Source organism: Procambarus clarkii, chromosome 34, assembly GCF_040958095.1.
Source record: "Procambarus clarkii isolate CNS0578487 chromosome 34, FALCON_Pclarkii_2.0, whole genome shotgun sequence".
Taxonomy (NCBI): Eukaryota; Metazoa; Arthropoda; class Malacostraca; order Decapoda; family Cambaridae; genus Procambarus; species Procambarus clarkii.
Genome location: NC_091183.1, coordinates 40,188,568 through 40,252,296, shown reverse-complemented (window position 1 = coordinate 40,252,296; position 63,729 = coordinate 40,188,568). Strand labels below are relative to the sequence as shown.

General features: G+C 40.1%; 4 protein-coding genes across 8 annotated transcripts in view; 3 read left to right on the top strand and 1 right to left on the bottom strand.

Annotated features, from left to right (window-relative positions):
- Positions 1-3,857: 3,857 nt before the first annotated feature.
- LOC123762110 (polyadenylate-binding protein-interacting protein 1) lies at positions 3,858-17,136 on the bottom strand. Its single transcript, XM_045748430.2, has 9 exons — positions 16,567-17,136; positions 12,681-12,823; positions 12,199-12,302; positions 11,122-11,218; positions 9,867-9,979; positions 8,058-8,274; positions 6,507-6,716; positions 6,232-6,329; positions 3,858-5,192 (listed from the first exon to the last, which is right to left on the bottom strand). The coding sequence occupies exons 1-9, from the start codon at positions 16,748-16,750 to the stop codon at positions 5,117-5,119; spliced, it is 1,242 nt and encodes a 413-aa protein (XP_045604386.1). The 5' UTR covers positions 16,751-17,136; the 3' UTR covers positions 3,858-5,116.
- Positions 17,126-24,776, top strand: LOC123762109 (AP-4 complex accessory subunit Tepsin). 3 transcript variants are annotated; one of them, XM_069335908.1, is made up of 8 exons: positions 17,126-17,342; positions 18,035-18,107; positions 18,606-18,697; positions 19,860-20,003; positions 20,159-20,219; positions 20,827-20,966; positions 21,717-21,912; positions 23,731-24,776. In XM_069335908.1, exons 1-8 carry the CDS (start codon positions 17,256-17,258, stop codon positions 24,369-24,371), a joined length of 1,434 nt encoding a protein of 477 aa, XP_069192009.1. In that variant the 5' UTR covers positions 17,126-17,255; the 3' UTR covers positions 24,372-24,776. The 3 variants fall into 3 exon arrangements, with proteins under 3 accessions (XP_069192009.1, XP_069192008.1, XP_045604385.1); XM_069335907.1 differs by having other exon boundaries at positions 17,129-17,342; positions 19,842-20,003; XM_045748429.2 differs by having other exon boundaries at positions 17,131-17,303; positions 19,842-20,003.
- A 13,413-nt stretch (positions 24,777-38,189) lies between these two features.
- Positions 38,190-49,681, top strand: LOC123762108 (uncharacterized). 2 transcript variants are annotated; one of them, XM_045748426.2, is made up of 4 exons: positions 38,190-39,067; positions 41,950-42,874; positions 46,648-46,941; positions 48,004-49,681. In XM_045748426.2, exons 2-4 carry the CDS (start codon positions 41,960-41,962, stop codon positions 48,448-48,450), a joined length of 1,656 nt encoding a protein of 551 aa, XP_045604382.2. In that variant the 5' UTR covers positions 38,190-39,067; positions 41,950-41,959; the 3' UTR covers positions 48,451-49,681. The 2 variants fall into 2 exon arrangements, with proteins under 2 accessions (XP_045604382.2, XP_045604384.2); XM_045748428.2 differs by lacking the exon at positions 38,190-39,067 and adding an exon at positions 40,888-40,985.
- Positions 49,682-60,542: 10,861 nt separating this feature from the next.
- Positions 60,543-63,729, top strand: part of LOC123762191 (uncharacterized) — a 21,634-nt gene continuing 18,447 nt past the window's right edge. The window contains exon 1 of one of the 2 annotated variants that reach the window (XM_069335613.1): positions 60,543-61,133. In XM_069335613.1, the coding sequence (XP_069191714.1) occupies positions 60,988-61,133 (146 nt within the window). In that variant the 5' untranslated portion in view covers positions 60,543-60,987. The remainder of the gene's footprint in view (positions 61,134-63,729) is intronic. The other variant, XM_069335612.1, reaches the window with a different exon arrangement.

Genomic DNA, 63,729 nt, shown 5'->3' with positions numbered 1-63,729 from the left:
TGTTTTTTCGACTACCTAACCTACCTAACCTAACCTAACCTAACTTTTTCTGCTACCTAACCGAACCTAACCTATAAAGATAGGTTAGGTTAGGTTAGGTAGGGTTGGTTAGGTTCGGTCATATATCTACGTTAACTTTAACTCCAATAAAAAAAAATTGACCTCATACATAATGAAATGGGTAGCTTTATCATTTCATAAGAAAAAAATTAGAGAAAATATATTAATTCAGTAAAACTTGGCTTATTAGGCAAATCGGGCCTTGCATAGCTGGCTGAGAAGTGAGTTCTGGCTACTAGGTACGACATATATATATATATATATATATATATATATATATATACATATATATATATATATATATATATATATATATATATATATATATATATATATATATATATATATATACATATATATTATATATATATATATATATATATATATATATATATATATATATATATATATATATATACATATATATATATATATATATATATATATATATATATATATATATATATATATATATTATATATATATATATATATATATATATATATATATATATATATATATATATATATATATATATGTATATATATATATATATATATATATATATATATATATATATATATATATATATATATATATATATGTATATATATATATATATATATATATATATATATATATATATATATATATATATATATATATATATATATATATATATATACACACACACACGGCTATGTGGTCCCTGTCCATTATCCAGCAACAACAATAACAACAGTAAACATCTGTCATCCAGGCCTCAGAAAGCCAAGACAACCACCTATGGTTCCATAAACCTCTGCAGCCTAATCTTCAAAAAGCCAAGGCTCCATCCCCAACTTACAGGAGGAGCCCACCAAACTCTCTGTAAGTACAGTATCCGAGTACGACAAGCCATGCCAAATCCCCCAAAGAAAATAGAGGGTTGTCTGCAAGATAAAAAAAAAGTAGGAGTTCTGCAATCAACCACAAGTCCAAATTGAACCCAAATCTAAAAAAGGCTGGGGCCATGAGGGAAGCAAAGTCCCATACCCAAAGGAGGAATGGAAGGACAAACTGAGCTGAAAGAGGTGCAAAGTGGGAAGAAGGAACCCTCTTGAAACAAGATGCATCTGAGGACATTAACATCATATGGATGAGAACTCAGGGAGGAGCAGCCAAGGAAGCAAACACAAGCATTGAAGGATGATAGGGAATATAGTATCCCACAAACGAGCTGAAAAAAAACAGAGAGAAAGAACCAGATACCAGTAAAGGTTGAAGAGCACCTAGGGACCCACCCTGGGCTCCTCTCCATTCCCATGAGTGTTTAGACTGCCCTAAGCACCTGCAGCTCAAGGTGAATTATGAAATAAATTCATTACAACATGTGAAGCATGGAAGCACAAATGTGAAGCAAACAATAAACTTGAATAGCCCCTACAGGACAGTCCAAAAGATGGCTTCACTTACCTGGAAAAATCTGGGACCTGCTAAAGCTGGCAACACAAGGAGCTGCCCACATTTAAGGGCACTTGAGACAGGACTGAGCTCTGTTGACATGGAAAGCCAGAGTTCCATGCTTGGGGGTTCACCCTAACTGCTAAGTGGATCATTTGCAGAGTCGGTTGCTGCTTTGTTTCTTTTTTCTTTCTTTCTGTGAACTTTGCATTTGTTTGTTTTACTTCGCTTACTTAATGGATGTTTCCTTGGTTAAGATTATCATAACACTCCCTGTAACAATGCCCTCTGCTCTCTGAGCATCTGTGAAGGGAACAGGTTATAGTTCTGTTCTCTGGTAGGCCATTAAGGACTCTTAAGGCTGATGTGATTTATATGAGGAGGTATCTTGAGCGAGCTAGCTACATGGAGCCATTTGGCCCCTCTGAGAAACTTTATATTCCCAACAGTGTCTCATATATTCAGATAATTCATCCAGCACCATTTTAGTCCTTTGCCCGTTTGTAAAGGTCATTTCTGGTTCTAGTCTTCCAGCATTTCCTTGAACCCATAATAAGTTTGAGTTTACTTTACAATAGAGAACATCCATTTCCTGTGTGCACACATGCAACATTTTGTGTATGAAACCCTTCACATTCCTCTATACATGTCATTCTTCTTTAAACTTACTTCTTCATATATATGCCAAACAAATCCACTCAATGATGGCATGCTGCTTATGCTCTCAATAATTCTAATACAGTACTGCTTTCTGTTTATAGTTGATTGCCAGATACTCCAAGACAAGTCTATTTATAACTCTCCAAAAGCTTGTTTTTACTTCATCTTGCAATCTATAAGTTCTTTAACCGACTCATGAATCATTCCAGATCTATAATTGACTGACTCACCTGTAATTAATTCTCAAAATCAATATTCCCATGGCCATTAACTTGGCTGCGAGATGCCACTGCTTACAATCCAACATATGAATCACAACTCAGTCGATCAGGTATCCTTTGGTCATGTATATCAAATTTGCCTTTGAACACCGTGGGAGATTGGATGGTTATGTCCATAGTACATAGAGGAAGAGTGTTGAAGTCTTGGTCCCCTTAATGTTGATATAATTGACTCTTAGCATACCTACCTACTGCACTTCTGCTTTTCAATGGGGCTATTTTGCACTTCCTACCATGACTCCTGGTCTTGTGATGAGTTATTTCAGTCCCTTTAATATTTTTCAAGTATAAATTATTCTCTCTCTCACCCGTGCTCTAGAGAATACAGATTTAGACATTTTAAATGTTCCCAAAATTTAGATGTTTTTCAAATGGATTCGGGCAGCAAAAAGATATCTGCACATTCTCCAGCTTTGAATGGGGATGTTAGTGTGCAACAATAATCCACCTTAGAGAGCGTCTTAAAAAGTACCATCATTGGTCTGGCATCTCGTTTGATAGGCTCTTGTTATCTAGCCTGTCATTCTTCTTACAATTGAGAAAGCTACTTTATTGTCTTTTTTAAACGTAAGGTCTTGTCTTTAATTGACCCCATGAATCTTTCCAGCTCTTTAATTGGCCCATGAATCAATCTTCAGATTACCTGAGACCCTTCACTACATAAAGATCAGTACTTGCCAATCAGTGACTACAGGGAAGCGAGATCTAGCTCTTTATGCCCCGCCTCCTAGCCATTTATACCTGGTACACTGATTACCTCTCTGAACATTAATATTTTCATCATATTTCTGTTTAAATTTGTGGATGGAATTGGCTTCAACAACCACTTCCTTCAATGCATTCCACTTGCCGACCACATTTACAAGGAACAAGAACTACCTTGCATCTCTGTCTCAATTGCACGTCCAGCTACCATCGATATTTCGCCGTCCTACCTTTCTTACTTTAAACATGCTTCCTTTATCCACTTTATCTACTCCCTATGTACCAGAACAACTTATTTATGTATACACAGTACCTGCTACACACAGTTTACAGCAGGCATGTCAAACTGAAGGTTCTCAGAGACCATAAGGGTCACATTTGTGTTGTCACGAGGTTCTTATCTGAAGTTTTTAAAACTTTAAATGACCAAATTACAGTACTCTTTGTGCAGGCCGCAGGTGTACTAGCATAGGGCCGCATGTTTGACATGCCTGGTATACAGTATCCCCAAAGTAAATAAAGTTTAGAAAAGAAATTATTTTTAAAATAAAAGTAAAATATTCTTATTCAAAATGTGACTTTTTGAGAACAAAATATAGCATGGCCCAAAAGTTACTTTACCGTAATACTATTTTATCAATAGTATCATGGTATTTATATTACCCCATGGTAATGTGTGTAAAAATTGTGGAAAATGAAAGTCTGCTAAACAGGAAAAAAAATATTTCTTGCACCATGAAATGTTAGTTACAAGAAGATGATCCATCATAAGCCCACAGGACATGTTTGTACCAGAAGTTGAGGCTAGCAAGCCATAATACATTAGAGCTCGGGTTAATATTCAAAATAATGGTAAGAAGCAACAAACTGAGCTGTTGATAAAATTCACCAGATGCTTGCTGCATACAAGAAGTCTAAAAAGCCCCCATAAAAGGTCCACAGCAACAAGTCAAGCCATTAACCCCTACGGAGATTCATAATAGTAGACAGAACCATCGTCAAACTTTATCAAACTCTCCTAATAGATTTTAATTCTAACAAATCCTATAATAGGCTTGCAGTAACTACAGTAATTGATTTACAGAGCAACAAATTCTGCCACTTAATAGTTATGGATAATGAGCAGGAGCAACATTAAATTTAAGTTTATTAGTACCGATAAATGATTATGTACTGTTAATGAGAATCAAATTTAAATTACTTGAGTATTTACCAAAATTCTGTGTAACTGTTCATATACACGATGATAATAAATTATTGAAGGTAATATAGGCTACAGAACAACACTACAGAATTTGATATAAAGTAAATAAGTGATGATATATTATTTTCCAATAGAAATACCTGGAAGTGGTCAAATTATTTCTTGGAAAGTTTGTCTTCGTGGCCATTTGCATATCTGGAGAAAACTTCATGTCTAAGGATGTCACATTTGCCCTAAAATTTGATCTGATACATTAATTTAAAAAAAACCTGAAGTTTAAACCTAAATGCAGCTAAAATGTGCTTAATAAACTCACCAAAAAGTGAAACTATGATGTTAATATAACAGAGGCATTATAAACACATTAATCATAAAGATAAATACAACAACTAAAACGTTCCTCAAACTTAACAAGTCAAGACTAATGTCATAATTACCGAAAACTAAAAGAAAGGAGCTGAGGTCTACCAGGAAAAAAAAAAGGCCTCACTGAAAAAACTCAAACTGAGTTTTTTGTTATCAAGTATTAAGCTTACTGACTCAACCACAGGAAAAGCTTTGTGATATACTGCATTAAACAACCTACAGGTACAGTAACAAGATTCCAATACACATTAAAGTTGAGTTACAAGTATTTCCTAAATTTGATACAAGATTTTCACATGTAACATGGACTATTATCAACCATGATAATAAAGTTTCACGAGGCATAGGATAAGGCTGTTTTCACTGGACACTCTAGCCTTCTCAGAGACATGTAACCTCATTGCTGCAGTCGAAGAAACTCTTCAAATGCCTCAGCCACATCTCCTTCCAGTTCCTCCACTGCTGGTGACCATCTGAAATAATTACAAGTGTAATAGCATACAGATAATGGATAATGATAGACTAGTAAAGAGATTAAATTCAAGTGAATTTGAAGTTACGAGGAACAGAGAAAATCCGGGAAGGCAGGAAGACATGGCATACACATAAACAGGGATTGAGTGAAGAACACAGAATATGGTAAGGAACAAGGCTGAGTGCAAGATGTTTGTACAGATGGATGAATTTATTTTTGATACTGTGGATAACAATTTACGAGGAGCACTATACACTTTGTCTTATGAAGTGATGGGTGGGATGGTGCTGCGAATAAATGGCGAAGAACAGTGGTGTTTGTTTATTTGTGATGCAATATACAGTACAGTAATGATAAAATAAATTGGATGAGTGATACTGTGTTTGTCATTTTTAGTATAATGATCATTGCTGTAGGGTGAACTACTCTAACTGCAATGCTCTGGAGTATATTATACTTATTTTATTAGTATATCTATACTAATAATATAAATGTTACTGATTAAATTTCTTTACAAATGGATAAAATTCCTAGCCAAACACCCACACTGGGGTGGCCAAGCACTTTGGTGAGTACTGTAATTCTACCCATTTACAGAGTAGATTGTGGAATCATTTTATAGATAAGCATCTTTACATTCTTACCATAGGATTTTCTAAAATGTTAATAAAAGTACTTTTTTTTCCCCAAACAGAGAGAACTTTTATATGCAGACTTTACAGTGGGGGGTTGGATTTTTTGCAAAAACGCAGAGCAAAATATAGTGAAGGTGAAACTTTTTGAAGACGGGCAGTGTAGGATTTTGGGCAAGCCAGGCAGTAAAAGATAAGGGGGGTGGGATTTTTTGTAAACTAGACAGGACTATATATGTTGGATGTTTATCCAGGAAAATTATACTTACAAACTGATACTGTACTTCCTGGATTGTACCTGTATTTATCAAATAATTTGTAAAATACTTAAAATTCCTTTCCAGACTAATCGTATATTGGAAGCGACTTGAATAGCATTGAAGAATCTGTGCATTGCACACTTACCCAGAGTTAACAAAATCATCTGTGTCACTAGCAGAATCTTCTGGCTCATCCTCTACTCTCTGAATCACTCCACCGGGCCCATAGTAGACTGTTCCCATCTGAAATGGAGAATAAAATGAAATACAGGAATATACATATGTTATTTCTTAAATGCTGTGACTAAATCACCGTGTTCTCATATGTATAACATGCACTTCCCCATAAGATGCACTCTATTTTTCATTAAAAGTTTATGTTAGAAATTTTACTCACTTAATATCAACTACAAAACTTACAGGGATATTGGAATGTACAGGTGTACCAACGGGTGATTGTGTTGGTGATGGTGGCCCACGACCCCAATTAGCAGCTCTTAATTCTATGACAGACACCAGAAGAGAACGTGTCGAGGCTTTCACCGGAGCAGTCATGGCAACATCCTTCACATTGCACATTACCTGGTCCATTTCATTTCTGTTGCTAGCATCTATAATACTTCCTGTGAACTGAAAATAGGTTCATTTCACTTTCATGGAACTGAAATCCTAACAAAAAATGATTTTACGTGGAGGTTTTCACTGCCTGTAATTCTTCTATTAATACAAAATATTAATTCTATTAATAGAAAGAAGGGAAGAGATACACAAATAACAAAATTATTCTACAGCTCGTACGACGCCTGTGAAGGTCCCAGAAGACATTACATATAAATTTTATTTGTTCAACAATAACTCCAATGAACCTTCAAGGATTCAAAACTAGGCTGCTAAGTTCAAATGCTTGAGGGATCATTGGAGTTATTGTTGAAAAAACTGATGCTTGGGGACCATTAAAATATTACATATAATCAGATATATAATTCAGGAAGAAAAGTGCATTTAAAGAAATTTTCAATTGGATCTTATAACACACACATTACTCGAGGATATACCTTGTGTCAACATTTCCTGAGGTGGGTTTCAAGAATATTTTCTATATTTTAAAGCCCTGTTGCTAATAATCAACTTACATCAACACGTTAGTTTACACCAATAGGCTATTGGTGTAAGTCAGCAAACCTGTAGCCACTTATCACATTCCCTCTGGAAGGCCTTTACTTTTGCTCCAATAATATACAGTACATCACATTTGTCGCCAGACTCTTTGAGCCTTGGAACTGACACTGGCAGCGTTTCTCTAATTGTGTTTAAAGTAGCCCAAATTTTTCAATTAACTTTTTCTTCTTTCTGTGATATCTCTCACTACACAATATAGTCACCATGTGCACAGACCTGATGATTTCATACAAAGATAATAAGTAAAAGATTTCTGTATATATTCTAGCTTGGATTTTGGTATCTCACCTGCTTTGACAGGAGAAGAATATAGAATAATATTCTTTATACAAGAGCACACTGTAATGAACAGGATACATTTTGATCATTGCCAATCAAGAGTGGTGTTTCCATAATACTGGAAGAGCATATATCAGGATACAGTCGTGCAATGAATGAATGCTATAACTATGTGTATATTTTATATATATATATATATATATATATATATATATATATATATATATATATATATATATATATATATATATAAACAAATTTTAGTGGATTGAGACAAAATTGGGGACTTAAAGAGGCTGTTCAGATACACAAGTGTTTATATACTTGGTGTTCTAATAACAGGGACTCCCTCTAATACTAATTTATTCCAGACGATGAGTCACAATAATGTGGCTGAAGATATGAAGACTAAACCACACAGCAGATGAGGAGACGACAACATTTCAGTTCTCCCTGGACCAAAAATTTATTGTTTCTAATTCTAAACTATATTCTATAAAATTTTAAAATTACCTTTAAAACCTGTGCAACACATTTAAGATTGGAGTCTGTTGGTTGAGAGAGCAAGGTAGTGAGAAGTTGACAGAGTGCTCCTCGAAGAATATCTAGCGTTTGGTCAGATGGTGAAATTAGCTGCGTGAAAAGCTCTGCGAGGAATAGCGTAAAACCACACACTCGTGCTGGCTCCGAATGCAAGTAAACATCTTTCACGTTGAATTCTTCCTGGCATCTAAAATGAAAGAAGTAGTTTAAAGATATTCATAAATTGTGGCATAACAGAAAGGCTCAATTAAAAAACTAAATGGCTAATGATAAACTAATTTTACAATCATCATCCTAGCTTCCAACTTTCTTGGATAGATGCATTTGCCTGGGAAAGAGAAGAAAATAAACAAAAAATGGAGAAAAATTATTATTACATCCCAGCCAGGGTCAGGGTCCACTGAAGACACAGCTCATGCACCATGCTAATGTTGACATTAAGCCCTTCCGTGACATGCAACTTAGCAATTGTTATTATGAAGTACAGGGAACAGGTAGCATACTGAAAATCTATCACGCTCCCACTGAAAGATTACTCACTATAATACAAAAGTTTACCACAAAACACATTACTCTAATTTGTCTTCTCTGAAGTGGTGGATGAACCTTTGTTGCTTGATTTTAATTCTTTTTATGTAATTTAAGTTGATCATTAAAGTACAGAGAGCACTGAAGTAGGTTATGAGTCACAATGTGGCTGAAGACATGATGACCAAACCACCAATCAGAAAATGTTCTGATGTGTGGTTTTGTCATCACAGTAGTAACATACAAAATGTTGTAGACTGGAGGCTTTTTTTGTTATCTTATGTCTAGGTGGCTTTACAAATGGTATAATCTGCCCTCTAAGTGATCAAGACAACTGTTAATTCCATGGAGATAAGCAGAAATTTGTTTGTGTCATTCAGTTTTATATACTCCTCTAAAGATGCTCCCATAACAATTCAAATTTATGTTAATGTGGAAATACAATCTATTTAGTTAGTTAGTTAGTTTAGTTATTTAGTTAGTTTTGTACAAAAAATAACGATTTTGTTCTCTATTTTTTATATGCATTGTTAAGAAATTCGTGTCATTCAAATCTCCATATCATTCATATTGAGGTCATCTCCATATGATCCAAACAAGCGAGCTTAAAGTATTTTTTGTTTTAACTCGACAAAATTTAATTTAAAATACAGTATGTGCCCACACATTTTTGTTGGAAAATTGAGAGGAAATAATTACATATAGTGTCCTAGTTTGTAGGTAGTGCGTAACATTTTACACACCTTATTTACATTACAAGGCATGAACTACTGTAAAGCATTTCCACCAGTTGACATTTACTTCTTACATGCATTTAAAGATGATCAATGTCTTCAATGAATTTAATTCTTAAAGTTGTTATTAGTCATGTCCTTTCACAAGTCTGTAGTTCAGTCATTTATGTCTGATGTGAGACTTAAAACAGCAAGAGTGAGTATGCAGCCCAGAGGCCAGAGCTCTCTACTGTAAATGTGCTTGACTTACCAAATTACTTGAATTAAAATACAAGATCTTCCATCTTCTGGCAATATAATTATATTATTGTTCAATATTCAATATAATTGAATTATTATAATTGCCTCTATTCTTAATCTCAATATAAGGATGAAGGTAGGCATACATAATATTGCTATAATTATGGGATTACATTTAACGTAAATCTATACTCTTCAGTCGAGTTACCATTTTTAAATATGCTAATAAACACAGATAGTACAGTATAACATCTTCAAAACATGAACATCCACTGACCTCTGTAGCAAGACACTCTTGAAGGTCGGCCCATTGTAGGCTTGCGTAACATTTTTAGAGAGATGCTGGCACAATCTAGCACCGCTATATCTAAAGTTCACCTCACCCACACCCTGTTGATACAAGATCAAATATAGTTACATATTAGTTATACATAATGTTATACAAAATTAAAGAAAATACTATAAGGTAAACACTACAGTACATCTCACCATATACTGAACTATAATGCAATATATGTGCACTTGTGCATGCAAGTGTACACACATTCATAACATCAAATTGTTGTTGTTGTTTAAGATTTGCTACTCGGAACAATAAGTTCCAGTAGCACGGGCTATGGTGAGCCCGTAGAACATCAGATGACAATAGTACAGAGAAGAAGGGACACCATGAGCATAGCTCTCTTCTTTTAACTACACTTAAGTAATTACACACAAAAGTGTATTGTTGATCAATTCAAAAATAAATTACAACCAAGAAAATCCTGGAATAAGAAAAAAAAAGGGTTAGTAAGTTAACCAAACCACACACTAAAAATTGAAGAGACGACGACGTTTCGGTCCAGATGGACCAAAACATCAAAACATTTTTTTTCACTGTCGAGAGAAGTTGAAAAATTAACTCTCAAAAGTTCATTTTCACACTATATTTATGGTTTGACGCCTAGGGAAGTGTTTCGCAAGGCATTCCAGTTAGTAAGTTATTTCAAGACAAGTCTGGCTTCAGGCTGGGCTTGAGGAGTAGAACTTTCAAAACAAATTCAGATAAACTCTAGGTAAATCAAATAGATAATTAGTATAGATTTTAGTGGGTGGGGATAAGTAAGAGAGAAGAGACAAATTCACAACTACCTACTAGATACCGTATGTCGATGCAATATTTTCCATGTATACGAGTAGAGGCAATTGGTCTATCAGGCATTTCTATACATACACAGCTTCACATACTCCTTTACACTGCTGCCACCATTGACATGCACAGGATATTAAAAGGGGCAGGGGGATCAGTGAGTAATTAAATACACCTGACACCTTGCAAGCATGACATGTTAGGAATACTAGAGACTGGTGACTGCAGTCACACATATCACACATATCTTTTAGTTCTTAACAGTATTTTGACTAGGCTTTATTTACATAATTGTGGTTTTGGCCAACTACTGTCACAAAATAAAGATGTATATTATTACTCAACTAAAGCAGAGCTTATAAACAGCTGACCAGGGAATGATTGCCCTCATGCCGAAACATACCTGCTCAAATATTACAGTGATGAGCTCTTTCATGAGGAAAGCATCTTGCACCTGCCATGTGAATATTGTTGTCAAATGTCGGGCAATTTGATCAAATCTGAAACAAATAAACAATATTTCTTCTCACATAAGTAAACTTTAAAGTTCATTACATACCAGCATTACAAATATCACTATACATCCCTGTACCACTTTTTTCTTAAGGTCTCAACTTCATTTTCCATATCGTCAAAGCACTGCATAATTTCTCCATTCTCTTCATCTAAATATAACTTACATTACTCTATCAATTCATTTATATTAATAAGGTGAACAAACCCAGAAATTAATTAAACACTGTAATTTGTTCATACTGAAACAAGGTTCAATTGCCAATGAATTTTGTAATAATATCCACCAATCTTCAAGAAGTGCTGGACCAACCGGGCTGTGGTGGATATGTGGGCCTGCGGGTCATTCCAAGCAACAGCCTGGTGGACCAAACTCACAAGTCAAGCCTGGCCACGGGCCAGGCTTGGGGAGTAAAAGAACTCCCAGAAACCCATCAGGCGCAGGTATCCAGCAGGTAATCTATTCAAATGGTCTCTCCACTCTACTCCACAGATGGTCTCTATACTCTCCACAACTGTTGCACTTTTCTTTTTCTTCAACAAATACTTTGTATTTTTAATTTTCCTGTGAATTTAGGTGGAACCTTTTTAGGAATTGACCTCGGTTAGCACATTCTGGGTCAGCTTGAGGGGTTATTTAATTATACTGTATTAATTTAAACACACAAAAGCACAATGGATTCAGGAACAACATTGTGGTGTAAACGGTACATTAAGTGCAACATCAACCACAGGAAAATTTGTCAATCACTGGTAAAAACCAGACTAGCTGCAAGAACAAAAATGAGTTACAAGAAGGTAACATCAAAGGAATTATAAATGTTGAGGTTGTATGACAGAATCAAACTCGTATCCCTGAACTCACCCGACATACACATCAACTTAGGATTCCATCGTATAGCCTCAATACTTATTCATAGATTCATCATGTTCTTGTGATTTCATTATGAGGAATAATAATACTCACCTGTTAGGTTTTATAGTGAGCTGTACAACCAAGTTGTTTACTTGTAGAACAACTGGGTGGCATGTGTAGTGAAATTGTGGCTGGGGAACTACTGGACTTGTCACCTAGAAGAAAATAATGTAAATATTAATTACTATGATGAAACACTCCTTCCTGAGCATGACTCGCTGGATGATTTCACTGCTAAGTCCAATATGATCCACCTAGGACTTTTTTTTTTTTACTCGACTGCCAACGAGCCGAACTTCCTTACCTGGAGGGAAAACCGAACACAGGCACAAAAAAGAACCAGGAAAACTCAACCCAACCACAAAACTACATAAAAGGGCAGGGATTAATATGTAAAAGCCACTGGTCTGCCATTATTTGGTTACTTATTCATGAGAGTAGGATACAGCCAAAGGGAGAAACAGCTTTCCTTCTTAGAGAGAAGCATTTCATCTACACACAAAGTTTGTGTTTAAATTTAAGATAATTATTACCTGATGATGGTGGTGCATGTTCTGTGCTGGATTTGGGATCTGGATTTGATGCTGAGCAGGGGGCTGAACAAATGTTCGTGGAACAAATTCTGGGGCATCAGCCGAGAGTAAGAATGTTTTCTTGGCTTTTGCTTCTTGAGATTCTGCAAGAAAACACCTTGATAATATTATAAATATTACTGATGCACATTTATAAAAATACAGTACAGTACTGGTCAGTGAGAGAATGACACTTTTCTAGCTCCGCTGTCCTCTTTAAATAGACACTTGGGATGTTATACTATTAAATTTTTGTTAGATGCATTGAAGCAATCACAAAAAATCTGAGGCCACAAAGTGCAAGGCGAGATCACAGAGTGCTAGGTGGGGCCACAGATGGAGCTCTGTTGCTAAACTATGCATTATAAATGATTTAGACATGACTGAACAAAAACAATTTCAAATTTGGAAATGAACATAAATACAATTCAGAAGACTCAACAATCACTAGAATACAATTTAGATAGCTCACTGAAATGAACAAAAAGTTTGGCAGATGCAGTTTAATGTTGACAAATGTATAATTCTGAGTAGGCTCAGAATAATAGCAATGATGAATGATGACAATTTTAAAAGCCACATTATAAAGTAATGATAATAGTTACTAAATATCAGCTGACAATGAAATTACCAAGCCTAAATGTGGAAAAGGTCTGGGAGTCAGGATTTGTTGATCCTTAACCACCCAAAAATAAATTTACAGTACAGTACTATATCAATATTCTAAACAAGGTATACTGGATATTGAAATTCATACCTAGAAACATTTTTCATAAGAGTTAAATGTTATACTTTAACTTTATCTGCCCTTGTTTGGCTATACTGATAATGAAGTTCAGTTAAAAATAGTTCAGTTTGATGACCATACCACAAAATGAAAATAAATTTCCCTGGATGTGTACAAAGAATGATGATAATGTTAATCCCAGGTAATATAAACCTCCAATATAGAGAAAATGTTTAGGTGCCTAATTTACATTCTTACAAATGTAAAGGGTAATAGGACATTTTTTAAATATACAGTAATTGCCAAATGAATGAAAAGTATAACAAAGGGGAACATCAATAAGGTAAAATATATAAACAAAATATACAAAGAACATGAAAAATGAATACAAATTGGAAAAGCTTAGATTTAGAAAAGGCCTGGTTAAATAATGGTTTAAAAATAGAGCTGTTGACTTACTGAACAAATCACCAGGTAACGTAACACCAGATGTGAAATCATTGTAATGTTTCAAGATTAGATTAAACTCGTATTGTATTATATTGTATTGTATACAGTATGAGTTTGGTTGGGTATAAATAGGAGCTGAATCATATGGGTAAATAAGCTTACTACAATTTCCTATACTCTTATGTTCAACTTTTTGGCCTCACCTTCACTTTGGTCTTACATTCCTTCAATGGTTTCATCAGAATCTATGTTCAATTCAACAACTGCACATTTATTATGTTACCTGATAAACTGTTCCATAAATCTACATCCCTGCTTTCAAACCAGTATTTACCCAGTTTTTTTTTTATTAATCTAAGCTAATTCAATTTAGCTCCATTGTTTCACATTCTATCTTTTGTGTTCATACATTTAGCACTTCATTAATTCCTCTTACATCTTTTCTAATTCTGGGGATTAACTTTATCATCCATAAATTTTTTTTAAATTTTGCCCCGAGGGGCGAGTTTATTGGGCAGCGCCACTCATCTTGTGAGTGAACATACCGCCATAGCAGAATGTACAACACTCCCCAATAGGAAGAAAACCCGCTGGGTTGTTCATCCTGTCACTTGTACCCAGACACAGCTGGGACTTGCTTAACTGTCTCAAGTGAACAGCTCCTCAAACAAGAAGATTAACATTTATCAACCCTTAAAAGCTTACGTTATCTTGCGGGTGCAAAATGGGGAAATCTTTTAAGAACAGTATCAATATTTGACAAATAGTGTTTTCCTAACTCAAACAATGTGGGGTTTATTATTCTACACATATTCCTAATGTCTCTCAGGTGTTCACATTCACGTAGATAGTGGTCAAGGCGGTGTCCATCACTCTCACCACAGATTCTGCAACTTCGCTGATCAACTGTTGTTTCCATTCCAAATCTCCATGGATATTTGTATTCAAGACGGATTCTCGCTATTACTGATTCTCTCCCTCGTCGTCCTCCTCTTCGGCCATAATGATTGGGATTGCCAGCTGCAACCATGTTGTACCATCGTACAGATTCACTGGTTTGTGCTTCTATCCTCCTTTCCTCAGTTATCTTGTCACGGTGATGTTGCCTGATAATACCTCTAATTTGTAGTTGAGTCTTGGGTATGAAGTATTCAATATGGTCTCCTTCAGCGCCTTCAGCAGCCAGCACATCTGCTCGTTCATTCCCACATATTCCAACATGGGAGGGGATCCACAGAAACTTGATGACTCTTCCCTGATTGGTAAGTACTCTCACAGCTCTCTTAATTTCAGCGACTATTGCAAGATTTTCTGCCTGATTTTTACTTAGGCTTCGCAGTGCTGCTTTTGAATCGGTGCAAATCACTGCACCATTAGTGTTCTGTTCAAGAAACCTTAACGCCATAACAATGGCAGTTAGCTCTGCTTGCGTTGAAGAGGCATAGTTCTCAATACGTGCTTTTTCTTCATTTCTGCGTTGGAAAGTATTATCCTTGATTACCGTGTATGCCGCACCAGCCCTGTGCGGCATACATTTATCATCCTTGTATACACATTCAAGTGAAGTCCATTCTTTAGTATGGCAACCAAAACTGATCTGTATGATCTAAATGGGACCAAATAAGACCACGAAAGAGAATAACAATGTCTTATTGCTAAGGCTTCTAGATATTAATAAATGTATACTACCGAACAACCGTGGACATCTTCAAGAGAAAACTGGACTGTTTTCCAAGAGAAGTTCCGGATCAGCCGGGCTGTGGTGGGTATGTGGGTCTGTGGGCCGCTCCAAGTAACAGCCTGGTGGACCAAACTCTCACAAGTCGAGCCTGGCCTCAGGCCGGGCTTGGGGAGTAGAAGAACTCCCAGAACCCCATCAAGCAGGTATCAACCTTATTTTTAATATTTGTTCATGGATTTTTTGGCTTAAGACCACTACTAATCATGAACCCCCCCCCCCCAGATATTTTTCACATTTAGATTTAACAATTCCAACATGTCCTATCTGGTAAATATAATCTAGACTCCAAAGTCAGAACCCTACACTTGTCAGCATTAAACTGTATCTGCCAATCGTCACTCAATTTTTAAAGCCACTAAATCATCTTGTGGCAACATAGTGTCTTACAAATATAGGGTAAAAATATTTTAGGATCTGCAAATATGTAAATGTTAATGTTCAATCCTGTGTTTATACTATTTATATTTTATGGTAAAGCGATGGGTTTCCCACTCAGACTTAACTCCACTTCTTGGGGTGTGTCCAAGGAATCAAGATTCTTTTCTATGAAATAAGGGAATAATAATTGTGGGGCGTGTCCAAAGAATCAGAAATCTTTTCTATTAAATAAGCAAATAATAACTGTGGGAAAGAATCAAGATTTTTTTCCATGAAATAAGCAAATAATAACTGTGGGGCGTGTCCAAGAAACCAAAGCTCTCCCAAGGAGGAAGTGAGAACATAGTGAAAGGTACAGCTTTAGTATGAAGGTGAAGCCACATAATGAAGGTGAAGCCACATAATGAAAGTGAAGCCACATAATGAAGGTGAAGCCATAGAATGAAGGTGAAGCCACAGAATGAAAGTGAAGCCATAGAATGAAGGTGAGGCCACATAATGAAAGTTATCAAAAAGAGAATGAAGGTGAGGCCACAGAATGCGTGTCTCACCTGCCACAGCGGTGATGCTCTGTGTCTGGAGTGGCGTGTGAGCCCCAAGCTGTTGCTGCGGTGGCTGCGGCGGCGGCGGCCCTTCAGGAGGTGCATGCGGCCGCCGCAAGTCTCCCCTTTCATGGTCCTCGCCCGCCGCCACGCCTCGCCCCCGGCCGCGTCCCCGACCTCCTCCAGCCTCCATGGCAACACGTGCAACACCTGCACCGCCTTTACACCTGCAATACCCGAGTGATCTTGGCAGCGAGGCGGCCGAGCTTGGGGGGCCTCTGCGGCATGGAGCTCCCTCCTCAAGACTTCACCACTCGATTTTTCTCCTCTCTATAATGCACTGAAGCGTTATCCGGGGAGCAGGCAATGTTTGGGGAGTGTGCTGAAGTTGAAGTAATATATTACTCGCTTCGGGAAATATCTACAGCACGATAACTCGATTTTTTTTGTATTTTCGGGTCGTTGAGGCGAAGTTAGAAGCCGCGATGGAAACAGAACTCCGGCGTTATTCTCACCAGGAGTTCAGCTTTCTCTGCCCTTATGCTTCTCCATGCTCATACGCGCTTCTTAATAAAAAACTAAAAGCAAAAAATTACATGAACTATTTTCTCTGCTTATAGATAAGGTTTATATAAAGGTTTAGCTTGATAATAAAGTGGGAGGTTATTGTGCCCGTTAAAATCGCGAGGTAAACAAACATGGAGCTCCTGAGGGAGGCCCGCAGCGTCGTCGACTTCGCCACCTATGTGAGTCCTCGTCCACTCTCGCAGCTGGGTTCATGTGTGGTTCGTACACCCACTGCTGGTTGTTAAAGAAGTGTTGAGGTTTGCGTTGTTGTTGTTATAGATTCAGCTACTGGGAATTAAAAGTTCCAAGTAGCACGGGCTATGGTGAGCCCGTAGTGGACTTACCTGGCACAGGAGCGGGGCTGTAACTGGAGGTTTGCGGTTGTCAGGTCGTGATATTGCTGAAAGGCTTCCTTCATCAACTAAGCCTTCTCAGATTGCTGTGGCGCATAATTGATAATTACCTTTCCTTACCTTTCTCATGAGAAACGCATTTGTACCTTAGTATGAAAGGGAAGTTAATAGAAGACTTTTAAGTTTTTCGGTTTTACCTTCGGGCGGGGAGAGGTATATCTGATTTTTTTGCGGTTTTTACTTTGTACAGGTGTTACTGGAATAATATTGTAGTTGAAATGCACATTACTGAGACCTATCAGGGGCACCAAAAATGATTTGGCACTTTTCCCTGAGAGTTTTTTTCCCATGTAGTCATTATATTCCCTGTACTCTTTGTACCAATTTTTTAACATTGTATCTTTTGTTTATAATTATTCTGAAATGTTTTTTTTCTTAATCCTTAACTTTTTATTGTTATTTGTTCACAGTTTTAAACAATTTGTTCATAACCAAAAACATGTATTTAACTATTTGTTTATATTCCATATATATTAATTTATTTACTATTTTTTCAGTATCCACTTCTGAATAAAGCAACAACAGACAATGACACACCAATACCAGGATACATCTTTGAAGAGATCATCAGTATCCTTTTGAATGTTATATGTAAGGTTTTGAGTTTAGAAGAGTACAGTGGTCTATTTCCTCAGTTCATGAATACATTTTAATTTATGTTTAGAGTCCTTACTGATTGAAGTGTGCTGGTGAGATTGGAGCCAGGGAAGTGGTCACCAGGTGCTCTTTGTTTACACAGCTAGTGCAGAGATCCAGATGTGAGTAGGGATTGGGAAGGTCATGTTGACTGGAGGCATGGGATACTTGCCTATGCACCTAACACTGATTAAGCACTGAGATGTGAAATTATCAGAAGATCATGTTCTATGGCAAATAGTGCACTGAATAACCAAATCATTGTTAGTACTTGCCCTAAAGCCTAAATCTTTTAAGTGGTATATGTACAAATATTAGAATGATACAGTAATATATTTATTCTGTCAATGAATCCTGTTGCTTGTCCAGGTGCGATGATAGGTTTTTGTGGTACAAAATGTTTTACTTCAGTTCTTCTTTAACATGGTTTTGAATTGAGTCACCATTCTTCTGGACACCGTCAGCACCTAGTCGACTTTCTCCTGTCTCGTCTCCAAAGCTCAACATGGCCTGGAAAGCAAAAGGTTTGCTCTTTCTTTTATTTTTTAAAAGTGAATGGATTTCAACAAATCTGCAATTAGTTCTTGATTATTCATCTGGTATACAATCTAGATTATTTTATTTATACTTGTAGCTTTCTGTAGAATTTAAACCTGTATTAAACTTTGTATTATCTTACTATGTCTTTTGATGTCATGTTGCATGCAAGTTCACTTTTCAAAATGGTACAGTACATTCATCAATATACAGTACAGTATCTAAAATGTATTTATCATAACCTGTGGTCTTATATTTGTGTTTATTAAATTAACTTTTGTTTCTGAAATTGCTTTAGCATTCTTAAATTTGTTTTAATATGTATAATTTTTTGTGGATTGGTACAGTATGAAGATACAGTACAGTAATTCAGTTGCAATTTCCATAGATTTTGTCCTTATTTTACCATAAAGTCCATATCCAATTTTCACTTTTCATAAGGTCCATAGATTTGGAAATATTCTTATGAAATATTATTAATATTACCCCCTGAGAAACATAATTGACTAATAATTTAATTAATAATAATAATTCATTGTGTCAGGGGACAGGCAGCCAGAATGTGTTCATACACGTTAGGCTTATATCGAGGTGGTCCCCTCCCCCAAGGTTGAATTACTGACCCCCCAGAATGCAACCCCACAACAAACTGACTAACTCCTGAGTACCTACTTGCTGTTAAGTGAACAGACACATTAGGTGATAGAAAATGTGCCAAACCATTTCTGTCCCATCCGGCATTCGAACCCAGAATTCTCGATTGTGAGTAGAGAACGAACCAAACTGTACCTCCGGGACCTGAAGACCTGGTAATACTTAACCTAATACTGTATACTGTGCACTTAGAATTATCTGAGTTGGGCTTTACAGAGAGTAGAATTATTTGAGTTGGGCTTTACAGAGAGATTATTTACAAAGTACTGTACTGTACTGTACTTACATTCATTTTGTCTGCTGCAGTGAAGCTAGGCATTATGTAATTCAAAGACGAGGGAATGGTGTCTCGGAGATGATTCTAGCATTTTGATACTTGCCTTGATTAAAATACAGTACTTAATATTACTTTTAAACTGATTTAATATTAACTGTATGCCTATATACAGCATACATAAAAATAATTATTTTCTTCAGGTAATACGCATATTACAGCACACTTGTTCTCGTGGTCATCAAGGAGTTCGAGTCTACCTCCGGGGTAAGGATGGAGAACTTCGACGAGCAGCAGCATCAGGCGGGCCACCAGACCCTGTACTGGCAAACACACCGCAGCTCTTTCTTAGCTCAGCTATACAGGCATGTGATACGTTCTTTATCACCAGACCCATATCTGTATTCAGAATTTTTACAATTATCCAATTATTTGCAGTCAAAGATTAATGGTTAGTATTTGACTCAGATGCTTCATTCTTACACTATGTGCATTTGTTTGACATATGTGCACCTTACAGGAATTGCTGGCATTGCTGTTTGATTCTCGAGTTATGAAAGATGACGAAATATGGATGGCAGGTAAATGCCACAGGATTTTTAAATGAACTTGAGTTCTTTTAGTAATCATAGTGGATGAACATTCCCGGTGACAATGTGGTTCAAGATCATAGATGGTATAAGGAAAAAAAGGGGATTCTGAACGCAAGGATGTCATGGAAGTGAAACATTGGCTACAGACTTCCACCGAGATGGGAAGCAATGGCCACGGGCTTCCACTGAGAATGGAAACAGTGGCTGCAGACTTTCATATAGAAGGGATGTAGTGGCTGCATGCTTCCAGTGAGAAGGGAAGCAGTGGCCTTAATTCCTAAATTTCTATTTAATCCAAACTATATTCAGAATTATATATTAATGAATTATATTGTAGGCCATGATAGAACACTTGTACAGGTATTCATATTACTAGCTTTTATAATTCATGTACAGGTATATGAATTTTGCATTTATATTATTTTATCATTCTAGTTATTTTTGTTTATAACACTGTAACCATAAAGTTGTACTGATTAAGTGATTAGATTTTCCTCTAGCATTCACTGCCACTTTCTCATACATAGTTATGGTTTAAATAAATAGAAGCAAATTTATCTGCTAAGGAATACCTACCATCATCATAATCTTGCAGGAAAAGACAATAGCGAGGGAAGTGCAAGCGGCAATCAGCAGTCATCTTGTGTCCAGGGGTATGGGGCACAAGCTGCGAAGGGCAAGTATGAAGGCTTTGGAAGCTCACCAGTAAATCAAGGTGAAAATTTGGTAAATCAGGTTTGTATTATTTTTTGTATTTAGTTTCAGAATGCTTAAAGAAAAGATGTTTATTCAGTATATCAATGTACAGTACAGTAGTGATTCAGTTAGCACTATGTTGTTGCTCAAGCACTGGTGATTTGCATTTTTGCAGGATAGAGGCAATGGTCAGGTTCCAGTTATCTGAAACCCCTATGATCTAAATGTCCAGTTAAATTTAAGGAAAACTGATCTGGATAAAAATGTTGTCCCAAATATCAAGAGGAAATTTCAGATATCCGGGACATTGCTTGGATAATCTGGATTTGTAAAATTTTTGTTCAAATTATCTGAAGATATTTCAGATATTTGAGAATAAAAATCATTTTTTGTTGAAAATTTACACACAAATATTGTACTGTATTCAGTCAGGTTTTCCTGAAAGATGTCCCTTACATCATAAGTTGAAATTCAAATTTTCCTCTAAAATTTCCCCATCAAGTGTAGAAATTTAGAGTGTGAAGGATAACTCCTTTAATATGGTGTTAATTGCTAGTTTAATGATTTTCATAGCCAAAGAATGCTAGAAAAAATAGTTGGTGCTGTGTGAAAGTCATTGACAATATTTAAAACAAAATTCTGTTTCATTTTAAATTGTACTGGAAAATTTGGTGATAAATAGTCAAAACATTTAAATTGTTTGGAGATCCAGATTAATCAGATATCCAGAGTGTGTTTGGAATAATTTGATCTGGATTTTGGAGGTTGCAGTTTAATTGTTTTCTTAAGGTACGTGGAATTGTGGAACGTGTGATGTCCCCCTCTGGGGATACCAAGAGATTAGGAATGGACTTTCTTCAGGGTGAAAAGGGGGACTATCAACCACTCTCCCTACCATCTCTTGGCTCATCAGTGCCATGTCCATCACGGCCAGTCTTACCTCATATACCAGTGCTATCCACTTCTCACTCTTCAAAATATAAAGGTACATCTGGCCATTTTGCTAATACACAATTGTGGTATGTTTGATTATTTTTATGGGCTAGGTCCCCAGTCAGGGCAATGTGACCACCTGCAGTGTCCCATCATATTTTGCAAATTCATCATATGTATGGTAAAATTTTCAGCTAATCTACCAGCCTATTCTCCCGAGCGTTCCCAACATCACTAAACTGTTGTACTGTACTAAATTGCTTGAACTTAACCTATCCATGGACCCAAGAACAGAAAACGGGACATTGTTTAAATTTTGCAAGCTGCTACCATTTTTAGTACTACATCAGTTTTTGGCCTTATGGAAATTATATATCAAAATGTGATGTACTATTCAGGAGAATGGGTTGAATCTACATAAGACTTATATTGATGGGGTCATGAAGGAGATCAGTACAGTATACAGTATGGAATGGAGATTAGTACAGTATAAGAATATAAGAGAAGGGTATGAACCTACTATGTCAAGCTTAAGTACAGTGTACCAGTAAGTTATGAGAAGCACTGATTAAGTACCAGTATGACAAAAGTAATTTGACATTGTTCACCACTTCTGTCGTGCATTAAATTTACGCCCTTCTCTGATAATCTTACCTTAACCTCCTTTATGACTCCGTCCATATATAACCAGAATATTTTGAAAAATACACAAGACCAACACACAATATTAGAAATATACTTCCGTTAATATGAAATTGGTCACACATATTACACCATTAACTTTACATACATACTTTACTTCTTTACATAAAAACTTCAGAGCATTTAACAGAATTCAACTAACTCCATACATGCTCATCACACTCTTAAAAGTTCTTCTCTATTAACTTCATCAATGGCTTTTGCCAAATTCATAGATGCCATTGTACAGCTTACAATCTTTCTTGGATACCTTCTCCATTAGCTGTCTCACTGTAAGTATCTGATCAACATTCTGGGGCCAGATTCACGAAGCAGTTACACAAGCACTTATGAACCTGTACATCTTTTCTCAATCTTTGGAAACTTTATTTACAATTATTAAGCAGTTAATGAGCTCCGAAGCACCAGGAGGCTGTGTATAACAATAACAACAGTTGACTGGCAAATTTTCATGCTTGTAAACTGTTTAATAAATGTAACCAAAGCCGCCAAAGATTGAGGAAAGATGTACACGTTCGTAAGTACTTGCATAACTGCTTCGTGAATCTTGCCTCTGATCTGCAACTTCTTTTCATACAGAGCCCACCATATCCATCACTAATTAGTTTCTCATGTTTCTTGTAGTCTTTTAATCCCTATTTTGACATTCAGTCAACCCACTACACTACATAGTCTTCTCAGAATGAATATTTTGTGTTAGCCAGTGCTGATGCCCTCACTGTTGTGTTGTAATGGAATTATTTATCAATTGTTATTATTTACCAATCAATTTTAAGGTATGGAGAAATCTGACATTTGTCAGTGCATACAAAATCCTTTGTGATTCAGATGTCATTCTTTCCACCCATACTCAAATTCTCTTTCTTTGGTAAGGAAATATAAATAATGTTTAACATTTATGTATATTTATATATTATATAACTATTTTATTTCAATCAGTTTGATAAAAACAATTATTGAGTAAATAAAAGAATACAGTAAATGGTATCTTGGTACTCTACCAGGATAGAGATATCTATAAACCGAAAACAAATTTTGATCTACAGATTACTTGGCGCTAATCATTTTAATTAATGAGATTGCATTGCATATGAATTCCAAAAGAATGATTTGGAAGAGCTAGGCACAGCACAGAACCCGCCACTAGCAACTTCTTGTTTTATCTCAGCACACAGAACAGGTCGAGCTGGAGGTGGGTGGGAAAGCGATGAAGAAACCCAAGAAGCTTCTCCACTAAATTCTGAAATTGACCTTTCTCTTGGATTAGTTGACCACCAGCAAGGTGAAGAGCAAACACCAGGAGCAATTGAGGAAGAATTTCTCGAAAATGTATTTGATAACAAAATATCATGGCCTGTAGATCATGACAGACTTGTGGAGCTTTGTCAAAAATGTACAGCTTTTGATCTTGCTTTGTTGTTAGGAAAAATTTGTGGGAAAATTGAATTTCTATGTGATAGTGCTTACCAAGTTGAAGGTTCTCAAGATACTGGAGGTTGTTCTGAAAATAACTCTGACAGGTCCCAGATTAATATTAGTGAGAATAAGCTGGAGATGAGCTTTTCTTCTACTGAAACTCTGACTAATAATGCTGTATTACCAGCAAATACAATAAGCTTTGCAACTACAAGATTGCTTATCCTTCTTCTGCTTGTGGAATTTGGTATTCATTATGATATATTTCCCCCAAATTTAATAAACTCTGTTTTAGGAAAAACTTTGCAAAGTCTTCAGGAAAATAAAAATGTGAATTCAATGGTTCGAATAAAAGCAAAGAAACTCTCACTCATTACACATAAATTTATATAAATGAGTTGCAAAATGCACCACTGTATTTTGGTACATAACCAACATGAGTGGAGAATTAGCAATTAAACCTGTTCGTAAATAAAATACAAAATTTGTTTATTTTGTTTTGAAACATTTTAAATACTTCTCATTGTTACTTTGCAAATATACATGTGTATTTTAATATATAAATATTGTATATTATAAATATTTTTGTTATATTGTTATGCTGCACAAATTACAAAAATTATATTGATACAAAAATCTGGTCAAATAAATATTTTATTTATATTTACTATATCATTTACATAATTTAAATAGTCACTACAAAGTATTATAATTTATATTACTCATGACACTTGTATGCATATGACGAGTTTGCAGTAGCAAAAATTGTTTTATGTGCAATAAAATTATCATGAGAGAGAGCTTTTCTTAATATCCAGTGGTAGTTACAGATAATTCAGATGTAGATGTAGATTATATGGATTCCATAGAACAGTCTTACACACTGCTATACACAGCACCAAGAATCTAAGACATCTTGGTGTCTATTCTTTTATTTTTGAGGGTTATTGCTTAATAGGTCAGTATTTCAAGATTGAGCTTGATGGTGATCTTCACTGTATGTAAAGTTCATGAATTGAATTTCATAACTGAGGAAGAGTACATAAGTACAGTTGAAACATAGATCTTGGTCAGCATTACTGACATATTTACTCACATGCTTTACACCACACAATTTCTCTCTTTTAGTCATCTTTTAAAAACCTAAAAAGAGATAAATTTAAAATATTGTTCATATTTTATGCACCACTGCTTGTATATACCCATATACATTTTTTTTTCCATGTTGAAATAGTACAGTACATATTTATATATGTATCCTCTTAACTCATGTCTTATATAATCAGACATATTCCCGGTAATACAGTACCGTCGGGTTCGTTCTCGACTCACAATCGAGAATTACGGGTTTGAATCCCAAGCAAGACAGAAATGTTTGGGCACGTTTCCTCTCGCCTAATGAAAGGTGAATGCATCCTGGGCGGGGCCAGTAATTCGGCCTGGGGGGAGCGGACCTCGATATAAGTCTGCTGTGTATGAATACACTCTGGCTTTCTGTCCCTCGACACAATGAATTATTATGAATTATATTTTACAGGTGTTAACACTAAAGTGTTAAAAACATAATTTTTTTTTTTTTAAATGACAATTGAGAAGATTTTATTTTGTGATTATAACATTTTGATTTTGCATTATTGTCTTTGTGTAAAGCAAATTATTATTTGACTGAAAAATAAATTATGATGGCATAAACTTTAAACAATACTGTATAGAAGTATAGTATTGTAGCAGAAAATTTATCTTAGTTTTGTTTTTTGTATTTTATTTCCTAAACTCTTTCATTAAATGGCTATTCCAACAACTGGCAAAGCACTGTCTTTGGAGGATGCTAATCTCATGAAGGGATCAGATTAGTAACCATTGTCCACTTATGAACCAAAGACATAAACAAAGCTAGCATCTTCATGACAGGGTTATGTAATACTTGCAATAAGGAATGCTGACAACAATGATTGTATACATTATATAGTAAATATAGGTCAATACATTTCTGTGTACCAAGTCCCAAATGTGATAAATAAACTAGCAGATGATGCTACCAAAAATTAAAGTATTCAATAAGTCATCTTCCTGTGGCTTGCCTTTATAGAAATATAGACTAGACAGCTTGGGAATTAAGTTGAGTAAATGATAGTACAGTACTGCAGATGGACATACAAAATTTTGACTACTGTACAAAGAATATATATATTATATATTTAAAACAACACTTATGCTATTCGTACAGCCCTGCATTCTAGTGCATTGTATTTGCATTCCAGCTTATGTGAACATTCTATCAACTTCAGAGGGGCCAAATGCATTGCTAAAAGTAAGGGTTTCATTGAATGAAATTTGCTTGAGTCAGCCCTGATCAAACAATGTAACAAATAGCTTTAATGGTAGCTCTGACATGTACAAATTAGACCTCCCCATATAAGTTTCAATATAGCACGTCAATACAATGTAGCATCTATTTAAACAGTTTAAATGTTGTTGTTCTGTGTTTTTGATGAGAGGAAGAACATTTGTTCACTATTTAATCCTCCTCTCATTTTTCTTTGCCTCCTTTCTCCTTAAAAGTATGGTTTTATCCCCAATTCCTGGTGGTTATGTGACCTAGAGAGAGAGAGAGTGTGAGAGTGAGAGTGAGAGAGTGTGTGTGTGAGTGAGTAAGTAACGCTCTAGTAGACTACGGACAAAATTCCTTAAGTATTTATATCTTCTGAAAGTTTTATATTCTGTGTGCAAGGAGTCAATCAACCTGAGAAGAAATTGTATTGTTAATATAATATTGTGCATGTATTGTACACATAATACATACAAATTCTTTGTTTTCACGTATATAAAAACGTTTAGCAGGAATAACTTCTAATAGGAACTAAAATAAACTTTATGATGTCAGTTTTTATCATTAAAACCAGAAAGTCGCCATTCCTGATGGTTGAACAGGTACAAAGTTCCCGCTTGAACGTGGTCTCAAGTTTCTGCTCCTGTTGCTTGAATGCGATATCAAGCTACTGCTTGAACACAGTGTCTAGTTGCTGCTTGGACATGGTGTTTAGCTGCTGCTTGGACACGGTGTCTAGCTGCTGCTAGGACACGGTGTCTAGCTGCTGCTAGGACACGGTGTCTAGCTGCTGCTTGGACACGGTGTCTAGCTGCTGCTTGGACACGGTGTCTAGCTGCTGCTTGGACACGTTGTCTAGCTGCTGCTTGGACACGGTGTCTAGCTGCTGCTTGGACACGATATCAAGCTGCTGCTTGGACACGGTGTCTAGTTGCTGCTTGGACACGGTGTCTAGCGGCTGCTTGGACACGGTGTCTAGCTGCTGCTTGGACACGGTGTCTAGCTGCTGCTTGGACACGCGTTCAGTTGTCGCTCGTGCTGCGGGAACACAGTGAAAGTCATGAGTAGTGTGATGCCAGGTTTCAGTCCGTCATTAAAACAAATGGTCGTTGGGTTCACAACATATGTAGTCAAACACAAGTTCAGCGGCGTTAACCTCTCCCGAAGGATACAGATCGAGCCAGGTGAGAAACATTTCCATAGTGGTGTTGAGAACAGATTAAATGACAAGTGTTATAGGCATGCCTTTACATATAAGATCTCGGTTACTTCGTTACGGTAAATAGATTGGAAACAGTCGAGTGGAAGTAGCTGGAAGATTTTTATTTTGAGATTTATAAAAACATACAACGGGTTTTGTAGCATTTTTTTTATGTACCCATGGTACCATGGACAAGTAGTCTCTCATATACACACCTTTAGCGTTTTGTATTTAAAACTATATGATCGATTAACGCTAAGAAGTAAAAAAAAATAGTTTAAGGAGGGTAATATTGATGAAGAACAGTTGAGACGAATTGCCAGCAGACCTGAAAGAGGGAATGAACGTGCAACTCTGGCAAATCGATTTAACGAAGAAATTAATGATTGTGGAATGGTAAAAATTGTCTATTCATTTTAAGGTAAGACGTGAGCTCAGGCAAAATTCGCTTCTCGTGTATAAGCACTATCGACCAACTTTCAAGTCACTCAGCCGAATCGTTTTGACAGCAGTCTAAAAAGTGAATCCGTGCTCAATGAATAAACGCATATCATGTGTTAAATTTCGCAAACCAAGATGAAAAAAATAGCTTTACAGATACAAATATATTTTGCCTCGAGCAGGGAGGGAGTATTACCAACACTCACGTTCTCACATATCTTCAAACGCAAGATCTCTACACCTTCCATTTTCTACATCCTCATTATTGTTATTGTCTTTGCATGAACCAACAATACGAGCTGGTAAGACAGCTGCTTTACTTGTTACAACGCAGCCAGACTAGTTCTCTATACCCATACTACTATGTTGTAGTTGTCAACACCCATACTACTACTGGTGTTGATACAGTAGGTCCAGACTCTTCAGTACCATGGTTGCTGATGAAATAGGACTAAACTCAGTATCCCCATGGCTGCTGACCCAGTAGGACCAGACCAGGTACCACTATGATTGCTGAAGGAGGCTACAAGGGTAATTTGTCACCCGTTAACTAAGATTTTCAACAAAATATCCGAGACAGGTGATCTCCCAGAAATCCTGAAAATACCAAATATAGTTCCAATACTAAAATAAGCGAATAAACAAGAGGCAATAAAGTAAAAAAACGGTATTCCTGGCAAGTATTCCCAGCAAAGAACTGGAGAATGTATTTAGAAAGAAAATTATGTATCACCCGAGAGGATAAGCTTTATAATGGAAGGGGAACTCGCTTTCATAGTGGGAAAATTGTGACAAACGACTGAATTCTATGAGAAAGTCGCCAAAATAAAACCAGATAAAAATATTCTAGGTGGACTGCATTTTCCTAGACTGTCAGCAACATTTGATACTGTTAATTACAAGCTACTGGAAGATGGAAGACAATCTGGGATAAATGAGAGGATACTGAACTGGGTAATTGAGAACCTGCAGGACTCAAAACAAAGGGTCACAGTCAGACGGGAGGTGTCAAGCTGGAGGGACGTGACAAGGGGAGTCTCCCAAGGCTTGATCTTTGAACTATTCCTGTTCCTGATATGTTTGAGCTACCCGATGAAGTGAGCTGGAGAATGTCGATGTTTGCAGGCGACATAAAAACTAATGAAGAATGTAAATACTGAGGAGGACTGTAGTGTTGCCAGTAGTACTTGACAAACTCCAGGTGAGGATAGACAGAAGAAGACTCTTGGAGTTCAACCTCAACAAATATCAATATTGCAGTGCAGTAAGTATGAGGACAGGTTGGACCGTATAGGAGTGGTTTGGGTTGTTTTGTAGCCTGGATGCTCTATCATTTACATATTGTTTTTATGCTTTTCTCCCGATTCTCACATATTCGCGCTTTCTATGTTACATATATTTTAGTTCTCCTCTGTCCTGGGTTTCCCTGTACCTCTTCAAAGTCACCTACTATTCTCTCTTTCTGTTTCAAGACACAAGCATGAACTGACATTCTGCTTTGGTCCGTTGTCCCTTAGTATTGGAACGAGCCTATCTTCATCTGCAAGCTGAGCTTTTTTTTTCTACCACAGACGTGGCCACACATTTACAATGCTAACTAGCATATATACATTTTCTTCTGTCCTCCATGGACAGGGTGAGATATTTGTCAAATATACAGTTCAGAGATTTATTGAACAACCACAGATGATCGTAGTGCTTTTAAAATGTTAGGCTCAGCTACATACGTAAATACATAGATACACAGATTTATGAATGCATTAATGTGAATTTACAATGGTGAAATGTAATTCTGATCAGCTTCCACATATACTTTATACACATGTACACATACATACACTTGGAATAATAAATGGAATGCGCTAGGCAGTGATGTGGTGGAGGTTGACTCCATACACAGTTTCAAATGTAGATATGATAGAGCCCAGTAGGCTCGGGAATCTGTACGCCAGTTGACTGACAGTTGAGAGGCGGGACCAAAGAGACAAAGCTCAACCCCCGCAAGCACAATTAGGTGAGTACATATATTTGTCTCTTTTTTTTTTTTTACTCTGACAGGGTGAGATAGCTAACAGAGAAACTAGTGTGCAATTAAGAACTTAACCACTGAAGGTTTAGTTCTGCTTAGTCCATCATGGCTTGCACAGAGATAATCCTTAGTCCTATCTTCACTTTGTGCGTGTTTACTCATCTAGATGTGTGTCCAGGGCTAAGCTTCTGCCACTGATTAATTAAGGTCATTAATTCACTTATTTATTATGCACCCCATACCCCCCTCTCATGGACGGTGGTGGAAAGGGGTTACAGAGGCGTGGTAATTAAGGTCAACTAAGTGGTTGTGGAGGTAGTAATGATGATGGTTGCGGGGCGGGAACGTCAGTGGTGCTGATACCTACTTATCAGTGACTACAAGGGGGGGGGGGAGGTCTAGCTATTTATGTCCCATTTACTAGCCTCGTTGCAACTGTTGCGTTATAATTTAACCAATCTGACGTTCGAATTCTTTCTTGTATCTGTCCACAACATCTTTCAGTTCATTTCACTTGTTGACCACCTGTACAGGATACGAATATTTCCTTACTCTGAACAAATCTACAAGGGCCGTGACGAGGATTCGAACCTGCGTCCGGGAGCATCCCAGACACTGCCTTAATCGACTGAGCTACGACAGGGTTAAAAAGAGTTGAAACCGAACCTGCTCCCGGACGCAGGTTCGAATCCTCATCACGGCTCTTGTAGATTTGTTCATTTGATGCATCACGTTAGTGTGATCTCTGTGTGTAATTTCCTTACCCTTCTTCGACTCATTTGCGTTTTCGGCATGGCGGTGGTTGTGGTGGGGGTGGCGACGCTGGTGGAGTAGTGACGCTGGTGGTGGAGTAGCGACGCCTGTGGTGGAGTAGCGACGCTGGTGGTGGAGTAGTGACGCCTGTGGTGGAGTAGCGACGTCTGTTGTGGAGTAGCGACGCCGTTGGTGGTGGTGAGGAGTAGCGACGCCGGTGGTGGTGAGGCCAATGTTGAGGTAGACTGAACTTTCCCTGAACAGCTGACGTGCACTACTTCCCCCGCCAGGTGCCACCCACCCCCCCTCTTGACACCCTCCCTACGCTGCTGTCTAACTTTCTTATTTATATTGGTCTTTCTTGGTCGTCACGCCTGGTTATAACGTACCTACATTATGTGATCTCTTGGTGACACCACGGCACGATACCTCCACCATGTTAAACTCTTCTCCCTTATATGGCTTTGTTTATAAACACTTATATGTATACCTAGTTACATAATAAACAAACTGTTGACATTTCTGCGTCTGTTAAAGCAATATAGACATGCTTGAAGAGCGTAAAAGCCCGGATATCGATTTGCTCATGCAATGTTTACTGCCCCGCCTGTCACTGACCTTACTCCCCTACCGGCCACAGTCGTCTGCTGGGATTTTTATGTGATTGTGTGTGTATATTTTACACGTGCCTTCAAGCACCTAGTCACACACTAGGACAAATTAACTGCTAATATTCCAGGTACTAGGCACAAGCCACCCACGTACACAAGTCACCCCATGTACACAAGTTACCTACGTACCTCCAGCACGTTATACAACCCATCCTCCTGAAATGATAGTATTTTTAGTAACTATTGGTCGAATTACCAATATATAGTGATGGATCACTTCCTGACGCGGTTCAGGAAAATAAGTTCATTATATCACTGTTTTATCTGTCGATGGCAAGAACGCGGTTGCATCGGTCTGGGCAAATGTAGGTTTAGAAATATGATTATTGATTTATGGAACAATATATGATATAAATGAGATTGCTTGATTGTATCAAGGGAATGAGTTGGGTTAGGTATAAATAAGCACTACCTCTCATGTGTAGGTATTTCTCGTGTTGAAAACGCAAATGTTGGGTTAGGAAGGCTTCAAACGCAGGAGTGCGTAGTCAGTAGCCTACTTGAGGATCCCAGGGGTTACGGTGGCAGGTGTGGTGCCAAAGGGGGGTAATGGTGGCATGGGTGAGTGTAATTGGCGACCTCACTCAACACGTCAGGGAAAGTTTTCACAAATCATAATTTTACTAAGTTTCTCGCTCGTTAGGGGATAAGTTGCACTAATTTTTCGTAGAACTTTCGAAAAAAACAAGGTATTTATGACATCTATTTACGTTTGATACAAGAGCCGAGGGAGCAGCGGTGTATGTGTGTCGACAAGGAGGTAATGTTCGAAGTGAGAAACGGTAACACCAGAGGACACGGGTGGAAGCTGGAGACACAGATGAGGTGGGACCAGAGGACACGAGTGGAAGATGGAGACACAGATGAAGCAGAACCACAGGACACGGATGAAAGTTGGAGACAGACACACACCAAGAAAAACGTCTTCAGCCTACTAGAGGAGATCACTGAGGCAAGTTCAATAAACAGCCTTTAAAGGAAATACGACTATAAACACAAGGCATAAATGTAATTATATTAAATGACCAGCAGTTGGAAGGGCGGAGCTAGGGAGCTACTGCCCAACCCTGTACTCTCAACCAGGGGAGTACGCCCACACTGCCCCAGGGAAGTACACCCACACTTCCCCAGGGGAGTGCGCCCACACTGCCCCACTGTGAAAGCTGTGCCCTGGGGGGGCGTCACTGGGGCAATACCACACTATGACTTTCCATCACTTCTCTTCCATAACAACTACCTATTTTTAGATACTAAACTAACTGCGCTAAGAAATCTGTTAGTGTGTTTGTCACAGAAAGTTTGCCCCACATGCTGTAAAGCAACGAGCAAGTGGCTCTTAAGATCATACACCATTCTTGTATACTTAGAAACTAAATATAATATTGCAATACCTCATTTGCAGAGTTTACCATTACCGCGGTGGGCGTGTTTATACTTCCAGAGGCATTATTATTTAAGCTAGGCTTGGCTAGGTTAGGACAGGCTAATTTTGACTGAGCTAGATTAGGCTAGCTTAGATTCAATTTGGTTTAGACCATTGGTATCCCAAAGATGGCGGCATAGCTCTATGCCACCCTTGTTGTTCGCCTTCTATGGTCTAGATTCTGTTTTCTCACAAAGATCTTCCTTGGGGGTATTGAATATGAACTTCCAGCTAGGATTTATCGTAACACAGATCCTGTGACACTCACTTGTCACTCAAGTCACTTGCGTTAGTACTTTGAGTAATGCAAAGTGTGTCTGACCCCTCACACTCAACCTCCAGTGATGTGGAGTGACGCTTGAGCTTCACCTTCGGCATAATCACTTGATAAACCAAAGTGGGTCATTCCTTCCCAACAACAACAACAATACACTTGCCGACTCTCACCCAAATTGGTTGACGCGATACCTTAAATACTCTGTACACACAACTCGATCCTGTTGGCACAATAACATGCATGCACGCACTCGCGGACGCGCGCGCGCACACACACACACACACACACACACACACACACACACACACACACACACACACACACACACACACACACACACACACACACACACACACACACACAGTTGATTGACAGTTGAGAGGTGGGACCAAAAAGCCAAAGCTCAACCCCCGCAAGCACAAATAGATGAGTACACACCCGAGTGAAGGCCCATGACCCCACACTTCCAAAGCTATTCCGTCACTTAGCTGTAGGGCCAGGCGGATGACACCGTTGTTTAGTCGGTTAAATCACAGCAGTATGCTGAGTGTGAGAAGAATGTCCGGACTCGTCAACACCTGAGGATACTACATTCTTTACCGGATGATATCCCACACCTCAACCAGGGGTCGCGGCATTGTGTTCAAATTACACCTGGCTCTGGGCAAGTTGACCAACACTATAGACCTTAATTGTGTAACAAAACTAGTGTACGTGAGAGTCTTTTATAGAGCGCCCCCTGGGATCATGATAACTGGCGTCCCAGCTGTGTTGATTGTCTCCGTAGAGTGATAACCTGAGCCTCCGGAGTCATCATTGTGTTCCAGTTCACCAAGAGAACAATAACCTTGGATATCAAGTGCCGCTCACTGTGATGGATGGGTCTGTGGTGGTGATGGTGGCGGTGACAGCAAGGGTGGTGAGGCTAGTGATGGTGTGGTGTCGAGAGTGATGATAGTGGTCATGATTATGTAGAGTTTTGGTGGTGCTACTGATACGACTGGTGATGATGAATGGTGGTGGTGGTGATGAATGGGGTAGTAGTGAGGATGGCCCGGTAACGAGGGTGTGGTGAAGAGGTAATGGTGGTGGTGAGGATAGTGTGGTGACAAAGGTGGTGGTGTTGGTGGTGGTAGAACAGGCGGCTGGAAACGTATCCACGTAAAAATCTTTGACTATTGACATATGACTGTCGGCAAGCACGGCGGCCACACTTGACGCAACATCAAAGATATATTACAGTAAAACGTGCCAATAACCTTCTCACATTACCGCTCTAGTAAATACATAACAAATCCCTGATGTAAGCTCCAATATCTTTCTGGCTTCAAACATTACAAATCTTATTTTGCTCTTACTTTATAATACACTGAGGCTATACAATGGGATCAAATACGCGTCCCTGAACTTTCCAGCTAGAGTACCGGGACGCGGGTTCGATCCCATTGCATCGCTTCAATATTGTCTTATAGCATGTTACACGCTCTCTCACTTCGATCCTGGGTTTATTTCAGAGAAGCTAAGTGTATCATGAGAAAGCTGGTGCATCGTAATGACCCGAGTGTAGCTTTAGGGGACACTTAACACTTTGCCGGCGTCTTGAGACCAGAAGGAACGCAGAGCCTCTTGGAGAGGTGCGCACGAAGGTGACCAGGGAGGCTGACGTGTCGGCTGGAATTTACGAAATGTGGCTTGTAAGAGAGGCGTGTTGGCTGGCGATGCTCGACAGTGCGTGTAAGAGCGCCCAACTTTCCAGACGCAGAGCACACCCTAGCGGATGAACGGTGCCCGTCCATGCAATCCGGACGGTGGACAGGGGTTCCCTGTCTCCCTCACCGCCAGCAGTTGAACGTGGACAGTTTACGCTCACCAGTGGAGGAAGGGGTCTCATCAACAAACCCAAGCAGTGGAAGGGGGGCACCATCAGCGCTCCTCGGTGGGATAGAGGAACCCACTACATACACCACACCAGTGGAGGGGAATTCTCGCACGGATGTTTACCCGTCTCAGAAGCGTGACATTAGGCTTTCTCGCCGCCTAGTGCGAGTGAAACTTTAGCTACCGAGGGTGTGCGTGTGTCTCTATCAGCGTGCGTATGCCTGTGCGTGCGCGTGTGATATTACTTATTAATGATTGGGAGAAATGAATTCCAGCTCTTGGTCTCAGCCACCAAGTTTCTAGTGCAACATTAACTGATTCCCTCGCCCAATATTATATTTTCGTTTGAAGCTGTGAGTGGAGATGGATCTCCCCATGCGAAGATAGAGAGGATCCCACATATTATATGTGACAGAGACGGACCCACACATTATGCGGTGTAGAGAAGGACCCACATACTGCATAAGGTAGAGAGTGACCCACATATTATAAGAGACAGAGAAGGACCCACATAGTATGAGGCAGAGCAGGACCCACATACAGAGCTATTACTCCAGTAACTGTGCACAATAATTGCCAGGAGAAAGGTGTACCATTATGTGAGGTGACCTTGACGCATACCTCACACACACACTTACCCAACACTTGACCTTCCCCTCACTCTTATTACCTTTCCCGTCACGCCCACCTTACTGCTCTCCACATCATAATAATAAAACTAATAATGATACAAATAATCAAGATAAAACAAACAATGCTATAATAATACAATGATATAATAATATCATAAATATGCGATAAAAACCCACACTTTTGTATTTGTGAAATTCATGTAAGGAATAGTATCATTGGACGTTGAGATGTAAGTCGCAGCCTAGTCACGCACTCAGACGTTGGTAAAGCACTCAGGAGAGTTTGAGAGACTTGGTGTAAATTACGTACTTAAATTTCACAAATACACAAGTGTGGGTTTTTATCCTGTGTTATTATGTCTGTGAGAAGACATTACCATTACTTAATACTACTACAACTACAACTACTACTACTGCTGCTACTACTAGTACTACTACTACTACTACTACTACTACTACTACTACTACTACTACTAATAATAATAATAATAATAATAATAATAATAATAATACTGTAATAATAATAAATTATTATTATTATTTATCAACAATAATAATATTAAAAATAATAATATTAATAATAATAATAACAAGAGAATGACTCAAATTGAACTCATTTAAATTACCTATGATCGAAAAACTAAAAGGATTTTAAACCGAAAATATGATGCTCCCGGGAAAAATACACAAAAAAAGAAAAAAACAGGTGTGGAAATAAATGAGAGAGAGAGAGAGAGAGAGAGAGAGAGAGAGGTGAACGTCCGAAACGCTATGCGTAGTAGTGGCTTTTGCAGGAATGTAAAAATACCAATCTTACGCAATCTCACATACCAATTGTACCTTCTTGTAGATAATAATAATAATAATAATTATTATTACTTAGGAAGAGCATCAAGGCCGAGGCGGGCGCTAGTCTAAGAAGGGTAAACATACCAATGGCACACTCTCACACTCAGTTCACACACTTGGTTGGTTACACACTCAGTTCACACACTTGGTTACACATGCCTTCACAAATTTCTCCTCTTTATTTATCTGTTGCCGATGCATGGTAAGGCTATATACAATGCTGTTCATGCAACAGTCACGATAAAAGTACTTTATTGTCTACGAACTTGGGAAACCATTTAATCCGTAGGCTATTTTAGGATACAACAATCCACACTTTATACATACCATCCGTAGAATCTATAGATTACTTTTGAGAAAAATGATTGGTAATTTTTGTCATATTTAGTAATAAAGTTTACAAATGATAAAGAAGACATTTTAAAAAATATATTATAAACCACAATAGCGTTCGTGATGGTATTGATAGTGGTCGGGCCGCAAGGCAGCTCTGACCTAGAGTATGCAGCGGGAACTACACTACAGACCACTGACAAGAATAATACAAAAAATACAACATTCGTCCAAGCAAAATTTTTTTTTATCATTATCAATAAATTACAGAATTTATAAATTAATTTTACTAATAAATTGGTCCCAATATGATATATATATATATATATATATATATATATATATATATATATATATATATATATATATATATATATATATATATATATATATATATATATATATATATATATATATTTATATATGGAAGGAAGGAGGTGGAAGACCATCTTAAGTGTGAACCTTTCTAAAGAGACAGGCTGGTGAACCTCTCTCAAGTTGGGTGAAGTTCCCTACGTAGGCTGGTGGGTGAACCTCTCTCAAGTGGCAGGTGGGTGACCCTCCCTAAAGGGGCAGGTACGTGAACCGCCGTATGGGTGCAGGTGGGCGAGCTTCCCTAAGCGTTACACAGTTGCCTCGCAAACTATTCCCTCAAACCACTCCAGGTGTCCACTATTTTCTTCTCGAGAGGAAATACTGAGCTAATTAGGGAGAGTTGAACGGAAAGACTTTCCATTTTATTTTCGGTACACTCCAGGCTTTAGAGTGAACTCTCCCGGATTAGCGGCTGGAATGAACACGAGTTACTCCACACAGTGGAATCTCCAAGTAATTACAGAAACAAATATTGTATGATGTACATTTACAATACACAACACCTTCCCAGGCAGCAGTGGGTGAGAGAACACCCTCCCGGGCACCAGTGGATGAGAGAACACCCTCCCGGGCACCAGTGGGTGAGAGAACACCCTCCCGGGCACCAGTGGGTGAGAGAACACCCTCCCGGGCACCAGTGGGTGAGAGAACACCCTCCCGGGCACCAGTGGATGAGAGAACACCCTCCCGGGCACCAGTGGGTGAGAGAACACCCTCCCGGGCACCAGTGGATGAGAGAACACCCTCCCGGGCACCAGTGGGTGAGAGAACACCCTCCCGGGCACCAGTGGATGAGAGAACACCCTCCCGGGCACCAGTGGGTGAGAGAACACCCTCCCGGGCACCAGTGGGTGAGAGAACACCCTCCCGGGCAGTAGTGGGTGAGAGAACACCTTCCCGGGCAGCAGTGGGTGAGGGAACACTCTCCCGGGCACCAGTGGGTGAAGGAACACCTTCCCGGGCACCAGTGGGTGAAGGAACACCTTCCCGGGCAGCAGTTTTTTTTTTTTTTTTTTTTTTTTTTTTTTTTTTTTTTTTTTTTTTTTTTTTTTTTTTTTTTTTTTTTCTACCACAGACGTGGCCACACATTTACAATGCTAACCAGCATATATACATTTTCTTCTGTCCTCCATGGACAGGGTTAGAGAAGTGTTAAACATACAGTTCAAGGGTTTATTGAACACTCAACCACAGAAGGTGATTCGGTGCTTTTGAAATGCTAAGCTAACCTACATACGTAAATACAAAGATACACAGATTTACGTACGCCCTACATAAAGTATTAGATGTGTCTTTTACATAGTGTCATTAATGTACATTCACAAAGGTGAAATGTAATTCTGATCAGCTTCCATATTTGCTTTATACCCATACATATACATACACACACACACATACACATACATATATACACACATACATGCATTCACATACATTTGTCTCATTTACCCTGACAGGGTGAGGTAGCTGATAAAGAAACTAGTGTGCAATTAAGCACTTAATCACTGAAGGTGATGAAGGTGCTTTTACAAGCTCAGGTTATATAGTTACATCATATATATACATTGTATGATTGATACATTACATGGTCAATTTTGGATACAAGTCCAATATATCATCAAGTGTTGATGGCAGCAGTGGGTGAGGGAACACCTTCCCGGGCACCAGTGGGTGAGAGAACACCCTCCCGGGCACCAGTGGGTGAGAGAACACCCTCCCGGGCACCAATGGGTGAGAGAACACCTACTACACCCCGGGAACAATTGAGGGGCGGGTCCACAAGAAACATTTCTCAAAAGCGCAGTTATTTAAGGCGGCGAGCGAGGTGAAAGCTACAGTAGTGTAGAGTGGTCCCCTGCGTCAGTGACTGTCTACCACCCTTACTGACGGATTACACGGTGGGTGTTGTGTTGGGGGTGTGCTGGGGTTGTTGGGGGTGTGCTGGGGTGTGTTAGTGTTGTGTTAGGGTTGTGCTGGGGTTGTTGGTGTTGTGTTGGGGTTGTTGGTGTTGTGTTGGGGTTGTTGGTGTTGTGTTGGGGTTGTTGGTGTTGTGTTGGGGTTGTTGGTGTTGTGTTGGGGTTGTTGGTGTTGTGTTGGGGTTGTTGGTGTTGTATTGGGGTTGTTGGTGTTGTGTTGGGGTTATTGGTGTTGTGTTGGGGTTGTTGGTGTTGTGTTGGGGGTGTGCTGGGGTTGTGTTGGAATTATTGGTGTTGTATTGGGGTTGTTGTGTTGGGTTGTTGGTGTTGTGTTGGGGGTGTGTTGGTGTTGTTGGTGTTGTGTTGGGGGTGTGTTGGGGTTGTTGGTGTTGTGTTGGGGTTGTTGGTGTTGTGATGGTGTTGTTGGTGTTGTGTTGGGGTTGTTAGTGTTGTATTGGGGTTGTTGGTGAAGTGTTGGGGTTGTTGGTGTTGTGTTGGAGTTGTTGGTGTTGTGTCGGTGTTGTTGGTGTTGTGTTGGTGTTGTTGGTGTTGTGTTGGGGTTGTTGGTGATGTGTTGGGGTTGTTGGTGATGTGTTGGGGTTGTTGGTGTTATGCTGGGGTTGTTGGTGTTATGTTGGTGTTGTGTTGGCTGTTGGGGTTGTGCTGGGGGTTGTTAAGGTTGTGTTGTGGAGATGATGAGGTGTGTTTGCCCATGGAAAGCATCTGACCTTCCCTACTCTTGTGTTGTCTAACTTTACAGAAAGTTTACAGTAAGTTTCCTTCTGGATTATTACTTTACAAACTTGTTGTAAATCTGCAACTGCCTTTCCTAATCAATATTTATCTAATTTCCCAACCAGTATTTACACATTTCTCAACCACTATTTTCCTATTCCCAATAATATTTATCTATTTCTCAACCAGTATTTGCCTATTTCCAAACTAATATTTACCTATTTCTCAGCTTGTATCCTGTTTTCATATCCCAGCTCCTGTCCTGTTGTCATATCCTAGCTCTTATCAAGTCCTTATAATTTATCCTGCCTTATTAACCCAACCCCTATCCTGTGCTCATATTTCAGCTTCTAACCTGTCCTCATATTGTTTCCAGGTGCTATACTGTATTGTCATGGTGGCATTGCGCTTTCTCCTGATAATTCTTCTTTTATAGTTTAGGTGGTCAACATTATACCTGGTGATCTCTGAGTGATCTCTGGTGAGATCACTCACCAGATTCTCACCTGTAGTTATTAAAGACAATGCTGGTGCAGGACAATGTTTTGAAGGGTGATAATGTTGTGGGTGCTATGCTGGTGATGTAGGTTTTATGATGTGGCCCGGGTGAGTTGGTGGGGATAAAGCTGGTGTGGTATGGGTGTGGCTCAGGCGTGGAGGGCATTTGACGCTGGGGTGTGACACAGGCGTGGACGGCACTTGACGTTGGGGTGTGACACAGGCGTGGAGGGCATTTGACGCTGGCGTGTGACACAGGCGTGGACGGCGCTTGACGCTGGGGTGTGACACAGGCGTGGACGGCGCTTGACGCTGGCGTGTGACACAGACGTGGACTGCGCTTGACGCTGGCGTGTGGCGTAGGTGTGAACGGCGCTTGACGCTGGGCTGTGGCACAGGCGTAGACGGCGCTTGACGCTGGCGTGTGGTGTAGGTGTGACAGGTGTTTGATGTAAGGCTCTGACGCAGGCGTGGCCGGGTTTTGATACAAGGCTGTGACGCAGGCGTTTCTGAGGTTTGATGCAAGAGTGTGACGTAGGCCTGACGCAAACGTGACGCAGGCGTGGCGGTGGTAACTCTTGCGGACAACACGGGTGCGCGCGAGACTTGGAACAAAAGACGGAGAGAGTGATACCAATTATAATTTATTGTTGCAGAACGGCCTGAGGTAAAGAATCTCAAATGACTAAACGTCTTTCCCGCCATTACCGCTTGTCACTTCCTGCACCTTTCACTCAGCCAAAAACATAAAAACTTGCCGAACGGGTTGGCCCGTTGTTGGTGCTTGTTACTCGTGATTATTAAGATATTGATTTTGTCTGATTGTTCTTCTCAGCTTATCCATCTGTTCGCAGCCATTCTAAGTAAAGCTTGAAAGCATTATCTTGAAGCATTCAAGGCAAGTTCCTAAGTAGTTGGTAGTCTATGTAACTCGATTCAACGTCATTAGGCTGTCAAACTCGGTTCAACGTCATTAGGCTGTCAAACTCGGTTCAATGTCAAGCCCAGTCCAACGTATGCAGCCTATGTCAAGCTCGAAGCTTACACAGCAACCTGTCCTCTCACCTAATACGTCGCAATTTGTTTATAGAATCGACGAAACCACTTATATTGCAACGTATTAGTAAAAAATAAAGTTCCGAAATATTGATGTTTTCTATGCATCGGCCTCGATGGGTTTGGTGGATTACTTGGGCTCGCATGTTTCTCATTAGGCAACACTGTTGTATTTTTACGGAGTTGTAAATACAGAGAACGGACTGACCAGAGAACACAAGCCTCTGAAAATTATAGTACTTATAGCAACGATTTGGTTGAACGTACAAAAATGGACTGTTTCAGCTAACAATCTTCACGTTTTGTATAATTACTTCTGTAGAGGACAGGAGAAACTTAAACATTCATAGGCCCAGTATGTTTTTTTAAATATAATTTAGAATGTGTTTAGGATGTATAATATAATTTATCACATACATTTAGCAAGTAGTTAATTAATAATAATAATGATCAAATATATATTTATCAGCATAAATATAACAGGTCTCAGGCAAATAATAAAATCTGACGTTTGCTTTCTAAAAAAAAATTATTTGTATGTGCAAGTGATCTGAAATTCTGTTGTAAATCCGCAGGTAATAAACAATGAGAGACTTGGTGGTAATGGCGGTGGCGGCGGCGCTGACGGTGGTTGTGGTGGAGAGTCAGCAGCTGGCCGGACACAGAGTTCACCCCGCACAACGTCGGCAGGTGCTCGACGTGGGCCCCTTCTCTCATGGAGGCGGGAGGCCGCCCCCATCCAGACACAGAAGGCCTCCTCCTCCTCCTCCTCCTTCAGGATTCAGGGGGCCACCACCGTCCCTTCATTCTAGTGGATCCAGACCACTCTACCATGGCCCACCTACCCAGGAGGGCACTGGGTCATTTGGTTCTCCCTTCGACCCCCAACAAGGCACAGGGCACTTGCCTCTAGATCCTCGACCACACTTTGACAATCCACACTTCCTGCCGGAAGAAGATATTATTGTATCTGGAGAAGAGGAGGCTTTAAAAGGAGGCGACTTTCTGCCGATCTTCAGTGACGACGAGCATCCAGAGTCAGCTCGGGAGACCGCTGATTCGCGACTTCCTTCAGAGCATTTAAGGCCTCCGGTACCTCAGCCAGACATCTTCTCCCCACCACAGGCTCAGGACGAACTGCGTCACCAGGAACACCAAACACAGGAACAAACATCGCCTCAGGAAGAGCACCAAAGAGGAGTCACTCAGGTGCTTGTATCTGAAGTTACTCCGCTGCAAGAAGAGGAGCCCCAGCTGCAACAGCCCCCACGGTCAAGAAAGCCACTCGTACAGAGTTCAGACGCAGCAAAGAAGTCTCAGCAGGAGCTACAAGAGCCGCCGCAACAGTTAGGAGGTCAGCAGTACGAACAGGAGACTAAAGAGGTGGTGATCGTGTCTGCTGCTCGGCCCAACCACAGCCAGAGTCCTGGACCTCTTCGGCCACACTCACAACTGGACGCCAGAGACCGTCGCCCCTCCCACCCTAACCAGTTGCCTCTGGTAAGTGAACCTTCTATTCTTGTTTCCACTTTTATAATTCATTCTTAACATACATATATACATATTTCAATCTATATTTCCATTCATACGTTACAGCTTCTTGAGCAAACATCAACACGTCATCTCAAACAATCACACATCCCCCCCCACCCCACCCACTTGTGTTTCAGAAATTAACTGCAACTTAATCACTACAAAAATCCTCATATTTAGACTCAAAACCTGTGATCTATCCTGTCAGTGCAGCTAAAATGTTGCTGTTGAGCCAACTATCGTTAGAACGTTTGTATAATAATAATGCCATTAATGGTAGAAACGTTCGATCAGGATTTTGGTTTTATACAAACGTTCGAACCTTGTTTGTGAGCCATGGAACAGATGTTAATGCAGGCTGGGACAGTTGTAATGCAAGTGTTGGTACAGGGTGCTAGTCGTGGTACAAATGTCAGAACAGGGTCCCAGTCGTGGTACAAATGTCAGAACAGGATCCCAGTCGTGGTTCAAATGTTAGTACAGGATTACTCAACAATGGCGTTTCTTAATATTTTGCTTCATCAACAAACATCTGACAGTCACTCAGAAGAAAAAACAAAATAATGCACAAATTCAATTGTCTTCGGAGCTTAAAATGTGAAAAAGCGACACAAATATTTTATTTTAAGAATAAGACCAGAAAGTGTTCTGTTTTCTGAAGAAAAAAACATTGAGTTTCGAAACTGAGGCGAGTGGTGCATGTACCGTGAGAAAGAGAGAGAGAGAGAGAGAGAGAGAGAGAGAGAGAGAGAGAGAGAGAGAGAGAGAGAGAGAGAGAGAGAGAGAGAGAGAGAGAGAGAGAGAGAGAGAGAGAGAGAGAGAGAGAGAGAGAGAGAGAGAGAGAGAGAGAGAGAGAGAGAGAGACAGACAGACAGACAGACAGACAGACAGACAGACAGACAGACAGACAGACAGACAGACAGACAGACAGACAGACAGACAGACAGACAGACAGACAGACAGAGATGTTTACTTTGGATATATTACCCCACATTACGTATCCAGAGCGGTTAGGAAGGAAAAAAAGGAGAGAATTACGAGCATTTGTCCAGTGTTGAGCAAGGAAGGTCTCGCCAGTGCTACGTATCACCAGTGAAATAAGTTGGCCAACAATTGTCGTCTTCCCTGAAGGGTTCATTGTTATTATTATACTAGACATGTAGACATTCCAGCTATATCAGTCTCATGTGGATACTCTGGAAGAATGTTGTTTGGCCAATAGTCAACCCCCTCCCCCCCTCCGCCTAACCACAACCCTGCCCCTCTATCTCTATATATCTACCTCTTCTATGTTTCTTTGTATATTTGTATTTATTTTATCTATGTTCATCTCCCTATTTCTCTCTCCATTACTGTCTATCGCTGTCTATATAAGTCTCAATCTCTGTCTCTGCTTCTTTCATTTCTCTCTGAGCTGCCTACGTTGCTAGCTTTGTGTAACTTGGACTTGGTGAAGCAAGAGCTGACCTCCACTTCGACCAAGTCTTTTGTAACCGGCGTACGAGAGACTCGAGTCGTCAACATGTGTTCCAAATGGATGCAAGTTGTGTCACGTAGTGTATCTAACGCGCTGGACGACCATTGTTCTGTGTCTTGACAGAGCAAGAAGTTTGCGCCGAGGAATTTTCGGCACACGTTTGAAAAAGTTCAAGTGAGAGCTGAATGGGAACATAAATGCCATCCTTATGTTCTTATACTTGAATGTTGGGGTGGATATAAATAGGAGCTGTCTCGTATGGTCTAATGGACCTCTGCTGTTTCCGTTATTCTTAAGTTCTTACAAGAATTAAGGACCTTAAGGGATTAATTAAGGACTCTATTGTACCTATCCAAGTTTGTATTTGGCAAAATATTGAGGCCATACGATGGGATCGACCTTGCGTCTTTGGAAGCTACAAGAACTCATCATGGTTCACTGTCGATTGCACCACGATGAGCTCAGAAGTATCTTAACCAGATGTTGTGATAGTGTGTATGTGGTTCGACGTGTAAATGGTTCAACTGCCTCCAACACTGGGTCTGACAGGCTCACAAGAATTGGAGATGCCAGTTATTTGTGTTTATTAAACATGTTCAGAACTGTCACGTAAGTTTAGCATCCTTCACACTAACATCTTTTACATTGGCCTAAATATTATCTCATTCTCTAGCTTTAACAGCTAAAAAACTTTACAAGAGTTAAGCATTTTCATAAGTTACAAGTTCTCGCAAATCGCAGCAGGAACTTGAAGACTTGCTGGAGTGAGTTGTAGAACACAACGAATACTTTCAGGAGAAAACGTTTCAATTTACTCATTTTTGGCTCGAAACCAAAGATATCAGCACTTTGTACCGAGGCAGCACGGAACACCAATAGCTCAAAGCAACAGGAACACTTGAACACTGACGTACCTGTGTGAACCACTTCCAGTGTAAGTTGACGCCAGGGAAGGTACGTCCGAAAGGTTGCAATGAAAATGGGTTTAAGCGATAGAGAAACCGCGCATAACGGTGAATATGTAAGCCGCTAGGCTTCCCCTTCCCACATCAAGAACGATTGTGCTGCTAAAAGTTGAGTCTTCTGGGCACTTCAAAGCCCTAGAGAATATTTGGTGAAATATTATGACTAACCACTGTGGACGGAGGCCACACTCCAAGCTCCTGATGTTAGTTCATAACAACTGATAATTACACTGGAATACTTGTCCATGCTGCGTATGTCTTGAACACTGGATAAGCTGTCCATAATATTTGAGTCTTGGACACTAGAAAAACTGTCCATATCCCACAAAGATTACAACAGAGTTGTCGACAGTTCCAGCTGAGAGTGGCTCCAGGCCTGCGCTGGAATATTCGTGGAGAACAACATCGTTTTGGGTGATTCCAGGGTCGCAGAGTACAGGGAGAGTTTGTGGGAGAGTTTTTTGTGTGTGTGGTGTGGGTGGGTGGCGCTGGATGGATGGGTGGCGCTGGGTGGGTGGGTGGGTGGCGCTGGGTGGGTGGGGGGGGGTGGATGAGAAGTGTGTTATAGGTGGAGTACTGTCGTGGCGACCAGCTGCTGTTCCAGGAGCACACTTTCTCTTGTTGATCTTTTCTTTGCAACTTCACTCTGGACTTTCTAACCACACACTGTTCACACCTGCTGATACACCTGATGGGAGAGTTATCACACATGTCCACACAGGTCCTGCCAAGTATACAGGGATATGAAGGCGGAAGAAAGAAGCCGTGTCCAGCCACTTGGACTATCGGGAATTGAACAACGACCTGTAAGAATCGAGGTCGCCGCTGTACCAACTAGTCCAAGTATCTGGACAATGTGGTTAAAGATAATGTGTGGCATCTTTTCTTGTAAAGAAAGTATCATACCAGAGATGTACAGCTTGAGGGATTCTTATAGGGATTCCCATAAAAAAAATTGTATCAAACTTGGCAATATTTCGTCTAGTTTATAACACAATGTGACTCAGTTTTATTCTTGGATAGCAAGTATTATTTTCTGGTTGCTTGTGCCTCTAAAGTATAGAAATTGGTTATTATTCCCCTCAAACTTCGCTTTGCCCTTTGCCTAAGATAACTTAGGCAAGACATCTTATGACAATATCATATGATGTAAGCAGTGACATTATTTAACGTAAGAGTGACATCATATGACTGTAGAGTGACAGTTACATCACGACGCAAGCAGTGACAGTGACAGCAGAGTATAGCAGTAATCAGTTAACAAAAATGACTGAATTAAGAAATGTTATTTTTTCCAGTACAACGTGATAGAGACCCACGACATCCAGGAAGCAGCGTCGCAAGAGCGGCCATACCGGGTGTTGTATGACTACGAGAACCAGGAGCAGGAAAAGGAGGAGGAGGAGGAGGAGGAGGAAGAAGAAGAAGAACCTGACCGTCTATCCATCCTCCTCCTAGACTCGCACTTCTCCTGCATCGACAAGAAGAACGGTTACTACGCCGACGAGGACGTTGAGTGCGAGGTCTTCCACTACTGCCAGGACCGAGTCAAGCACTCGTGGCTGTGTCCCCAGGGCGCCTCCTTCCACCAGGTAGGTCACAGTGACTGTGAGTGTAACAGTGTAGGTCACAGTGAGTGTAACGTGTAATTTGATCATGTAATGCAGCCTGTTATGTACTTGTAGCAACTGAGGCGGTTGTTGTTATAGATTCAGCTACTCGGAACAAGTTCCAAGTAGCACAGGCTATGGTGAGCCCGTAATTGAGTTCGGTTATTCGCGATAACCTTGTTACTCTGATATTTGGGTCAAAGTTTTACATGGAGGTGGGGTTTCCTCCTTTTTCCCTGTTTCTTTTTCCCTTCTGTTTTAATCGTGTTTTAATAACCTAATTAATCACCAAACACTCAGGTGCCTATGTAGTGCTAGGTGAAGAGGCGTCAGGTGACAGGAAAAAAACATGCCCAACCGTTTCTGTTCCACTCGTGAACTGAACCCGGGTCCCTCGGTTATGAGCCGCGGACGTAGATCAATAATTACCAAATTTAAGCTTCACGTTCATTATATATAACAAAAGAATTTTTTTTAGTTTTTTTGTGATTCATTTCATTCTTTTTTCTCAAATATGACAAAACACATATATTTATGTCCTTAAATTTTCAAAATGCTTGTATGCTTTTGGTAGATCTTTGTTGATTTATAGAGTCAATCTTTGTTCATTGACTTTAGAAAATCTAGGTATTTTTATTGAGTATAAGATGGTATTTATATACCAAGTCACTTACTTGGTATATTTATATATATATATATATATATATATATATATATATATATATATATATATATATATATATATATATATATATATATATATATATATATATATATATATATATACACACATATATACACCAAGTAAGTCATTTTCCGGTGTATATAAAATGAGTTCACTTAATAGTTGTAGATTAAGTTCAGAAGTAATGTACACTTGTTGACCAGCAAGCTATTGTGGTTGTCTTAATAACTCTCCCGCTGTTGATAGTTCTTAAAGCCACTACCAAACCATAAGTAAAGTTCACTTCTTCTTGGCAGGACGGTGCCTTTTATTCTTCCTGGCTTGGTGCCTTCTTTTGATAGTTACTGACTTGTTGGCAGGTGCACCTCATCTGTATACCCCGCTCTGAAGACAACATCTGCGAGAAATCCTCCAAGTTCCACTTCGTGAATGAGTTTCTGTACAAGGAACTGGACGCAGACAGCGGTAGCAACAAGACCTACGCTGACCGATACTACCCCGAGGGCTTCGAACACGGCCTGGCCGGCGTGGACACCGACCAGCAAGTGACATATCCAGTAGGGGTAGCAGGCGCCCCGCCACAGGCGCCGCGACGTCCATCTCCTGTTTACCTGGACAATCTACCTCACACTCAACCACAGTACCACGAGGACACCACTGATCCCTACGTCGACAGGCAAGTCGAGCAATTCGCAAGGCCACATAACGCTGGGGTTCCACAGGGCTTCTCAAGACCGGTGTACAGGGGTGAAGGACAAGGGTTTGGCAACCTAGAAGAGGTTTTGGCTCAAAGAAGGCCAGGCTGACCCCACCGACCCCAGCTGGTGCTGCGCTCGAGGTCGTAGAACTCACTAATACGTTGAAAAAACAAGAGCACATATATTATTTGGTACATCCTGTTGCGGGAGTTGCTGTTAGGATGGCCACGTAATCACAGAGACTGTGAATACCACTCTTACATAGTCTTAGCTTTAAAGCTATCTTCTTCCAGTATTCCTGACAATCAGGTCACTGCATGAATGATATATTTTTAAATTATAATTAAGCTATTAATAAAAAACATGAACAATAGACAAATTAAATTAAATTGATCTCACAATTAATTGCGCCGTGCTTCTCTTCAGTTGCAAGAGGCCTCCTGCCAGTTGGGAGGCTTCGGGTTAAGGCCGCTGCCTCCCAACACATCGACACGTAACTCTGTGTCTTCGTAACTCACATTCATAATACAAAATAATAAATTATGTTGAATATTAATACCAAGAGTTGTGTGTGACAGTGAAGGCGGAGGTCGTAACCTGGTGATGCCCATCTGGAGGAAACACGCTCTCACAGGTCCCATACACGTAGGAGTCACAAGTTGGGCATAAGTGTATATTGTTACGATAGGGGCAAGTAAGGTGTCTATAGTCTCTGGGAAATTCAAATACAAGGAGTATCATCAGGTGGGCAGGCTGAAATACGACCGGTTATATTTATTTGATATGGCACGTGTACTGCCAAGAACCACCTGCTGGCACCTCTTACACTACCCACCCACTGACACTCTACCACCCACCCATTGACACTCTACCACCCACCCATTGACACTCTACCACCCACCCATTGACACTCTACCACCCACCCATTGACAACACCACCCACCCACTAACACTCTACCACCCACATACCAGCATACCAGCATAACAGCAAGTAGTTCTACCGTCGTACGTCTTGTTCCAAAATTAATCATAATTCAAGAATTAGACTAAGCTTAGTCAACAGGGATTGGGAAAAGTTGAATGAAACGAAGTATAAATGATTGTAAATAGTGCGTTGTTATACGTAAGTTGCGTACTTTCTTCTCAATGTTATAACTTAGCTGAGTACTGTTGTGTTATTGTCTTGTATGTGCTCTCTTCTTAGGAGACTCACCAGTACAGTAATTAGTGTCTAAGTGTGACGTATTGAGAGGGGCGATAACTTAGCGACGTCTCAAGGTTTTGACGGACCATCTTGTGGTAAGTCACACTACCCACACTTTCGTATAAATAAATAAAAGTTATCCAATCTAACGTGTTTGCCTGTTTACCAAACTATCCTGTAACTACATGCAAAGTTTTACACTCTTAACTACTGGTAGGAGCCTTTGTTCACTAGCCTGTGTCCTCAGGCCCACCATATTTGCTGATTGTATAGCCAGAGCCTTCAGTAAGGGATACATACAACGGGAGATTTACCTTGCCTCTCGGTGAATATACACTGAGAATTTGGTCAGTATGCTAGTTTCACGGCCTTAAAATCAGTCTAGAGGGGTTTTAGGCCTGTAATCCAACATAAGCCAAATCTTCAGCGAGTCATTAGTGACTAACTAGAACGGTTTGTCGTATATTTTATTTAATAAGTTGAACCACACCCGATGGAGATTAATAAACAATTAATCGAACTGCAACATACAGGTTTAATCAAACAGTATTCAACAGCTGTTAAGAATTATGGCTTCATGTTGATGGGGAGCCTTTGACAAGCTGCCTGCTTTGTGTCCCCGTTGAGACTACTAAAAATTATGGCCCTCAGGCAAATTCAGGTAAAAGTCTGAAACTTTCTTTAGCTTCGTGTCAAAGACTCTACCTGTAAAGAGACCCAATTTCTAGTTCCGGACAGATCATTTGTATACAAATATCGCCATAAACCTGTACAATTCAAATATATTTATTGTTCCAAGTAAACAAAGCAATATTCTTCTAGTTAGCTTCGCTTTTCCGAACCTTCTAGTTGAATTAGGTAAAGTAAAAATAAGTCAGGATAAATTTGGTTTGGCTAGGTTACTCCTAAGCAAATTAATTGAATCTAGCCTAACAAATCTTTAACGTAACCAAAGCACCCAAGGCAATAATTAACGAAAGCCAAACTTAACCCAAATCAATCTTGAATGTAAGCAAATTTAACCCAACTCGTTATGCCAAAAATGCCAGGCCGGACACGAGCCTGGCATGTTTGGGACGAAGATCCTGTCTGAAACCCACCATCAATCACACTCCCACTGATGTACACACGCCCAACCTCATCAAAACCGCCTCTAAGCGCCACAATGGCCCCCCTTCTCAACCCTATTGAACCTGAGATAGCTGTCATTAAACGCGCCATTCTGGGTAATTAATGAGAGGTAAGGTTAACCGTATCAGGTATCGGGAACACCAGCACCTGAGCCTCCCTCCACAGCCCGCCAGGCAGGCCTCCACCAGCGGCTGGAAGCGGAATAGAACGCCGCTGATATTTTCACACGGAAAGGGAAATGTAAGTAGCGCTAAGCTCATTATATAAGTAGCACTACGTTCATCATATAAATAGCACTATGCTTATCATATAAGTAGCACTAAGTTCATATAAATATCACTATGCTCATTATAGACTTATCACTATGGTTATCATATATGTAGCATTATGGTCATAATATAAGTAGCATTATGCACATCATATAAGTAGCATTACGTTCATATAAGTAGCACTATGCTCATCATACAAGTAGCACTAAGCTCATCATACAAGTAGCACTAAGCTCATCATACAAGTAGCACTAAGCTCATCATACAAGTAGCACTAAGCTCATCATACAAGTAGCACTAAGCTCATCATACAAGTAGCACTAAGCTCATCATACAAGTAGCACTAAGCTCATCATAGAAGTAGCACTAAGCTCATCATAGAAGTAGCACTAAGCTCATACAAGTAGCACTAAGCTCATCATACAAGTAGCACTAAGCTTATGTAAGTAGCACTAAGCTTATGTAAGTAGCACTAAGCTTATGTAAGTAGCACTAAGCTTATGTAAGTAGCACTAAGCTTATGTAAGTAGCACTAAGCTCATCAAGTAAGTAGCACTAAGCTAACCATATGAGTGACATAAACTCATATAAGTAGCATTAAGCTCATATAAGTAGCATTAAACTCATATAGGTTGCATTAAGCTCATCGTATGAACAGCACCAAGTTCATCATATAAGTAGTATTAAGCTCGTCACTTATGCACTAGGCTCATCATATAGTAGCATTCAGCTCATCATATAGTAGCATTCAGCTCATCATATAGTAGATTCAGCTCATTATATAAGTAGCACTAAGCACGTCATATAAGCACTAGGCTCATCATTTAGTAGCATTCATCATCTTACCCTGCAGCCTATGTAGGTAAAGATTGAAATTGAAATTGAAATAAGTTTATTGAGGTAAAATACACACAAAGGGATGAGGTAGCTCAAGTTATTCTCACCCCGTTCAATACATCGTGTTAATACATACACAGACACACATCACAAGCAATAAACTTTATTATAAATTTTAATTTACAAAATAATGTTTTATAGACAGGATTAAGAGCCATCCCATGATAGGGTTTGCTGGTCCCGCATAACTGGAAGGGGCGGAGACAAGGACAATAACCCCGCGAAGTATGAAAGACGCGGGACGCAAGTCCGGGCGTCAGTGGCGCCAAGCCTGGCGCACCGCACGCTGCGTCTTCTTGCAGCACCTCACTTCGTCTCTGACCTCGCCTGCTGCCTCAGGTCACCATCACTCACATTCCCCTCCCCAACACCGTCCCCCACACTCTTCCTAAGTCCCGACATCATTTTCGCTATCCTACTTTATATGCCATAAGACCACTCACACTTTGCTGACAGATACAGCGGCTGTCATCAAAGAATTACTGACCGTTGAGGAAGAGAAGATTTCTGACCTTCAGTGTGTCCCGGTTGCCTGTTTTGGTGCCTATTGCTACCACCTACGCCTATCCACCTACCACCTACGCCCAATTACGCCCACTGTGCCACTGAAGACAGGTGTCGTCAGTGTCCGCACCCTTGACTATCAGGTGAGCTACAGGTGACTGGCGGAGATATTATTTTGATTGTCACCTTCCACGAGGTGGTGCGAGATTATTGGTGTGAGGGATTTATGTCTTATAAATAATTCTTACATTGTGTTGACTTCAGAGCTGTATGGATTTAATTGATCGTTATTAGGTCAGTCACGAATGAGCAAGTTATTTTGTAGATAATTCCCCACACAAATCATGTAAAGGCTTTATATAAATTATTATGTGCACCACGAATACTCCACTGTAACTTGGTTCAAATGTTCTTTATATAAACAAGTATTATTATTATTATTATTATTATTATTATTATTATTATTATTATTATTATTATTATTATTATTATTATTATTATTATTTATTATTATTATTATTATTATTATTATTATTTATTATTATTATTATTATTTATTATTATTATTATTATTATTATTATTATTATTATTATTATTATTATTATTATTATTATTATTAGCATCAATGAGGAGGTAGGAATATATATTAAATACAGTCGAACGTTTTACCATATTTAGATACATCTACATTTATGCAGCTACTGTAGATTATATATGGAGTTACAGTGTGCCTCAATAGCTAGCAATAAAATGCTAAGAAATCCCCATTCACAGGATGGTTACTCATACAGGGGAATGTGATTAGTAGCCTATGTTTACAAACTTTGGATGTAGTAGGAGGATAACCTCTTGAACACGAGAGTGAATTACTCACCTCCAGGAAACTCATCCTGGCAGGTATCAAGAGTCCAATGACTGGACACGGAGTAATGTAGTGTGTGAGCACTGAAAAGGTTAATACTTCGTCCTGTACCCGTCCAAGCGAATGATGCGTGATATGGTTGTGCTTGTGTCCAAAGAGAAGCCTCCCCTAGGCTAGGCCTCTCTCAGAATGTAATCCTCAACAGTTTCCTTACTCCCGCTTAACTATTTACTGCTAGATGAAAATACGCGTGAAGTGTGTGATAATGGCACTGTAGCGTGTGACTGAAACAGCTGTTATTGTACAGCTGTTTATTTTTAGGGCGAATCGCAGTGAATATAATCGCGAATCGAATCGCAAAATCGAATCATTCGCGAATTGAATCGCGAAATTAGGGTGAATCGCAGTGAATATAAGAATTTTAGAGGTATTAACCACACGCGTAATTGGCAATGAATGGTAGGACAGTGATGGAAAGTGAGTAGGCGGTTCTATGGTTTTATAAACCTACGAGTGAAAAAGCAATTTTTTTGTCCTGCATTGTGGCTTGTAAATGTTAGTTTTATGGCCAGCAACTTCTGGGATGATATTTGTTGCTCTGTGTTGAACGTTTTCCAAAGCAGATATTTCATGTTTCAGGCTTAAAATTAGCTATGTGAAAGGAAAGCACTTAGCTGCTAACAGGAGTTACAAGTTGCCTGCTCCTGTACTTACGTGGGTAAACAGCAAACACAAATTAACGCCTTCGCTACCGGCAACAACCAATCAAATCATCATGCCAGAAACTACATATTATATTCGAGCGCTTACAACTCCCATAAGACTAAAATGATTTATAGCGATACTGTAGTAATAACAGTTGTGGGTGATAATAGTAAAAGTAGTAGTAGTAATAGTGAATGTAGGCTTGTGGCAGAAGTAGGAAGATCTATTTAGCATTCACCCACAGTGTGGTAAAGTTGTCTGCTGGAGAACTTCAGTGTCTCTCAGCTCCTTGAATTTCATATTAATAGCATATAGGCTGTTGTCCCTTTATTTCTTTTCAATTGTTTGCGTATTATATCAAGCATGCATCTTTCACTATTTTTTGTAAGTACAGTTTTTGCTTAATTTATTGTTTATCTCGATCCATATGCATAAGTCACTACAGAAAACAGTCGTTTTCTTTGAAATCGCAATACAGAAAACGTGTACTTTAATGTGTTAGGGTACGAAAAATGGGCTTGTGACATCTGATAAGTTTGCATTTATTTATTTATATATATACAAGAAGGTGCAGTGAGTTGTTAAAATGCAGCGCATGACTATAACTAATTAATGAAATACCCCTTGGAAACGTGTGCTTATTAATCGGACACTAAATGTTATTCAATTTATCCCAAAGCTGTAAGTTTAATTTAGTCTGCTGTGCACCTGATTAGTCCAGCCATTATTGTAATAATTTGTGTTTGTTACGAATAGTTTCTATTCCAATAATACAAATCTCAACAGCATTTGTAAAAACGTCTTCTCAAAATATCGTACTCTACATGTGCTACCATACAACTAATCTTCGTTAGCAAATTAATTTAAATATATGCTGGCTTATCTGTGTTTTCCTAGCGAAAAGGTTAGGCTGCAGGCAGCGCGCGGTCTCCAACTGATTTACTCGCCAGACCCAAAATGCTTAACCCAACTGTCCGAGAGCCGCGTAATTAATCGAGCTTGTTGGACCGAGAGCCCCTCGGTCTGTGACTGACTATACTGTAGTGTCTTGCATATTGTTAATTGTTCTGCTAATCAACTACAAAACGTAGAATGCAAAATGAAGCCTTGTACATCGCCTTATGGCATGAAATATATCTATCACGAGAAAGGAGCTAAATATGTAACTAGGCATTTTATACAAAAATGTCACGTTATTGGCGAAAGATAATCCTACTTAATACTATATTTTATCTTAAGCTTTTTTTAAAAAATGAAACAAAAATCAGAGAGTCGCCTCTCGGTACTGCTAACAATATTATTATTATTAGCATTAAATATAATCCCAATAAAATTTAATATCAATTCACTAATCTTTTAAAGAGAAAAGAATTATTAAGCATTAGGTGGAAGGAAACGGGCCCTGAACACATTCAAATTTTTACCCATTCAGACTTTCTCTTTCACACAGCCCTCCCCTCAATCGCCCCTCCCCCCACCCCTCAAACCACTTTTCTTCTAACATAAACGTTGTAGCCAAAACACACGAACACTCCATCCTCCCACGCTGACACAAGCTAACAAACAAACACACACTTCCTCTTCCTCCCGTCTCAAACTCATGCAAACGAGTCAAGTGAATGCGAACAAAAAGTATAATGACTGTGTGTGTGTACCTATGTGTAATTACCTAAGTGTAGTCACTAGGTCACAGGATGAGGGCGTGCATGCGTGCGTGCGTGCGAGCGTGCACGTGCTCTCTCTCTGCTCTCACGAGAGAGAGAGACATAGATATATAGATATTGATTGATTGATTGAGTGATTCCCAAGTGTGACCGTACAAACAAATAAGTTTTTACAAAAATTATATGAGCTAGATGGTTCATAATATAATTTTGTCCCGACGGGCTAGCACACCGGCATAGCAGCATGTACAACACCCCGCAATAGGAAGAAAACTCGCTGGATTGGTCATCCTGTCACTTGTACTCAGACACAGCTGGGACTTGCTTAGTGAACATTTGAGCCTCAAGAGATGTAAGAGCTAGTTTAAGAGTGCGGTTACGACCGTCATTACCAGGGTAGTGATAGGCCTAGAATGGTCTGGTGCTCAGAGTTGGCTGGAACGACGTTGTCGTCTGAAACATGTTTGAAGTCAATGTTGGTCTCTCGTTTTTTGAGGAACAGAAAGATTCTTAGGCTTCTCTAGCTCTTCCTCGCTAGCAACTGGTTATTCCCCAGGTTGCAACCTATATCAGTGGCCAAACTCCCGAGTATCTATTTACTGCTAGGTGAACAGTGGCATTAGGTGTAAGAATACGTTCCTGAATGTCTTGTCTGATCTCAGACTCGATCACAGAACACATTTCGTTGTGAGCCGAGTGCGACATTCAATGTTTTTTTGTCTTTATTAAATAATATGCAATATAAAGATCATATTTACATCAATTTACAAGGGAAAATGCTACATTTATATATATTTTATATATAGTTTTTAGTAAACAAATTTTCCATATCATCACCGAACATGAGCCGTAAACCCCAAATGTTATACTTGATCCTGCCTCTCAAGAACTTCAATATTCTGTCTACTGAGTAACCGTCCTGCCTGCCTATCCACATAGAAAAAAATGTAATCAGAAAGTAGCATAATTGTATTTTTAATTATCTTGCATTTTATGTCAATATGAAACATTAAAAACTCATTAAATCCACTCTAATGCTTGATCCACATAAAGCCTTAAGTGTGTCTCTAATCCAGTTTACAAGAGCAACTTTCTGCTTACAGAAATAAAATATATGCATATTCTCAATTTCAGTATATTGGTAAATTCGGTCAGTCTGTCTATCGGTCTATCGATCTGTACTCACCTAGTTGTGCTTAAGGGGGGTTGAGCTTTGTCTCTGTAGTCCCGCCTCTCGACTGTTAATCAACTGGTGTACAGATTCCCGAGCCTAGTTTTAAAGAGTGACGTCACAATTATGAGGGAATGAAACACAGGTGATGTGGCCAGTACAAGATGTGGCAAGGGCGCAGTGTTTGTGGGGTGACGTGGCAGCAACGGCAAGCGGCACTCATGGAGGACGTCTGTTGTTGTCTCATGTGTCTGTCTGTTTCACACGCTTTCTTTACTTCATCTTAGTCAGGCAAACTTGTTACTCTGCTTGTGTGTTTACTACCAGCAGGATCATTGTTGTTAGTGGTGGTGGACCCCATATCCATCCTTGTGAGTGGTGGTGGACCCCATACCCATCCTTGTGAGAGGTGGTGGACCCCATACCCATCCTTGTGAGTGGTGGTGGACCCCATACCCATCCTTGTGAGAGGTGGTGGACCCCATACCCATCCTTGTGAGTGGTGGTGGACCCCATACCCATCCTTGTGAGAGGTGGTGGACCCCATACCCATCCTTGTGAGTGGTGGTGGACCCCATACCCATCCTTGTGAGAGGTGGTGGACCCCACCACCCCCTATATTTCTCATTTTCGGCTTATGACGACATAAAGTATGTGAATAGTTCTGCTTACAAAGTTTATATTTAGCCAAGTCCAAGTCAGCAGGTGGCGCAAAATCCCAGGTGGTGCTTGTAGTTGAGCCTAACTCTTAATTTAATAGTAGTAACGTTTAGAAATCTGATGGCCTTATTGGATGATCTATTGATATGCGGTTCTTCCTGACTAATAGAATGATAGATAAGAATGGTGTGATTTGATTTTTGCCGCCGGAGGCGAGTCGTTTATTGTGCATCCCATATTCATCCCGTGAGCGGTAGCGCAAAAAGGATTAGAGGGCATAAAAGGTCTTTATCAGACCTCAACGGAGTACTTTGCCAGGGTCGCTTGTTAACAGTTCAAGATACATGTGAAACAGATGAGGGTAATGCCGTGTTAACCAATAGAATTGGAAGGGTAAAATGAGAATAATTCAATGTTGAAATATTAAGTGAATGTGGTGGGCTCCAGGTCCACTACGAGGCTGAGGCTTTCAAAACCTCGTGACATAAACACTTACACCCATGTTTAGAGTTTCTCATTCATAGTGGTACACGATACGTTCATTTTTTGTGTGTAAGCAGTGATGGAGATGATCACTACAGTGTGGGTGCTGTGTTCTCAGGTTCATATGAAGGTGTATCTCGCCTCACTAAACACATAAAACTTTAAAATGTATGGATGGTATCGGATATGAAACAACAGCACTTCCCGCCGTTCAAGTACGTTTATTGAGACAATAAAATACACCTCAAAGGGATAGAGTAGAAAAGAGGGTAGAAATAGCCTAAACAGGCGCTTAGGCTATTTCTACCCTCTTTTCCGCTACCCTCCCCCCCCCACCCTTCCCAAAAGAAACTAATTACATATAAATCCTCATCTGGGACATGTTGCCAACCCAGGTGTTGATGAATCTTGTCAGGTTCTACATGTGATGCTATACAATGAGATTTGAACATTTGCTTAATGCAATTGAACCTGTGAAACCACCTGCTGATCCAAGCGGAAAAAAAACGAAGCTGCTTTATGAATCACAGATTCACCATAATACAGGGGGCTCTTAATACTGATAACAATGACTGGTGGAATACTTGTCACGTGGAGCTCTGGATATGTGCAGCACGTGGAGCTCTGGTTGTGTGTATGTGTCTCAGGCAGAAACGGTGGCCTCTGGCTGGTGTGTTAGCACGTATTGCACCGACGGCGTTTTCCTCTTGCGCCGTCTACCCTATTCGTGCTCTGGGTTTGACGCTTTGGTATATGCTGCTGTTACCTCTTTTGCGGTCGGTGTTCGTTTGACGAGGGAGGCGAACATGATTGTCTTACCGAGGGGTTTATTTCTATTTGTGGTTTACTGCATATTTTACACTGTCTAATGGCTGTCAGGCGCTGACTGCACCGATTACCTGAACAACTTTCTTTTACCGAAGGGGAAAATGTGTGATGATTCAGAGGGGAAATACCTCCTGTTGTGTTCTCGTTTCCTGCCCGGCAGCTGAGAAACTCCAAGTGTTTCATAACCCTTAACTATTCACTGTATTCACCACACTGTAACTTGTAGGGTTTGACCCACGCTCCTAATTAGTGAAAGGTGGCTGGCAAAGTCAGAGTCTGTTGATTTCTTGGCATATAAATAAATGGAAAGGTCTGTCCCCAGGTTGGAGATCAGACCGGATAGAGGGGAATGTAAAGGGCAATAGAAAATGAAAAAAAGGGGAGGGTAGAGAGAAGGGGTGAGGGGGGATTGGGCAGATTGGAGAGAAGTGGAGAGAGGGGGGGGGGGAGGTGTATGCAGTATAGTCAATGACAGACAAGTATATAGTGTATAAGCCCAGTGTAGAGTGTATGAGAGCCCTGTGTAGAGTGTATGAGCCCAGTGTAGAGTGTATGAGAGGCCTGTGTAGAGTGTATGAGCCCAGTGTAGAGTGTATGAGAGCCCTGTGTAGAGTGTATGAGCCCAGTGTAGAGTGTATGAGAGGCCTGTGTATGACCCAGTGAACTGGCTGTGCTCTGGTAATAGCCTCTAAGCTGGACCACATGTGTGTGTGTGTGTGTGTGTGTGTGTGTGTGTGTGTGTGTGTGTGTGTGTGTGTGTGTGTGTGTGTGTGTGTGTGTGTGTGTGTGTGTGTGTGTGTGTGTGTGGAGTACGAATTGATTGAAGCAATTAAACCCGACTGATAGTACTCACAATGTTCCCACTCAAGGGATGAGTGCAATATGAACAAATTAATCAAAACTATTATTACACATGAAATATTCCCAAAGATACTAAAATAACTACATAATATCTTCGTTTGCGCGTCTTAGCATGATGTGGTAAAGGGGTTAATATTTATATCTTTGCGTATTCGGGTTTGTTGACTAGTGAGCGAGTCGTAGATGCTCACAGATAATTAGTTCAGTCAGGTTGTTGGAATTTTCCAGCAGCCTAGTAAATGCAGCCCAGTAAATGTGTATCCAGCACACTGCACAGTAATTATATCAGATGTTTTAAGTCCGTACTCCCCGTGTCTACGTTTCTTCTTCGCTTTTAGAGATCATCAAGAAATAAAGTAATTTGAACATAAATTCGCTTCAATATTATCATTTGTAGGTGAGCTTACACGTGTTTGCTCACCATGATGTGATGCGTGGCATTGTCAGCTGGTGGGTCTATGGGGAAGTTTATAGACGCAACCCGTCATCATGTAAACAGCGTCGCTTTTCCACGTATGCGTTACATAAGGCCAAAAACTGTCGTACTAGAAACTGGAAGGGGTTTGCAAAAGTGACGTACTGTTCCATTTTCTGTTTGGGGTCCTCTGGTAGGTTAGGAGAGGACACTTTACATTGACCGTTTTCTTGACGTTGGGAAACCTTAGGCGGACGGGTTGATTGACGGCACCAGGTGGTTGTCTAGTTGGGACAACAACAGTAACTTGTTACTGGCCGGAGGAAGTGCTGAGGCCAGCACTTATCTGCTGTACTCACACTTACGCCACAAGTCCGCGGCACCAGCACCTCCATGCATGTGCTTAATCATTTATCCTCATCTCAAATAAATGTGAACGATAACAATGGCTAGAAGAAATAGATCGAAATATTAAAAAAACTGTCCAATGGAGAGCGAGAAAGAGTGTGTAATGTTAACGCGTCGGTCAGTGAAGTACAAGAGTGGCCCGCCGGGCTGACCTCCCCAGCGGTACATGACGAAGAGTGTGGGAGCCTAGCTGCCTCTAGGTGCCACCCTCCCTCCATCTTGGGCACCACGCACTTGCTGGCTCGTGACTCTGGTGTCGCGGTCTCCGCTCATCACTGCACATGGATCCTTCACATGTATATCAGTGTCAGTGCTGTGTGGACGGTGGGGGTGATGGCTGCCAGCAGGCCACGGCAACACCCACACAGAGTGATATACTCCTCGGGTTAAAACTCCACACGGGATATTAATTCACCGAGGAGAGTGCTTGGTGCTAAAACATTTGATGTTTCCTGCAGGACCTGAGTCGTCATTTGCACGTCGTCGAGTCGTCCTCCACCTCCTCCTCGACTCTCGTCTTCCCTCACAAGGCCTTAGCTTCGGTGTTCACCGTGTAGAGTGTTCATTAGAAAAAACAAATTCATGCGTGGAGAGTGTGAGTGTCTAAGTGAGGTAGCAGAGAGAAAGCCTGATCCACCTCTGGCCCGGGTACCAGGTGTCTGTGAATTCTACCGTGTCAGTTCCCCAGCAAGCCGAGATTCATGTCTGCCTCTGCTGCTCTCCTGCACGTAAGTCAAGGAATGGGGGAAAAGGGATGTATGAGAGTGTTTTTTTAATTTTTTTCTCCTGCACGTAAGTCAAGTCCAGTTGTCCCGGAGTACGTCCAGTGGGACGTATGGGAGAGACAGGTCTAGTTCTTCCTGCCCAGCCTACTACCCTTGTTGGACTTGGGTATTTTTTTGTTATGTTTTTCTTGCTGATGTTCAAGTTCTTCACTGTTGCATGATGCTGACCTCAGGATCATTATTTCTCAGAATCATTATTTCCCCTAAGAAGAGTACAGTAAATATATAAATACATTAGCTCTAACGTGGCAATTACCCGTGACTTCTGTCGTTTTCCAGCAGAATAAAGTTACTGAAGAACGTATATTACAGCACTTATGACTCTTGCGAAAGCTTATATGTAATATCGCAGATAAATAAAATAATACTGATTATAAATTGTAACGTGATATTAACTTCGATCATTAAACTGCAATTTTAAGTTATCACCGAGTTTATAATTTATAATGACTGTAAACCAAGATGGTTTACGTTACCAATATACTGTTCAGGATAATAGAAGATGCATCACCTTCAGTATACCAGGGAACGTGTGAGATGATCACCAGGTACATGGAACCTGTATACCAGGGAAAACTTGAAGTTTGTTCAGGGATATTCCCGCGTGGGCTGTAGCCTGAGGCACAGGCCCATTGGCTGCTTCTAATTTAAATGTTTATGACTCGTGTTGCATTCAATAAGCTTATGACCAATATGCCTAAAAGGCTTCTTCTTCTGTACTCACCTAATTGTGCTTGCGGGGGATTGGCAATGCCTTGATCGTTGGTTCGCATCCACCTCATAGCCCAAGTGATTTTCTCATCTTTATTATTATTATTATTATTATTATTATTATTATTATTATTATTATTATTATTATTATTATTATTATTAGTTCTCACTGGAATTTTGTTTTCCGTATATAGGTAATTTCTGGTGCCATTTCTGTTGGGAATTATGCACAGGACACTGAGAGTGTTATTCCGTGCCTCTGTCCTGCTGCTACCTTGATGACTCCTTGGTCTTGTTTCCTGGCGAGGTCGTCACCGGGGGAGGAGGAGGGGGGGGGGGTGTGAAGTGCTTGTATCAGCTACTGTTGTCACCGAGTTGACGGGCTGGTCACGCAAACACTCGCACACAATAGTTAAGCTCACACACGCACGAACGCACGCACGCACACACACACACACACACACACACACACACACACACACACACACACACACACACACACACACACACACACACACACACACGCACGCACGCACGCACGCACGCACGCACACACACACACACACACACACACACACACACACACACACACACACACACAGTTGAGAGGCGGGCCGAAAGAGCAAAGCTCAACCCCCGCAAGCACAACTAGGTGAATACACACACTCACACAGAGGGCCGGAGGCTAGGCAAGGTGGGTGACTGGACAGCACGCTGGACGCGTGATCCTGTGGTCCCGGGTTCGATTCCCAGCGCCGGCGAGAAACTAAATAGGCAGAGTTTCTTTCACCCTGTTACCTAGCAGTAAATAGGTTCCTGGGAGCTAGACAGCTGGTATGGGCTGTTTCCTGTGTGTGTGTGTGGGGAAAAAATTAGTTAGTACTTAGTAACAGTTGATTGAGTGACAGTTGAGAGGCGGGGCAAAAGAGCGGAGCTTAACCCCCGCAAGCACAACTAGGTGAGTACATACGCACACAACAAAGAGTGCTGGGAAGACGGGACACCACGAGCGTAGCTCTCACCCTGAAACAACACTTAGGTAATTACACACACACACTGATGTTAAGAGCGCTCTAAAAAAAGAGTTGTAAGACCCCCTCCTTCAGGAAAAATACCCTCACATCAAAAACGAACACCACACATGTAGAGTATATGGCATGTTTAGTGAGGTGTGTGTCTCTTGTTGCTTGTGTTATGCTTTGTAAATGTTCAGTCATGTCATATCTCTCTCTCTCGCTCTCTCTCTCTCTCTCTCTCTCTCTCTCTCTCTCTCTCTCTCTCTCTCTCTCTCTCTCTCTCTCTCTCTCTCTCTCACACCCACTCTCTCTTTCTTTCTTTCTCTCTCTCTCTCTCTCTCTCTCTCTCTCTCTCTCTCTCTCTCTCTCTCTCTCTCTCTCTCTCTCTCTCTCTCTCTCACACCCACTCTCTCTTTCTCTCTCTCTCTCTCTCTCTCTCTCTCTCTCTCTCTCTCTCTCTCTCTCTCTCTCTCTCTCTCTCTCTCTCTCTCTCTCTCTCTCTCTCACACCCACTCTCTCTTTCTTTCTCTCTCTCTCTCTCTCTCTCTCTCTCTCTCTCTCTCTCTCTCTCTCTCTCTCTCTCTCTCTCTCTCTCTCTCTCTCTCTCTCTCTCTCTCTCTCTCTCTCTCTCTCTCTCTCGTCCCCTCTGGGCCTCGCTTATAATCCACCCTCCAGCGCCTCCGTTCAGCTGCTACTCATCTTGTGTTTCAAACATCTACATTTCACTGCTTTAGATTTGCAGCCTTCCTTGTCCCCAGCTGCGGTGGTCGGCGACATTTGCAGCCTTCTCTGGAGGAAGTTGTCAGATGAAT

Excerpts from the sequence above, each read along its gene's own strand:
- LOC123762110 (XM_045748430.2), bottom strand. The coding sequence starts at position 16,750 with ATGGAGGCTGGAGGAGGTCGGGGACGCGGCCGGGGGCGAGGCGTGGCG. Across the intron at positions 6,717-8,057 it reads GTGTTGCACAGGTTTTAAAG|TTCACAGGAAGTATTATAGA; the intron begins GTAATTTTAAAA and ends ACCTATTTTCAG. Across the intron at positions 5,193-6,231 it reads GATGATTTTGTTAACTCTGG|ATGGTCACCAGCAGTGGAGG; the intron begins GTAAGTGTGCAA and ends TAATTATTTCAG.
- LOC123762108 (XM_045748426.2), top strand. The coding sequence starts at position 41,960 with ATGAGAGACTTGGTGGTAATGGCGGTGGCGGCGGCGCTGACGGTGGTT. Across the intron at positions 42,875-46,647 it reads ACCCTAACCAGTTGCCTCTG|TACAACGTGATAGAGACCCA; the intron begins GTAAGTGAACCT and ends TATTTTTTCCAG. Across the intron at positions 46,942-48,003 it reads AGGGCGCCTCCTTCCACCAG|GTGCACCTCATCTGTATACC; the intron begins GTAGGTCACAGT and ends ACTTGTTGGCAG.
- LOC123762109 (XM_069335907.1), top strand. The coding sequence starts at position 17,256 with ATGGAGCTCCTGAGGGAGGCCCGCAGCGTCGTCGACTTCGCCACCTAT. Across the intron at positions 20,004-20,158 it reads TTCTTAGCTCAGCTATACAG|GAATTGCTGGCATTGCTGTT; the intron begins GCATGTGATACG and ends TGCACCTTACAG. Across the intron at positions 20,967-21,716 it reads GTGAAAATTTGGTAAATCAG|GTACGTGGAATTGTGGAACG; the intron begins GTTTGTATTATT and ends TGTTTTCTTAAG.